Below are 72,089 nucleotides of genomic sequence, written 5' to 3'. Positions count from 1 at the left end.
CCAAGCCATTCTGAAGTGTTGTCTCACATGAGAGGTTTCCAAGAAATACAAAGATATCTGCTAAAATGTAAGGCTTTAGAAAGTAAGAACCAAAGTCAGCAACACGCATGAATACAGATGAAAATTTAATTAAGCAACTCAAACGAGACATATCAGACTAGTCTATTGTTTAGGAATTGTATTGGTTTTGTAAAAAGTTCTCTCCCTTCATTAACTCCTTATGATCATGTCAAGTGAGGAGAAACAACCTAGAAAAACAATACTACCTGCACTGGGTCTCAGTGAGTGTCTAATTTTTTTCAATAAGGCTTTTAAAATAAATTTAGAAATGAGCAGGATGTGTTCTAACCACATTTTACACATCAGAGCTTTGTCAACTGTGTATGCTCCCTTAGGTACCTAGGGTACACGTGTGCATGATTTGTGTAGGACAAAAGTAGAAAGATAGGGAAAGCAAACTGATAACAGTATCCTTTGAAATTGTCCTCGACTCTATGTTGGATCAAGTAGAACGATCGGTCTGGAAGATGTGAGACAAGCAGTGCGTAAAGGGGAAACTCTAAAGTAACATTGGTTTAGTTAGAGCAAAATAAAGATGCTATTTAATTCTCCAAAGAAGGCACAGATCTCCAACACATTACATCATATGGCTTCCAGAACGTCCCCAATTTACATATTTCTGCTGCCAACGTGCTGAGTCACAAGCACTCGTTACAGTGTGCTGTAGATGACTCACATCGCCGGTACACCGCGTTTACCTGATGACTTCTCAGTGCGGAGCAGCCAGGGCCAGCCCGTCAGGCCCTTTTCCCCGGCAGGGAGCTCGGTGCAGCGGTCCCTGCCGGCTCCATCCCTCTCCCGGCCGGGCGCGGGGCCCCTCCCCCGGCGCGGGCCGAGACGGGGCCATGGCGATGCAGCAGCAGCAGCCGCCGCCTCCCCGCACCGCCGCCCGCTCCGGGCCGGGGGCGCGGCAGCGCAGCCCGCGCCGCCCCCGGGACCCCCGCACCGCCCCCGCACCCACTGGCCCACTCCCGCCGCCCACTAAGCCCAATCCGGGAGAGATTTAAAAGAATGAAATGAAATTAAAGACGGAGCCCCCTCGCCTCCCCCGCCGGTGTGGGCTCGGACCCGCGGCGCGCCCCCGTCCCCGCCCCCTGGGTGAGCCACCTCCCGCTCCGCGCTGACCTGATGGGGCTGATGCGCAGCTGCTCCTCCCGCAGCCCCCGCCAGGCCCCCGGCAGGAACTCCTTGCACCACAGATACGCCCGGCGCCGCGTCCGGGGGTCGAGCGGCGGCGACTCCTCCTCGAGCGGCGGAGGCAGCGCTGGGGGCGGGGTCGCGACACCAACGCCTCTACTCGCCACGGTGGGGTCCTTCCCCTCGGGGTCGGGGTGAGCCAGCGGCGAGGGCGGCTGCCCGGTCGCGGCGGACCCGCGGCCAAGGAGGAGCCCGAGCGGGGACGGGTCGGCGTCGCCGTTACAGAACTTGGTTTTCATGGCGCGGCGTGGGGGGGGCGCGGTGGCCGTTAGGGCGGCGGGCGGGGGCGGCAGCTCGCGTACGTCCCTCCGCCGTCAGCGCCGGCGGCGAGTGAGCCCCGCGCTCGTGCCCGGCCCCCTTTTTATACGGCGTCTCGGCACGCGGGCCCGCTCGCGCCTCACGCTTCATGACCGTTTGCCTGTGATTGGCTGGAGCGGGCTCTCGGTTCCGCCCTTGGAGCGGGGGTGGGTAGGAAAGGGAGAGGGCGGGCGCGCGCACCCGGCTCGCGGCCCCTCCGGGCGTCTGTGATTGGTGCGCGCACGCGAGGGGAGCACGAGGCGCTCGCCCGCCGGGCGGGGGCTGAGCCTGAGGGGAGCGCTGAGGGAAGGTGAGAGAGAGGGGGAGGAACGATAAAAAGGAGGGAGGGAGAAAGGCAAGGAACGAAAAAAAGGAGAGAAGGAGAGAGGGAGAGAGGGGACACCTCACGGTGCTCTGTGCTGTGGAGCTGCCACCACTGGGCCCGCGGTGATGCGGTGCTGGATGGAGCCGGCACCCCCTCAAGCAGGGCTGGCCTTACTTAGGGCTGCGCAACGCGCCGGTGTTATTCGCTCCGTGACGTGACACCAAAATATGTGGGAAATCTCCGCACGGTGCGAAGTGGGTCGCGGCAACCAACAATACGCTTATTTAAAGTCCGCTCCTTACTGAAAGTTACCGAGTTACTTAGTTACTGTGTGAGGCCCGGCTCTTGCCCTCATGGTAAACTGGTCTCTCGTGGCACGGGAGAGGATCGCGCCTGAACAGAAGGGTAAAGCTACGGGAGCAAGAATAATGCCTACATGCAGTGTTTCCGAGCTGAGTTTCTTATCGTTTTGGCATTGGAAATACGGTTTCCTGTTTGGGAAACGCCAGCACCTGCCTTACGGTCCTTCCCCCGCGGCACCCGAGTGTGGGATCGCTGATGTCACCGCGGCTGTCCCGCCCCTCCAGCGGAGCGGCTGGGATTGTCGCCTAATATCTTATATCACCTCGTCATAAATGAGCAGTAAAGCAATAAATCCCTTCAAGCCTTGAACTACCTCTGCGCTTCCCTGATTTTTTTTTTTCTCCTTTGACTGTTCACCCTTGACGGTCTTTTTCTGTATGCGAGAGACTTGCAGCCTTTTGTAATAAAAGTTGCCGTTATTGTGGTGATCATTGTTAAAGGTGGGGATTGCTGGGTTGTGAGGGAGCTCCTGATGGGCTCCTTCCCTCACCCTTCCCCAGTCTATTTCACCGAACAGGCTGCTCTCTCATTTTGTTGCATGCTTCTCTCATTTTGTTGCATGCTTCTCTCATTTTGTTGCATGCTTCACTTCAGCACTCTAGTGCTGGAAAACCCCCAAGGAGACCATGGATTTTCTAGGAAATGGTAGGAAACCTCCAGAACTGGCTTTGGAACAGGTTTTGTGCTGGCAAAGCAGCTTCAGCATAACCAAAGCTGTTTGGCTGAGGTATACCCGACCCTAGTTAAGAGGAAGAGTGATGTATGAGTTAGGGATGCCAAGGTGGGACAGAAGAGACAGAGATTTCTTTTGTCTTTATACCTCAGCTCTTCATTTATGAAATAAAATCCTTTAACTCAGGCACAGATTAGGATGCTGGAGAGGAGACATGCAGTTACTGCTGGAGATGGCAACTCAGGACTGCAGAGGAGTCCTTTCTTTTTCGGGACCTGGTTCAAGTACCTGTCCACATTACTGATGTTGAATAGCTAAACAGAAAATAACATGTGAGAAGAAGTGGTGAAAATAGCAAATAAATTGCTTTACACACAGGCCCTTCTGTTTCCAAGTGCTCGAGCTTCACACTGGTTTGTCATGATGGCATGAATAACAGGACTTGGGTTATTTTCCTAATTAGAGTTATTTGACTGATTTTTTTTTTTTTCTAGATTACTATCAGAACAGACAGTAAAAAGAAAAGGCAGTAAAATCAGAGAAAAGAAACATTTGTTTTTCCTGGATATAGAGAAATCTACCTACTTTTATTAGACAAGAAAACTCCATCTTGTTGCTACTGCCATTTCACTGACAGTTGTCCAAAAGCTTTGCTTCAAAACCTCCAATAATCTCTTCCAATATATCAGAGAATTTAAAAGGAGATAGGAAAATTATGAACAATTTTTTAATAACCTTTTTATTACAACACACTCTTTCTTAGTGTAAGTTTAGCTCGGGTTTCAGTCCTTTAATGACTTCCCTTTTGATAAGGACCCTGGATCCATGTGAGGGCCACATGCGTGTTCCCTTTAGACTTTTGCTCTGCTCATGACTCCTTTTATTGGTTTCATGTTTTCTTAGCAGTGAGCAGCTCACGGCCATTCATTGTTGATTTTGCAGAATGGGTGTAACTCACTTGAAAACAGTTGGCTGTGTTTTCCAACAAGCATGGGCTCTCTCCTGGGGAGCCACAAGAGTGGGCAGCACAACAGAGGCCAGAACAAGATACTCCTAAGAGAACCTGTGACATGCATAGGGTGAATAATCATAAGGGACTGCTGGTTTAGTTGATATGAAGGCAAATAGATATGTTACTTGCCAAAATTATTTTTATTTCATTATGTCTAAAAGTAAATATTGGTTATTGCTTAAGATTATGCTCATGTTTACATTGTGGGTAGGAGTTCTTTTAGCCAGGTACCCTGCATTGTACATTTCCAGTGTGGTTGGCTGGAGTGGGCAGGAAGCAATGTGGCACCTGTGGCACAAGCTTGCTCTGACTGAAGTCCTAGGCAGCAGTGCCAGAGATATGAAGTCCATGGTCTGAAATCATGATCCAAAACTCAGCAGAGTATGTGGAAAGTTAGGAAAAGAAATCTGCTCTTATCCAAGAAAATTTTCTGCTGTTATCCAAGAACTTCCCCAGTTTGGCTCAAAGCATTCAGGAGGGGCAATGCACCAGAAATTTATATTGCTCTTCTTAGTGCAGTATGCATTAGACAGATCAACAGAGTGAGTACTCTCCTTAGAGACCTACTGACATGTACTTGTCCTAAGTTTTAAGTCCACATTCAAATAAAACAGTTAGGAAAAAAAGAAAAAAAAAAAAAAGAAAACAAAACCATTTTTTCTACTTATATGTGCAATATTTTTCTGCTCCTGAGGAGGAATCAATTACACTTAGGTAATACTTGTAATCAAATGTAACAAAACCAAGGCTTCTGCTAACTTCAGAATGTATTGAAACCTAAAAGACATCAGAAAAAAAAACAAAAAAACAAAACAAAAAAAAAAAAAAAAAAAAACAAACAAAAAAAACCAAAAAACAAAAAAACCAAACCCAAAAACCTTAAAGGAGAGAATTAAGTACTGAATTAGTGGCTCAGAAGCTCCAAGACTGAACTTGGGCTTGTGAAGCCTGATTACCTACATTCTCAGCAGCAATGATGTCTGATGTCTGTTCCATTTGGAAGCACATTGTTGTTAGGACCAATGCAATATCCTATCCCATGGATTAGTCAATCACTCAGCCATCTTCTTCAGTAATGGGGAAAGGCAAACGTGTCTTCATGATCCTTATGTTGCATTTTACACCATAGCAACCAAGCTGCATTAGCACACTTTCGTAGCAGATGTGTGTTCTGTATTTATGTTCAACTTCTACCTCAATCTCATAGGTTGATTTGATGTAGCATCTAATAAATGAGACCTATAAAGAGAATAATTCCTCAGCTGCCTGTATCCCCTGGATAACCTGGCTTTAAAGCCTGTGCAGGAAGTAGCTGAGATAAGGGAGGTTAGGCTCCAGACCAACACATAATGACTGATTTGGCTGTAAGCAAGGCACAGGCTGGACTGAGCTCCCTCTTCTTGTGTAAGCAGAGCCTTGAGACTTTGTATGACCTCTGCTGTCAGCATGGAGGGAGACAAAAGTGCTCATCACAGAAATCTCCTCCTCTCACACAGTAAAACACATTTTCTTTCTCTGTCATTTACTTTGCCTTCAACTCCATACCATGAGCCTTTAATCTGTTACTTCAATGGCTGAACAGAATATAACTGTTGGTGAATCCACTATGTCCTTTGAAGTAATGGAGACACTTCTGCAAGTCTTGAAGGAAATTCCTAGTTTTCATTGCCTGTGAGTGTGGCCTTAATCATATATTCAATCAGGAAATAGTCAATCATGTCTCTCGTCTATGACAATATAATATGAGCCTTTTGTTAATTTATTAATTTGTAATTCAGTAAAGCTTATTGGAATAATTTTTCCCATTTTTTCTGTAAAACTTATATACCTGCAGCAAAGGGAACTGCTGTTGGATTGATGCAATTTCATGTGATTTTATTCACATCAATTGCATTGTTACAGCAGATATTTCTTGTTGCTAACAAAAAAGCTAAGTCTACAATTCTGACCCATAAAGCACTCAACTTTCTGTCACAAGTCTCTCTCTTTTATTCCAAGCAGCAGCAGATTTTACTGGCAAGATCAAATGCCATCTAAGGCCAGATCTGCCACATGGCATAGAGAGAATGACAGAGTGCAGATACTTCTTTCAGCTGAAAAGCTTGCAGGCATCATAATGGTAGTTGTTGATAAATTGTTGATTCTTTATGGACCAGTAGCAGGTTGATACTCAGTTTTTGAAGCTAGGCTGAGCCCAAGACTTAGACAGGGCAACTGTGCAGTTGTTCCAGTCTGGGTGAGAGTTTGGGGCTGTCCTTGAGTCCCTTTGCCTCTTGGCTCACCTCCTCAGTGCACTTTGCCATAACAAAGTACTCCCACACTAGTCCTGCATTCAGGTTGCACTTGGAGCAGGGAGCCTGCTTTTGTTTTTCAATTCCTTGGTTCTACATCTGGTAAAACACTTGCTGAATTTAAAACAAAATTGAGGGCTGCTGTTTCTTATTCCCTGTATCAACAGCCAAAAAAATGCTGCTTTGAAAGACATGGATTTGGAAGGTTTGCAGGTTTGCAGCTGTGTTAGACACCTAGACAAGATGCAGCTGCAAGACAGAGGCTGCACAGCTGTGCCCCTTTCCTCTTCCTCAGTAGGAAGGGTGGTGGGATCATGGCGGACAACATTCTCCTAGATCTGTGTCTCCCGCAAAAATAGTGCATGGAAAAGTAGAAAATAAGCAATCTAGGGAGAATAGGGGAGCATAATATTTCACCCAAATCCCCCTTTGCTTGTCCCTTCCCAAAAGAATATGCATCTTCTGTGCTTTGACTCTGTGAGACAGAGAACTTCAGGACTAAATTTGAGACAATCATAGGTTGTTTCATTATCCTGCTGTGTTTTTTAGTTTCCAGCACAAAATACTAGCAAAAAACCGAGGTGCAGCTTTGGCCCTTGAAGTATACCTGCCAGAGCACACAGGGTTAAGGAGGGTAAAGGGGAGGGATTTACCCTAGGCACTGCTTGCTGTTTGTGTCTCCTGTGAATGCAAGGGGTGTGTTCCACCACAAAGCAGCCCTAGGAAAGGATAATATGCTCATTCATTTGCTGTGTTGGTCTAAGGTAACCACAGAGACCTAGAGCTTGTACAGTGCCAGGTACTCCAGCAGTGCACTAAGATAACATTACCTGGCCCTAGTCCCGGATGACTTTTCCCAGAGTCAAATTGACCAAGCCTTTATTATATTACAAGATGCTTAATTTCTTACTCTGCACTAATTTGGGCTTATTGAAGAAATATATCTGGGAAACTTTCTTAGGATCTCAGATTTAAAAATCCAGTAGTAATAAGCTAAATATTCTCTTATGTCTTTTAACAACTGTAGCCTCGAAACTGCTGGTAGTGACATGTCCTGTGGTGCAACACCGGCTTCAGATGTAGCTGCAACCCACAGAACAATGCACCATGACGTGAGTATCACTTTTAAATACAGGCTCTCCAACATCTGCTTCACTTTTGGACAAGAGTCAAACTCTTCTACGGCCCTATCCCAGCACCGCCCCCCGACGATCCCAACAGAGTTCAAGAGTGCAGCCACGAAACCTCTGTCAAACGAGATTCTTGTGGCAGCCTCCCTCCCCAGCCTGGGGACTGCACAGAAATCCCCTTGCGAGGGAGTCCCTCCCAGCCTATGCTCAAAGAAGAAGAGTTGCTATAGTAACCAGTTCTCTACCTGCACGGAATTGGCTCTCTCTACCCTCTTAATCTTCTGTGGTTTTATTAGTTCTGAGCGAGAAGCAGCTTGTCAGGTCAGGGCTGTGCTTGGTTCTGCAGGCTGGAGGAATGTGTGGAAGGCACTGGTGGGGGCAGGGGGTCCTCACCCATCAGGTGGTTTTGCTTGCAAACTTTGCCTGCTGAAGAATGCCCTGTGTGAGGGTTGCCAGCGCTGGCCTTTGTGACAGAGTCACATGAGCTGCAGAGGGACAGGCGCTTTGCTTCCCCTTCCTGCCCCAGCTTGTGCTGGAACCCTACTGCTATCTTGTCCAAGAACAGACCTGCCACTTGCCTTCTGTACCTTCCTTGCACATCCTTTGTAGCCTCACTGGGATACATTTCAGTGGAAAAAGAAACAGAATACAGTTTCTTTTCTTTGATAGCACATTTTTGCAACTCTTCCTAGGGTTAAAAATTACTGGAGAACCCTGAGAAAATTTTAAACTATGCTAAATTGTATCTTTTCCAATATGTCTGCTGTGGCCAGGCATTAGACTAATAGTTTTGTGCATTATGAATTCCCTTGTGGAAGTGTATAGCTGGGAGCCAAACACACCTGCTGCAAGGAATAACATTCCAGACCCACCTCTAGTTCTGCCTGTGCAACATGGACAAATTGCCTGCACAAGGTGGGGCGCGCTCCCCTGACAGCAAGCGGGCTCAGGAGGGTATGATGTGGTGACTAGGGAGGGAGAAAAAAGCCACAGAAATAACTGCTGTAGATGTAGTTATGGCCACTCATAAAAGGCTGCAGAGAATCATGTAGGACAGAGCAGGTAGTGCACTATTACAAGGCACCAGGCACTGTCACTGCTTGGGTTAAATGCTCAGAGTCTGTGTGAAGGACCCAAAAGCATTGACTGGACACTGGGACAGACTAGGCAGGAGCAAGCCAACTAGAAGACTTCCTTCTCATCTTCATGTAGCTGCCATTACCATGATAGTAAATGTTCTATATTTAAGTACAACACAATAAAAAGATTCCAGAACACACCCACATCAATATGTTGCTTGAACAACAGCCAGTAGTAAAATAGAAATGTGCATACATTTCTAAAACATTTCAAAATTTATTATTGATCCAAATGATGAGGTAGGTCACTGACTAATCTTAGAATGATTTGGACTTCTAAAATATCTTTTTTCCCCACTCTTTTTTTGCTTGTTATGCAACAATTCACTATGCTAAGCATGCATAGCAATGGACTAATAGCAAGCTGAAATAACTGATTTGTGATGGAACTTGCAACTCCAGTACTGCTGGTTATTCAAGCAAGGTGCAGTTTCCCCCTATGTTAGGATGTAAAAAGGTGGATTCCAGATATGGTTTCCAGACACCATAGTTTTGACTCAGGTACTGATTACACTTAAGCAATTGGCACTGCATTTATGGCATCCTGGCAGTTTCCCATTTAAGACAAAGAATGGTTTCTAGCTGGTTATTTCCTCATGGGCCATTAAACCTCTAACAGTCAGCATAAGGAGGTGGCAGAGGGAAGTTTTGGAATCTTTGGGGAGCCAAGCCTGCAGCAGTGGTAGTAGTGGAACTCTGCCTGGGGCAAGACACATGTTCTAGGCAAGAGCTTCACCTATTCACCTCACTCAGACCCATTTGTTCCTTGCCAGGGATAACAATTAGCAGTGTGAGGTTAAAGAAAGGTCATTGAGTTGGAAAATTATTCCAAATAGAGACAGTGTGATTATTCATGGTGAACTGACTGCCAAAGACGAGGTCACTGGACTTGGAGCGCACACGTGGAGGGCAGACAGGGTAAACACAGGAGGGTCACCAAAACAAAGAGGTTTGAGCATTTCAGGGGCTGGCCGTGTTCTTCCTCACACACATGCACACACAGTGCTAGCCTGAAACCTAGAAAACTACAGGTCTTGTCTGTTTTACATAGACACTGACAATTTCTTAGCTGTCTGATGGGGTGTAAGTCATATTGCTATTTAAAGGAGGAAACACATCATTCTAAATTTTCTGCGCTCATCTATTTTTTATATATATATAAGTTTAAATTCTCTCAAAAGAGCAAATAACATTTTTAAAGTCAGTCCTCTGACCTAGTATCTTTGACTAACAATATCTTGTTATTGTACAGGTCTTTAGACTTTCAATAATATTTGATTGCTATATTGGCATAAAATGAGTGGAGTGGATTTTTGTGTGAAGCACTGAAAATCATTCAGATGAATGGCCTTCCTTCAGAAGCAGTCACTGATAATGCCTGGGAGGTGAGGGTAACTTCATAGACAGCCAGAGTGCTATTGTGATGATATGCCTAAACTACCTAAACGTAACAGCTGTAGACTGGTTTTTGACCCCAGAATTAAGCTGACTGTTAATTATTACCGGAATAGTGCTGAACACTACAGAGCTTTTTAATGTGATTTTTTTCAAGTAACTAAATTAATCCTAATTTGTTTCCATTTTGAAACACTCATTATAACAATTACTCATGATAACTATGAAGTACTGGTCACCAAGACATTAATCCAGGTTAGAAACCCTCTGAAAACAGAATGAAACCCACTGCCTCTTTAGGCAGAGCACATAGTACTCAGTTACAGGTATTTGACAGATTTATTAATTAAATGCAACATGACAGAATGAATTTCCCCTTTCCATTCTGATGATAACACGTGCCGACTGAATTTGCAAATCCGGTTTGTTATGTATTAACCTGTCATCTGGGAATCTGATTGAGTAACACAGCAGTTGTTGCAACACCAAGATTGCCATATAAATCATGCCTGAGTCCTAAGTCAATATTGGTTCAAATATTGATTCCCATGAGAGATAGGGGCTGCAGTTGAAGAGGTTACAGGTGCTGACTGAACCACTTCAGAGGGGATTGCTCCCTCCGTGCTCATTTGAGATTGACATCAAAGTGCTCACTTCAGTTTGAATTCACAAGAACAGAGCATTTGCCTTCACTTTTGATACTGACACTCTCTATCAGAACCTAGTTTTGATGTGCTAAAATCAAAGCTATCACATCATGTTTAAGTACTAAGTTATTCAGTTATTTACACTCCAGAGAGATGTAACATCTGGGAAGAGGAGAGTGAGACACAAGAAGTTATTCTTTACGGGGCACTAAAAGCAGGAAGGGACGGGGACATGCAGGTACCTTTTCCTGCTTATAGATTCCTGCTTATATGTTTTGCTACACAAAACCAAATGCACAAGCAGCAAAAGGAATGTGAAGTTAAGAAAACATTGAACATCAAAATGAAAAACTATCTTCAACACTTTGGAAAATAGGAGTCTCTCATCAGTTGGAGGAAGCTCCAAGCTCCAAGCAGTTGGAAGGGAAAAGGAGTGCAGCATCCAACTGGTTTTTGCTCTAACAAGAGGTCCTCTAACAAGAGTCACATCTACACAGACAATCTGCTCTTCCATTGCAATACAGTGGTTTCCCTTGCTTAGCCTTGAGTCCCAATTGTTCTTCTGAGGAGGGCAAGCAAGATCCTTTTGGATACGTTTCACAGTTAGAGATCTAAACAAGAATGAGTTTCCCCAGTCTCCCCAGTTTCTTGGGCACTGCTGTCTTGACATGTCCTTAGGCAGCAGTTAGAGAAAAAAGCATGTATATTCCATTCAAACCAGTCTGAATCAGTGGACTATGAATAACATAAGCCAGGTGCTCTAAATCTTCATGTGTTTTAGATACACTTTTTAAGAGTGGCTCTGTAATTGCAGTATTGACTAAATAAGTTGCTAAGAAAAAGGTTTGTAACACAAAAATGAAGATCCTCTTCTGAGCAATTTCAGATAGGTACATTTACATAAAAACAGCTCAACCTGGCCTACTTCTATCTCTTAGAATAGCTCATTGTTTCTATTATTTAAAGGCACAGAAAATAATTCTATGCATTATCTTGGCTTTCAGAGTAACACTGTTTTCTTAATAATATTTTTAACAACTCTGTTGGAATCAATGCTTAGAGCATTGCACCACATAAGACACGATGTAAATTATAACATTTGGAAGTAAATAATACCTAACTAGTCACTGAATTCAGGCTAATTAAAATAATAGAATATGCTGAGCTGGAAGGGACTCATGAGAATCATAAAATCCAACTTCTGACTGCGTGCAGAACAACCTTTAAAAAGGCTGAACAATCTAAGTGTGTTGCCCAAGTGCTGCTTGAGTAGTGACAGGCTTGGTGCCATGGCCACTTCTCTGGGAAGCCTGTTCCAGTGCTTAAGCACCCCTTCAGTGAAGAATTTTTTCTAATATCTAACTAGCCCAACAAAACATTCTCTAGGTGGCATCTTTACTGTGATATGCTTTCCACAGTGCCATAGCACTGAGCAGAAAATTGTCCCTTGAACTCTGTGCAGACTCTCCTTGCCATGGACACATCCCATGCATGCCGAACTGAATACTTTTGGCCTGCAGTATCTGCTGTGGTTGAGCCTCCCTACACTCCATGGAATGAAGAACAAAGCAAATTCAGTTATCCCTCCATTCCTTCTAATTGCCAATAGCTGTAAGACAAAATGCCTACATGTATCATTCCTCAGCACGTTGTGCAATTTTAAACCCCTTCCTTACAAGTGTAGTTGTGAGATTGCTCTGCACAATATCTATGCACGAATTGCACAATTGGTTCCTTTGTCCACTGGTTGACAAACTGGTGAGGTGTTAAGGGTCATTTTTGCCACTGCAATCCAGCCTCTGCAGCTGAAACAAACATGGTGGTTCCCAGCTTGTTGTAGCCATGTTTTTTCCCCTATATCAGTCACAGGAATTCAGTTTGCCAGTCCTCTTCAAAATGAGCTTCCTTTTTGGGACAGGATTTGGCCAGGTGGATGTCTGCCTGAGCTTCTCTTGAAACTTCAGCATGTTCCTGGCAAACCCACCACCTTGGAAGAGCAAAGGACCTCCAGCAGCAGCATATGGGACCTCTCTGTCGCGAATTCCAGTAGGACATCAGCAATCTCAGCTATACAGCTCATCAAAACATGCCATGCCTCACAGCCAGACATCTGATGGTGCATGGAGTGATTCATTGCTGCATCTGGGCAGGAGGATGAGAGTGACCACAGCACTCATTCCTCCGCATATCACTGTGGGATCTGTGCCCCATGCCTGGGAAAGCTGTGCTGCCACTTGGAGAAATGCCAGCAGCAGATTCAGCAGCAGCTTGGAGAACCAAAGCTGCATGGTACCCAATAGAATCACAGCTACATTAGGCAAATGCTGAAACAACTAATTTAGGAACTAACTTCAGGAAGTGCTGCTCTGGACCCCATGTGCACCTTTTCTGCTGAGAAAAACAAAAGATCTCCTGAGCTGCTTTGCATTTCTCAGCACCACACGAGAGCCACGAAAGTATTGTAAGCAAGGTGTGATTGATTGTTGTGTCATTTCCTCTCCCCCCTTCTCAAGTGCTGGGTTTAAGCAGGCAATTTTGCACCAGTGACACAACCATTACTTTATGTAGAGGATTTTCTCCCAGCTTCTCAACAATAGCATATAAGAGTAGTGTGCCTTCTGGGCATGCAAAGTATCAAAATGCTCTATCTCAGCAATTGGCTCTGCTATGAGAAATAATTCTAGATCATCAACCATTTAAAGCAAAAATTTTTGTAATTCCAGGTTTGCACTAGAACAGGAAAAAGTCCTACTTAATTTTGACTCCAAGTACAATATCTGTAAGATTCCTGTCACTCGGAGGTTTTAGGACTGTTTACAGAGCATTCAAAGGAGAATAAACTCTTCCAAACATAAGTCCTAAACTTGTTTTCTTATTCCTACACACAGATTTTGCCACACATTGTTTTGCAAGGCTCTTTGAAACCTGCATTTATGCTAAATGAAGAGCTAGTGGATAAGATTTTTTTTTTCCTTGTGGAATAATGAAAAAGCCTATTTAAACCTTTGTAAGAGGTTTGCTTCTTTCACTTGTGCATGCCAAGACTATGGCTGCCAAGGCTATTGCTAAGAAGGGTTTGATTCAGGGATGGATAAGTTGCTTAGCTCACTGACAGGGTGTGCAGGATGTCAGGAAGGTACTCCCCATGCAGAATGTTTGGACTGTGCAGCTATCTTCTTGTCTTGTGACTAGAAAATTGTACAAGAGGACAATTCCCCTCCTCCTGGAGGTTCACTGTTGAGAACATGACAACAAAACCACAGCCACATAGTGTGTCAACACAAGAGCAGAACCAGGCCACCTCTTCCCTGTTATCAACCTGTTTGGCTTGGGACATCCTATATTTGTCTTTAGAAGGACACCAGTGTCCCCTTACCTGCCTGGCCATTGCTGTTCCCTGGCACAGCCCCAGCAGTCCTGTTATCCCAAGGAGGTGAGAGGCAGAGGTCCAGCAGTGATGGCACCAGGTTGGGTCAGGCCATTCTGGCACTTGTGCATGACCAGTCTGTCAGAGCAGCCTGAGGGACGCTGCCAATCCTGCCTCTTGCTGCCCTTCAAAATTGCTCCTCGTGGCTGCATGGCTGCATGCCACAGTAAGACACTGCTCAGTTAAAGTTCAATCTGAGTTTGTAGCCAAAAAAAACAGCTCCTGGTCCCTTCCTGTCCTGTATTAGAATGACTTCAAAACAAATAGGGTGACCTCAAAAAACAAAAATAGAAGTGCTCTGCAGTCATCACCTGCCTTCCTAGAAAATTCAATTTCCATCATTTGCACCTACTGGCAAGCCTCACAGGAGCCTCAGTTTTGTAAGGCTACAGAGTCCAACAAGCCAGCCCTGAAATGGATGACTTGCTGCCTGCAATGTTTAGTCTCCCACACTGAAGCCTACAGGCTTCACCCATGTTACCCCCATTTTTCCCTATTGAAAAACCATCCATCTTTGTGATAAGCTGGTAGAGTCACAACCTGAAAAGGATTTTTTTTTCTTAATAGGTTTTTCATTTAGAGTTTTATTGTGATCTACATCTTTCTTTCACAGTGCAGAATGACTTGGGTGTTAGGATCTCCTCTGGGATTTTATTACACCAAGGGTGGGATTTCACCACAGACACCTGTGTCTCAGCTCAGCCCAAACTCCTGTGGGCACTCAACAGCACCAAGGGCAAGGTTCACTTAACCTGAAAGTTCTTCAAACAACTGCTAGTTTCTTTCCTTTGGCTGTTAAAGGAACCCAGAGTGGCTAGCTTGGTGTACGCCTCTACTTCACAAATATCTAGAATGATGATGTACACCATGCAAAGTGACTCTGAATTCTTTCTGAACAGGATTTACCCTCCTGATTATATTCTCACTGTTCACACAAATGAAGGGAAAGCTAAGCATGCCAGGAGAATGCTCTTTTTTTCCACCAGGAGGGCCAAACTTCCTTTTGGTTTGTAACCTTTGCAGAAAGGTTTCTTTCTTTTAAAGGAGAAATATATGAGATTAGAGCCACCTCAATTCTGTATACTCCTCAACACCTTATGTGAGACAGTCTCTGTTTTGTCCTTTAAGAGCATTTGCACTCCAGAGAGATGCAAAGTGCTGGCACAAGGATCAGTCCATGTGTTTTCCCAGTTCTGGCCCTTACAGGGGCTTTTTGGTCAGACACATCATTTGTCTTCCTTGGTTCCAAAGTTGGCAATTTGTTTGTGATACAGCCCTCTGGAAACAAGAGAAGACTGTCATGCACATACAGATGAAGAAGAGGTAGCAACTGCTAGAGGCAGCAACACTTAGCTGTGAAAAGTCTACTATGTCTTAATGGCAGAAGCAAGCTAGGACAGAAGGGAGCTGTTGCAGATTTGCACTGGGAGGGTGGGAATGTGTGTTGGCCTGCTGGGAAGAGGGCAGAGGGCCTGTTTTTAGATGATGGCCAGGATTAGGCAGACCAGGTTGTTTGGGGAGGGATGAAGGTGTCTGTGTCTCCTTGTTTCTTCAGAAAAGAGCTGGAGAAGTATCAGCATCAGCACAGGGATTGAGCACACATGCTGTAAAGGCAGAAAGGATGGTATTTTCTGGTTTAGCCTAGTTGTTGCTTTTGGCTGATAACCAGTAAAAATAAAACTTTACTGTTATTATTACCACATTTGAGAGATCAGTGTGAAGGACAGCCCTGCCACCAGATAGAGAGTAACACAGGAGAGAATCTAATTGCTCTCTCCTATCCTTTTCTCTTAGACTGTGCTAAAATGATAACACTTCCTTATCTGCAAACTAACAATAGCTCTGCAGGAGCATAGGAAAGTTAAACAGGCCTTGAGTCAAGGAGACCTAGACATTACCCCTAGGTGCTGACTAAAGTTATAGACCAAATTTTCTTCTGGGGAGAAAAGTCAACCTGCAAAAGGAACAAGTTTTGAGGTGTTACTCAGTTAAAACTGTAGTCCTGTGGCTCATCATATTCCACCATCAAATATCTCCCCCAGGTGCTGGGCATGGGCTAGCAGGATCACAGACATGAAGTTTTTTGCCTTTAGATCAGAATGTATCCCCTGTCAATAGCAGATAATGCTCTAGCAGTGGATTTCATCAGTGCAACAACAAAAATAGGAAAGAAACCCTGACACTGAGCCAGCCATCAATAGGCAGGCACAGCATGGTGGCTGATCTAACATGCCCCCAGGAGCTGTCCTGCTATGGAGAGGTTTCCTGCACATGGCAGGGCAGGGAAGAAGTAAGCTGGGAAATTACTGCTCTTATTTATGTTCAGAATCAGGTAGTTGGCAGCTGAATGGTAAATTCTTTCAAAGCATTCTTCAAGGAAACACAGAAATGTAGCTTGGAGCATGTAGTTTCCTTGCTAGAACTGCATTAACTGAATAACTCCACTGCATCATGCTAAGCAGAATAGAATCCCTCTACTTCTTAGAAAGCTTTTGTGCTGCTAGCTACTGAAATCACAGACAATATGTTTTGCATTGTACTTGTATGATTCTCCTCCCCTGCCATATCAACTTATTTAAAATATTACAGACTTCTGAGGAGGGCTGTGTTCCAAGATGTACTTTTTAAATGTTCTTAGCTTTCCTCTCTGAGAGGTGTGTGGTGTGCTCTTGCACACCCACCCTTTGGCCTTGAGAAGCCAGTCCCTTAACAAACCGTGCCACGCTCTGTTTGTTTTAGTAATTCTTACCCAAGGTCTTTATCTTAGAATCCTGTTTGTGCAGCTTTGGACAAGATTCAGTACTTGGAGGGGAGGGTGAGTGAGGTGGGAAAGGTTTTTAGTGCCTTTAGTATTTAATATGTTATCTCGCCTGTGACTATTAAGTAGATGATTTACAAGCTTGTTGACACTGAGATGGTGTGAGTTTCTGCCCCTTACAGTAGATGCAAGCACAACTTGAAAGAGCAGCTACAGGAAGGGTAAGGGCTGCAGAGAAGTACAGTTCCCAGCCTGTGCACAAAGCACCCAGGGAATCTTTGGAGAAAACTCCGTGGCTGGTAGCCCACTGCAAGCCCTTCCCCTGCTCCTGGCAGGTCTGTTCACAACAGCAGCTCACTAAAATCTCATCCATCTTCTCTTGCAGCTGCAGATTCACAACTTACAGTGCTGCTCCACACAGCAAATTTACTAATGAGAGTTGTATGTCAGTCCCTGAGCAGGGTCGTGCTTGCCGAGGCCAGGCTGCTGCAGCCTGAGCAGCATGAACTGCTGCTGTGGGAGCTTAGCAGCACAGTGCAGGAATGCCTGGAATGTTTCAGTCAGCAGGTACTTCAGAGATCCTTCTCTAGGAAATGCCTGCACTTCTCATAGAAATAATCCCCCAGCCCACTGACCCTCTGAGACAGTAACAGTGGGCTCCCTCTTCTCCCCTCCAAGCCCCACACAAACCAAAATTTTTCTCTCCAGCCCCAGTGTTAACCCCAGCTCCCCTTTGTGAGGCAAAATCACCATGGGAAACAAAAATTCCACAAATCAGCAACATACCAGTGTCTTTCTAAACATGCTGTGGGTGTGGATACAACCTTGGAAGGCAGCCTGGATCATTGTAGAGAATGATCCCCTCCATAACTGTGGGGCCAAATTGCTTTCAACCCAACAGCTTCCAACAGCCAGAAAAAGAAGTTGCTCATCTACCTGTTTCAGGCAAGAAAAGCTATCATAGTTTTAAAGACCATCTCTGCTTTTTGTAATAATCTTTCCTATGCTGTCTCCATCTTCCCCTACTTATCCAACACTGAAACACTTTGCAGACACTAGGAGTTAAATTTTCTGATGAACATTTCTCTGATTTCTCATATCTTTAAAACTTCCCACCTCTGCAAACCAGTACTTGGTAAAAGACCTTTGTCCCTACCACACTAATCACCAGCCCAGCATATCAAGGACTTTCTTTCCAGTGTCTAGGGCTGTTGTGGGAAAGGAGATACAGTATGGAGCCCTCTTTAATACATCCTAAAAACCTTCCTGAACTATTTAACTGTGAAATACCTCTGTCCATTGAATTAATTATTATCATTTCTGAACAGATAAAATGACTGTCAAGAAACATATTTTGCTCATTTATAATTGGTTAAGAAACTTCACTTCTAGAAAGGAAGAATGTAAATCACTGTAGCTGGCACTTAAATTGACAGGAAGGGTAGAGGTGTCAATTTGAGGGGAAAGGAAGGCAGGGCTAGTTGCCAACTTAGCAGTGCAAACCTCTGGAAAAACACCAGTCAATAACATCTCCTTTCTTGTCTCCAGGTTCACTTGCATTACTTGAAACAAGATGCCACCAACCAAATCAAATACTTGAGGTTCTATACCACCATCTGCCCCATTAATGAGATTTGAGTTAGGAACACACGACCAGGGACAACTGAACCAGCTATTCTCAAATACTTTTTAGTCACCCTGTGCAAATCAAAGTCTCCTAAGTAAGCTGTAGGTACATATCTTGTACACAGGCAGGATGTGCAGAGTCTTCTGAAGGACGAATTAAAGCAAATTTTGGTGTTTCATACACAGTTGAAGGCACAGTTAATTGACTTGCTGAATATAAAATATTAATTTAACATATAAATATGAGAGGAAAGGAGAAATAAATTTACTTAACTCTGATTTTCTCTATGCTGGCAATCTACTAAAATCCAATAATCTTGATTTTCAAAGGAGAGATTCCTCTAATGTTCAACCCATTTGTTGTCACTGTTGACCTATAGCACTAGCAGAGGGCAGCTCAATCCTTCCCAGGCATGTAGGGCATTTGGAAAGGCTTGTTGGATAGGATGCCTCCACTGGAGTATGGTGAAAGCACACCTGAGACAAGCTGCTGCTGCTGCCTGGGGCTCAGCAGGACAGGGGCTCTGCCAAAGCCATGGGGCTGGGGGTCCCCCAGTGTGCACTTAGAGACTACAGAGCTGCAGCCCCAGCACTGCTGACAGGTGGGTGGCACTGCCAGCTGGAACATCCAGGACTGTAGTGTGCCTGGCAAGCTGCCTTGGCCAGGTTTCCCAAATGCTGTACTCAGAGACAGACTGTACAGAGCATGCCCTGCACAGAGAGCACCACTGTTGTGCTGCAGCTACTCCTCTGGGACCCAGTGTCACACACAAATCCTGAGCAAAGGGAGAAACCCATATGCCAAGGACACATCTAGAGAAGCTCTGAACTGCAACAGGATGGGCAGAGCCCAGTCAGGTGCTTCCTATTCACTTTGTACTCCTGTGGGCAAGAGAATCCATCCTCAACGTTTCGCTGAAGCAAAGCTGAGTAATGGGGCCCTGCCTAGATTGCTAAAGGAAAAGTAGGGCCTGTCCTCCATGTACACTGGAATGAACTTGAGGATAAAGGTAAGAAACAGCCACCTGAGCTCTTGCATACCACTTCTGGGGCTCAAGAGAGAGTTACATCAGCAAAATTAGGGCAGCTTCAAGGTTTTATTAACTCAACAGTGCACTGACATCTACACTACAGGCTTTGTTGAACCTGCCAAGTGTGTGGTGGAGTTGGTAGGACAAATTTCACTCAGTCTCTCAGTGGGTCTGTCACTGACTAGAATTTCAAAGAAGAGGAAAAATGTTACCTGCTCAGACTAGTTTGCATGGAAGGTGCCACAAATGTTAGAGGAGGAGGTAATTTAACATGTCTTAACTTGTACAGAGAGAGGAATTTCCTTTAAATCACTATCAGTCTACCACTCATAAAATCTCAGATTTCTGTTTGTGCATGACACTACTTCAAACAAAGGCATTATACTGTATGTATAGTAAAGTCCAGACTCTGGGGAACTGCAAAATTCATCATGTCTTCTGAGGAAATGGCTTCTAGAAGAAAGCCCAGCTGTGGAGAAAGGGCAAAATTTTTCACCAAATTGGGATAGGAAACAGAAAAATCCCTTACTCTTGTATTTCTGCTTTCTACCACATCGTGTGATTGTTTATGTCTTTCACTGCATGAGAAGATGGTTGCACAGTTGTCTGGAAATCTCAGTGCAAGGTCCTTCTGCCTCAGCACAGTTGAGTCTCATTAATCTTTCCAAGGTCTCCCCTTTCCACTGTCTGTTGCCCTTCCTTCTCCTGGGCCATCACTGTCTGCTATTCTCTCCTGCCAAGGTCACTCTTACCTCTGTGCTTGTTCCATTCTTTCTACCTTTTCCCCTTTCTCTTGTTGCCATCTTTCATGCAAATGCCACTCACCTTCTCTGTTGTCTCTTGCTAACTCATTTAGTCTTTATCCCTTTCCAGAGCAGCTGAAAGGCAGGACATTGGTAGAAATAGGAGAAACAACAGCTTTCAAACATGGCTACAGGACCAATGTTTCTGCTGTCCCTCATAAGTGGAAGTCTTTGCAAAGAGACTTTGCCTTTCTGCTCTGGGTGAAGACATTGTGTTCTCACACAGCATCTCAGCTTGTAACAAAAAGGTTTGTACATGCTGACTGTAAGGGCAGAGGAGAGGCAGAGCAGGAAGGGCTGGGAGGCTGTGTCAGTTTGAACTGCAGCAAATAGTACTTCCAGCTGGGAATGAGGGCAGTCCATGGTGTCAGCTGCTCTATTTCTGATTCACAGCTCAGGAGGCCTCTATTTTCCACATGTTCAGCAGGCCTCTATTTTCCACATGTTCAGCAGGTAGCGTGGCACGTGCACTTCTGCAAATGCCAAAGCAGACAAGCGATGCTCACTCACTGGCAGTGCTCTGGCCATTCATATTCCAAAATTAGGGATTCAGCTCCATCCCTGCATGCTGAGTGCAGCAGCTTAAAGCACTGTCACCACTCTTGCTGCATAGTTTGCTCTCAGTGCATGAGTGACATAGGGTGTCCTCTCAGTGCCCCAGAAGCAGGACAATAGCACAGGATTTACAGAGCCTGAGGGAATGATTTGCTGGAGCATACAGTGTTGGCCTGGTGCCACTACCATGGAGGTCAGGGTCGAATCAGCCACTGGCTTGTGAAGCAGCTGGTACTATTGAAAAATGCCACCCCTGGGCTCTGTGAACTTGAGCTGCTTTCTCTATCCCACAGTAGAATTGAAAAATCTTTCATCTGCAGCACTGTGGAGACGATGGGCAGTAGAGAAGAGCTATCTAAACAAATGTCCTTTTCTTCCTTCTTCTTAATAGCACTTGGGAATGTGCCCTTTAACCAGACTCCTACACAAACTGACAAAATCACAACCCTTTAAACAGGAACTTCTTCCCTACATAGATTTTTACGTGAGTAAAAGTTGTCAGAACTCATCTAAGGCCACATCCAAAACTTCAGTTGAACTTGGCTTCTTGCAAGAACCTATCCTGTTTGGTAGTTTTTCTCCATGTTTAAATAAATACCCAGACTCAAGTAAAAAGGGACACAATGAAAATCCTGGGAGACCCACTATGCATGACTGTCACAGTTTAGGCATCACTGTTGTGCTTTTGCATACAGACATATCCCAGCACTGCAATGCCAGCAAGTGGAAGGAACATCTGAAAATAACTTTAAAACTTAAGACACACAATTGAAGTAATGAAGCATGGAAGCAAAGAGCTAAAAAGACTCTAAGCCTAAAGAGACTGGCCAACATCAACAGACAAAATCTGCTGCACACCCAGCCTTAACAGGAAGCAGGAATTCCTTGCCTAGGGATGTCTTCTGAACAAAAAGATTATAAAACTGAGATTATAAACTGTTTTAAGAGTCTTGTCCCTTGGGTGGTACCAGCCAACAGGTCTATGCTGAGATGGCAAAATGAAGTAATACATGCTGTTATCTCAGAGCACATTACAAGGATGAGGTGGAGATAGTATTTATATTGACATTCATATCATCCTTCATGCTTTTTTCAATAAAAATGTAATTCTATCGCCCTATAGTGATTCTTCAGCTGTGGAGGTCCAGAGTCTAAGGTCAGGCCTTCATAAATGGCAATTTACTCATGCTCAGCTGACTGATGTTGCCCTTTGAATGGACACATCAATGATATGAGTTAAACTGCCTTACCCATTTCCACTTACCTCCTTCCTTTTTTATTCCGTTTTGTCAATGCAACCTGGAAACAGAGATGACAACTCAGACCTGCAAGAGTGAACTTTGGCTGCTGTGTGAAATGTTTACCCTGACTGCTGTGTAGTGTCACCCTCCAGGCTGCAAAATCAACATGAACTACATGATCTGATGGTTCTGATAACACTCACCAACAGAGACAGAGCAAACTGTGATGCTCCACCCAGTGCCTCATGAACTGCAGCACTGCTCAGGTGTAATATACCCCTCCACCCAAAGAAAGGGCACACACAGCTTCACATCTCCAATCCCACTGTGTTCATGTACAGAAAAGGGCACATAAGCATGGCCTACATACCGTTAAATGGGAGTAGAGGGGGCTGCTCACAACACAAGCTTTTTGCAGGTGCTTCAGCATGGCTGCTTGTACCAACTTAAAAGAGGCTGAACTCTGAAAAGTTTACCCTGTTTCAGGCTAAGGCTCTGGAACAGCAGTCTCCTAGGAGTGCTGCTAGCACCGATACCTTGCGCTGTCCTCAATCTGTCCTTCAGAACTCTGCCCGATGCTCCCTGGAAAATTTCCCAGTGGTTCAGCTGACAGTAGCATTAAAAATCACAGCATGTGTCTGTAGTCTTTGTATCAGACACTCAGATAGCTCACTGCAGAGATGCAATTGTTGCAGCTATGTGCTCTTAAAAGACTGCATCTATCCCAGGGAATATCTTTACCAGAGATGACCATCTCCAAGCTGGCAGCTGCAGATCTCATCCAGTGAAAACTGTTTATTCCCCTAACAGCTTTATAACTTCAAGTCTTTGCTGCAAAACCCCCTCCTCAAGTTTTGCCCTTAATTTGAGGGTCGTCCATACACAAAACCCCTTCAATCTTTCCAGTGGCACACCAAAATAAAGAGTAATACTATTATTCATGCCAGTCAGTGCTGTGACAGCCTCCCTGGCACACTGGTTTCCCAGGAATGCTGTTGAACAGATACCTTGTGCTGTCCTCCTCATCTTGTCCTTGAGAATTCCACCCATTATTCCTTGGAAATTTTCCCAGAGTGGTTCAGCTTACAGCAGTGCTAAGAATCACAGCACGCATCATAGGTGGTTTTATGTCAGGTGCACTGGGATACAATGCAGCAGAGGCTTTAGTATCACAAAGTTAGCTCTGTTACATCCCCCGCCTTGGTTATTTAAAAAAGGAAGAAGAAAAGGAAGGAATAAATAGTGAAATAAGTCAACAAAAAACCACAATCCATTCCTTAAGTGGTAACCAGGCTACTGGGCTTTGGAACTTTTCCTGACACAACAAAAGACACCATGAAGACAGGAACTTTGGCAGCAGTGGTTTTGAACTCCACAACCCCCAACTTTCCTCTGTTTTTCTATGCATATGTTACTGGAAATATAATCATCTGCTAGGGAAGCAGTCAACCTCCAAATGGATATCTAAGCAGCAGCAAGCCTCTGGAAGTTACTATTGCTAGAATAAAAAGGAGATTGTCAGCAAAGCAGCCCTGAATTCCTGAATTAACCAATGTCCTCCTTTGCCTGACCACTGTCACCATAGTGACCAGAGGAGCTGCTGCCGAGCCACTGCCCTGTGGCTTGGGACGGAGGCAAGCGGGACGCTGTGCTGGGAACGAAGTGGGCTGTGGCACCAGACACTGGGAGCAGCCTAGGGCGTGCCGTGGTGGGAGGGGGGGCTACAGAGCAGAGAGGTGCAATTCCTGCCCGGAATGCCAGCCTCCAAGGGACCTCGAAGCACTGCCGGAGCTGTTGCAAGGTTACCAGAGGAGTCAGAAGGTGAAACAAAAAAAGTTGATAGTGAGGAGCATGAGGAAAGAAGGCTTTGACAGCAATACAGCAGACACGGTTAAACTGGAGCTGGAATAAGCAGATTCATTCCCTTTGACATCATTTGTGTGGACTGCTCCCTCTCCTGGGGAAAATTTGACCAAAAAAAAAATCACAACCCAAACCAGTCCTTAAGCAAACAATGCACCCCCAGAGTTTACAGGCAGACAGGTCCCCTGCTTCCAGGTTCAAGTTGGAGAGGGCAAGGTGCAAGACCCCCGTGCTGCCCTTCCAAACAGTCTGTGTCCTGGCTACAGGAGCCTGAGCTGGTGAAGCCAGCTGTGACCTCCAGACTCCTGCACAGCCAAGCACTGCTCCAGCCTGTGCAGACAACAGCAACTCTGTCCTCTCCCTGCTTGGTGCTGCTTCCAAGCACCACCCCGACCATCTTCCACCCTCAAACCACTGGAGTGGTTCAGTGGCACAGCAGGCAAGGATCCAGGGAACAGTGCTTGCAAGCCCTTTTCAGAGTGAATGCTGGAGTACAATTTCCTCTTTGCTGGGAATTGGACAGAAATCCCCAGTTCCACTCTTTAGTGCTGGTAAGGATTGACAATTTCTAGCCAGAGCAATAAATTTTAGTGTCTGTGAGTGAGGAAATGGAAGAATGACCTTGAAACATACTCTCATGGTGAGAAATATTCACCACTTACTTAATCTTTGCTGCTTTAGGATTCCAAAGTCCAGTTAAAATCTTTGCAGTGAAGCTAGCTCAGAAGATCTTGCAATAAGATTAGAACCAGCTGGTGAAAAATGGCATGTTACTGCAGCCAGTAAATACCCACATGAACCAGCCCTAGAGAGGTGAAAGGCTCTGCTGAGCTTAACAGCTCATGAGTATATTCCATACTGGCTGATACTGAGATATGAGTAGTGGTGTGGAAAAGTGATGATTTAAATGCACACAATTAAAAATGAGAAAAGAATTATTTCCATTTTACAGAGAGGGGGACAGGCTTGCCTGTAAACAGAAGCAGTGACAGGGTGTAAGAAAAATAAACAAAAGAACACTTTCTGAATCCCTGGAGTTTGACCAAAGTCATCCACCTTGTGTACTTGCACGTGCTGTGACAGCTTTGTGGAACCTTTTATCCTGGTGAGAGAACCTTGCTTGATTCTCAATGGTCCCTGAGAGTTATCATATGATACCACGTCAGGCAATCACGCAATCAGCAAAGGTCACAAGACACGCAGCCATTCCTCCTGGCTTTACAGCTGCTCTCCACAGCCAAGACTCCTCCTTCTTACACCATTTTGAAGTCAAGTGCAGCCACACTCCTGCCTGCCAAGCACTGGGAAGCCCTGCCATAAGGCAGACCCTGTAAGGGGCACGTAATTTTTTTGTGTCTACGGGTGCCAACAAGAGAACCATAATGGCTTTGCAACATTTATTTAGTCTAAATGGATTCTTATTGGCTGCAGCTGCATCTGCTTGGCAACATAAAAGAGGTGCAAGTCTCACTTGTACAGATATGGTAGGTTAGGGCAAAGGTAACAGCTTTTCCAAAAGATAAAAAGGAGTGTAGGAAAGTCACAGTTGCCCTATATTTTCTACAATCTAAAAAAAAAAAAAAAAAGAGGTGTTCTAATAATTTTACTGTTCTAACTATGTGAGATACAGGTACCCAATTCAAGGCTCATACTACATACATCAAAATTTGCATAACTAGGAAAAGTCCTTGTCCTGAGGAGCTTATGGCTTTATTGGACTTAGAGGCTTTATTAGGTGATGGGCAAGATCATCTCTGTTCTGCAGACAGATCACAGGTGAGGAGCCAGACTTAAAATGCTTTGGTGATGTGTAAGGCAAGTCTAGTAAGGCGAGTCTGAAGGAAGCACCAGAACAGAAGTAATAAGGTGGAAAAATTCAGGACAACACAAAAGAATACCCATTGCAATCTTCCCTGAGCAATGCAGCCAAGAAGTCTTGATTCCCAGGCACTCAAACTGCTCCTTTCCTCCAGAGACTGCCCTCTGTTGCTGGGACTGCAGCATGGGATGGCTCAGACTCCATAGTGCACAGCACTGTGCTTGTCACCAACTCACCTTGACCACTGATCATGTGTGCAGACTGGGAGGGCTGCAGTGAGGGGGCAAATCCCCTTCTGTCTCCCCAGCTTGCTAGCTCTGGCAGAGGTATTTCCCAGTAAGTTGTGGAAAAACTCAGTTCTCAGGGCCCTTAACCCACTGATAACTGTTACTACTCAGTCACTGATTAAAAGCATTTAATATGCTGTTTTGATAGATGTTATAGATTTGGTAGAGCCTCCTATCTTCTCACCTTCCTTTCTGTGAATCAATTTGACTTTCTGGAGCACTCAACCTAAGCCAGACTTTTAGATGTTGTTCTGCTTTTACTAAACAAGTAAAATTTGGATTCTGGAACCCAGTTCAAAGGCACACAAGCAACTTACAATAGCCAACCAAGATTTCCTGCATCCCTGACCATTGTCACCCCTGACTGGATGTCCCAGTCAGTCAGGGAATTCTTAAACCTCTACAGAATGTCTTTTCTCTGCACTTTAATCAGCGTTCAGGAGATCAATGCTATTTCAAGATGTGTCACTGCTCTGTTCCCTTAAGGAACTAACTGCTAACTGTAACTCTGATCTCCTTCAAGACCATTGGGATATGTGGTAGACTGTTGCTGCATTGTTCTGGGTAATTCTTCATCTAAAAAAAGGTATGGGCAAAAATAAGAGTCTGTAGACTAAACCCCATGGTTTCTCTGAGAGCAGCAAGGCAGGGCTGCACAACAAAGAAAAACGGCCACATATAGCCTAGGTTGAAGGAAGGTCAGGTAGTGTTCAGCTACATTTTTCATTTTTTGTATTCATCCATCATTTTTGTTAAGACTTCACAGAAATTATTCTACCACGTCTGCTCAGATAATAAATATCTCACTGTGTGGGGGAGAATAGCAAGAAAACCAAACATGAGAGAGTTCAGTATTCCAGAAAGAGATGCTGCCTAGATAGATGGCCAGGATCTTCCTGCAGCTACTGGCACATAGCATGGAGGTACAACCCCATAGCAAACACTAATTTAAAAGTACTGCATAGCAACAGGACAGGCAGCAGCCAACTTACTCTCACTTAATTTTGGGAGCTGCAAGACCAGCCAACAACCCTTCCCCCTCAAGAGCCCTTATGGCATTCCTGAGGCAAGTGTTAATACTGGATGTCGACCAAGAAAGAATTCCTATAGACTCAGGGGACAAGGGGAGGATGATACGCTGCTTGCTTTTTTCCACTCCTTTCCCCTCATGCCCCACTGCTCCTGTACTTGTAGTGCCCCTTGCACAAGGACCTTTAACACAGTGGCAAGTGGCTCCCAGCAGGATGCAGGGCACAGCAGCACATGCGGGCAGCCTGCCTGCTCTTGGCAGGAGCTGCTCTGACCAACGGAAACAGAGGAAACTCGAGAGACGGGCATGGAGAAGGCTGGAAAGTGCTGAAGGGGAAACTCCTGGTGGAAGGCAAAACGATTCAAACCGGCAAGAGCACGGCAGCATTCAGCACCGAGTTATTCCCAAACTGTCCTTGCCGAGGATGGCTGGTTGTCTCCTTCCCCCATGGAATGCTCAGATGCACTCCGGGATACCTCACATACAAACAATAAATGGCCAAACAACTTGAAACTAATGCACACTGGTCTCTTAACCGGGAGCAGGGCTGCATGGCTGGGAAGTCCCTCTCTTGGAATCTTAGTGCCACCTTGTGCTGGGAACAGTAACAGTCATGGATAAAAGAGCTTGTCCAGAACAGTGAAGGAGAGAAAGGGCAGGAGAAGCCCTCGTTGGAGCAAAGCTGCATTAAGTGTTTTGGCTTTTGGAGATCTTTCCTCTTGGTACAAACCAGCACTACTCCCAAGATCCCGCTGTAGAGTCCTTTTATTAAGGGACGGGTGGGCTATAGCGAACAACTTTTGCAGGTTTGCCCTGACCCCAGACAGTGGCTCTGAGTCACACCTCTGCTGTAACTGTGCACACATAGCTGCAGCTGGCAGATGCCAGCACAGGCAAGTCCAGGGAGAAACATGGTGTCATCTCAGATAGGAAAATTTTGCTGAGTATTACTGGCATGCCTTCTGGAGCCTGGTTTGCAACAGGTAAACCCATACGTAGTGCAGGTGTGGAAGATGAACCAGTAGAATGCAACAAGCATTTTACAGAGCAATTTCCAGATGCAAAATACTGCTATCCTAAACCAATGCTCAGGTGAGATGAGCCAGTTGGCTTCCTTGGGGGATATAAAAGCAGGGTTTGAATTTCTTATTTGTTTCTTTTAAAATTATTTTGAGACTTTACTCTAAAGATGGGTTAAATTCCGTCTTAGTCAAATTTGAACTTCTGAAAATGCCTGCTTCTTTACACTGAGTTTTAGGGGAGCTTTAGCATAGTCAGCCTCATGGTTTTATTTGTTAGTTTGTTAAAAAATGAGATGTTACTATTTTGTAAAAAATTGTATTTCAAAGTCACTTGCAAATATTTTGCACTGCTGTTGATCAGTTAAGTTTTATCTTTTTACCACTTGGAACGTTTTTGCAAGTTGGCTATGGAATTTTAGACATTATTGTCTTGAGTTTTATTCACCTCAGGGTTTCTTTGCAAACTCAAAGGAGGAAAAGAGAAGCATTTTGAAAAATATTTCTGTAGCAAGGTAAGAATTCTCTTGGAAAGAAACAGTGTGTGAGTATCCTGCCAAAGGGGCAGGATGCATGAACACATGAGTATACTGACAGGGATGGGGCATCCATAACTTCTCTGGGCAACCTGATCCAGTGTCTCACAACCCTCACAGTAAAGAATTTCTTCCTAACATCTAATCTAACCTCCTGCCTTGCAGTTTATAGCCATTGCCCCTTATCCTCTCACTTGTGAAAAGTCCCTGTCAAGCCTTCCTGCAGGCCCCTTTGCAGTGCTGGAAGGTGCTTAAGGTCTCTGTGACTCTTCTCCAAGCTGAGCAACCCCAGCTCTCTCAGCCTGTCCTCATGGTCTCTCTCTGACATCTCTGTGCCCTTCCTCTGGACCTGTCTGTTTCCTGTGCTGAGCACTCCAGGTGGGATCTTATGACAGTACAGTAGAGGCCATAGGTTTACTTAAGACCCAACCCAAACAAGAGAATACTCACAGGGGAGGGGCATTTAGGAATAGGCATGATACTGGAAGATACAGTGCAAATTTAGCTGACTTTCAGTAGGTCTCATTCTGCACAGCTCCCAAGCCTTCAACCTTTCATTCTAAACAGGGCAACCAACCATACAAATATGGGCAGGAAAGAAATTCTGCTTCTGAGCTGATTTTAAAGGAGGTAAACTGGCAGTACTAGGCAAAATGCACAAGAAACCAGAAAAAAACCCAGCCAAAAGGAGACATGAGCATCCTTTGGCTATGTAAGGGGTTGGCAGCATAACTGCATGTGACAGGACACTCCCAAATCTGTGCCAGCCAGCCTGTCATTTTCAGAGTGCTTGGGACGTTTCTTTTATAGCTGAACAACCCATTACACATAACACACAATGAGCTGCCAAAGCTCATCTACAATACACTTCCTCCAGTTCCTCAATCTGCTAAAAGGTGCTGTGGTCACCCCAAACCTACTCAGCTGTGGCATCTTTTCTTAACCAGTATCCTGGGCAATGAGATGTCAAGGCTAAACAGGATCCCTGACAGTCAAACCACTACAAGCTCCACAGTGCTTTGCAATCTAGACAAGAAACATGGCCAGGTTGGCAGGTTTTCATGCAGGTGACAGACATACACCTTCCCCTGCTACTAAGGTTATGGAAACACTGAGATCAATTCACCTATAGATGAATAAAGAAAAAAATGCCCACTTTCAGCATCAGGGGAAGGGGGCACAACTGGAGTTGTGGAAGCCCTGCCCAACTGCCCCACTTGGGGAGACACATTTAATTGTTTTCAAGGTATCTGTAACACAAACATCTGTACAGCAGGACCATGTTGAAATAACTAGGAACTTTTGTTCCAGATTCTCTAAGACAGGAAGGTTGTTCAGTGAACAAGACCAATCCAGAGACGCTGATGCTCGGAGTTACTTGTACTTACCTTCACACTAAAGGAAAAGGAAAGCAGCTCTCATTAAGTGGTTGGCTGAACTACAAGTTAGGAGGATCATCCACTCCAGGAAAATAGCTTGTTCCTCTAAGGGCAGGATTCACTTATGATTTCTTGTTTCATCATCTGCTCTCGTTGGTTGATGCTGGTTTAGCAAGCTCTAACCTCACTCTCAAGCATACTGATCATAAATGCCTACAATGGCAGGCACTGTTTAGTTGCTGTGTGGACTCCCTTTCCCTCACACGTCCATGTGAATGACATTTCTGCAAACCAACCCCCCAGCCCTACACCCACTGAGGCTGCCAGAGGAGCACTGAGTATGAATCTCCAAGCAGGAGCAGCAGGGCACAGAAGGGCTGCAGTAAAAGCATGCAGAGACTACGTTCAGCTTTTGCTCATACAGCCAGAAATGCTTGTAGAGCACAGCATCCAGTCACAATGCCTGTGAATTCTAGAAGCAAGAGCTGTATTATTATTAAGAGTGTAATTTGTCATCAGCTGCTTCCTGGACACTTCTGACTTTAAGGCAAGCCCTTACTAACGCAGCTCTCTCTCCTTTAACCCATTTTAGGACAGTACAATAAAGACCCCACAAGATAAGTCACCACAGCTGTGAGCACACTGTCTAAAGCATCTGTGTGGTCTTCCCTGAACTGAAGGCCAAGGTGTGACAGTATGAGCCATGGACTGCACAGAGGGACCCACCCACATTCTAAAAACATACACACCCTGGCATGACACAAGACCTTTCCCAAAGACTGACAAAGTTACAAGTATTAGGTTCAATTCTACACTTAATTCTCTCCACTAAAGCTTTCACCACTGGGTAACACAGTGGCTGTGTAAATCAAGCTCTTGATCTTCAGGACAGAGAGAGCTGGACTTGACATCCTGAGCAGCCAACAGTGGATTCAGCTGAGCCAACAGCAGCTGTTTTAGCATGAAACTTGTGTTTCTACATCCCTAGACACAAAAACTTGAAACCTTAATCCAAAGTGGAGAAGAAATACAAATACTACAGACCAAAGCAATACGCAGTTATGTCAACTCTGATGTTTCAGACCTGTTTGAAAAAAATGGCTTAGAAAGCTGATTCATACATACAAACAATCCATTGTGCCCAGAAGTTTCCTAACATTCTTTTATTAAAAACCAAAGAGCCAAAGATCGCCCTGATGCTCTTCATTGTTATAAAGCAGACTCTGAAGTATTAAGTGAATTATGTATGAGCAAAGAACTCCAACTGATGCAGAGTTTAAAACTAGGTTTACAGTTTCCTATTTTATTGGCATGGATGTATTTCTAAACTTAAAAACCTTTCTGGCAAGTTATCTCAATTTCTTATGACAAAATTTCTCACAACACACAAATATTTACAACATATACATATTTTTTCATTCTTTTACAACTGGTTCTTAAAAGACAAACAATTCTTAGGTTACCACAGAACAAAAGCTGTGACTTAGTTGTTTTTAATTTGATAAAACTATCATAAGTTAAAGTGAATAGATTTTTCTTTAAATTCCTTGTAGCATTTTACAAGTGCAACAGAAAAATATGAAGAACCAATTTAGGATAGCTGCAGTTCATTGGATAAATGTTGCCCGTCGTAATCACATTATTTCACAGCAAATTCTTGAAAAAATAAGCACCAATCATTCTTGCAAAGAACAATTTTATCTAAAAGTATTGAAAAGTGTTAAATACAAGGTGTTTAATTTACGTAACAAGCAATAAATACACCATATCCAAACTTTATTCTGCATACTGCTACCCTTGTACATATAATGTACTAAAAAGTCAGCAAATTGTCAACACCTTTTCATATTTTTTTTCTCTTTTTTTAAAGAAATCAATTTGACTTCCAACCAACGGTTTGCTACTATAACAAAGGCCACAAACAGTACGTCTGGGACAGCATACAGTGTTAAAACTGACAAACTCCAAGGGGGAAAAACCATCTAGCAAATAAACTGGAAAGCTGTAGATCATTGCTGGTGATGTTAACATATACTAGAAAACCTTAATATGCTGCTACTATGATTTTGTAAATTGTTTAGTCAAATATTGTAAGAGCAAACTAACGCTCCTACTGATCAAAAATAATTCTATAGCCACACTGTATTCTCATTGTCCTGCATGGAAAGATCTGATGCAATTTCGTAACTTTGCTTGAGCCTTTATTTTACAACAGAGCATTACCTCTAACTTGGAATTGCACATAAGAAGGCTATTAAAAAGTACAATAAAAATCTGCACAAATCAGACTTAAGAAGAGTCAGTATGCTGTACACTTTCTACAATATTACGCTGATAGGTGAATAAAGAAGTGCTGCCACTAAGTTTTTCAGAAAGTTCTTTAGTTGAGGAATATTCAAATGGAATTTTTGTTGGGTTTTCTATTTTTTTTTTTTATTATTTTTAAATTTTTTTTAGAAATGACATCCAGGTCAGTTTAAGACCTATAAGCTTATGCATTGAGCCTTAAAGACTGATCTTCTCTCCTCCTGGAAGAAATATCAATATCTATTGAATCCTTGCCAACAATAAGCCTTAATCTCTTCGCTGGAGGAAGAGGAATAAAGTCATCAAATTCATCATCATAGTCATCTTCCTCTTCATCATCCTCTTCTGATGAAGATTCATCTGCTGTTTCCTCTTCATAGTGACCATAATCATCTACTTCCATTCTTGACTCCAAAAGGGAAAGAGTTTCACTACAACACACACCATTTTCATGAAGGTCCTCTGGGTATGTGCCTCTGTTTTCGTCCTCTCGTTTTAGCTGTATTTTTAATTTTGTTGAACTATTGCCTGATCCTGAGTTAAACCCATTATTTAGCTTTGCTACATATAAATTATTATCTTTTTCATGGTCTTTACTTAATTTTATGCTTATTTTTGAAGAATTCATTCCATCACACTCTTGATCATTTGCCTTGCTGCTGCTATCATGGCGCCTACGAAGAGTCAGTTTAGGGATCCCAGAGCTATTTTCAAGGATAAGTTGTGCATCATACCTTGTGATTCGTCTTTTCTTTTTACTTTTTGCAGTTCTAAAGCTGTCTTTTGCTTTAAAATTGTCAGTTGTTACAGAGCAGCCACCAGATCCAGGGATACAGTCTTTGAACCCAACAGGTGTGTCCACCACGTTATTCCTCTCTTCGAGTTCTGAATGAGAACTAATTAAATCTGGTACTTCATCCTTCATAGGCGTGTTGTGCATAGTATCAGTTTCCTCTGTTTTTGAAGATGCTTTCACAAGCTTTCCTTGTCGAGATTTCTTTTTTGATGTGCCTGCATCACTTTTCTGGCACCGACCCTCTCCTTTATGTGATGGTCCGTGAGCCACATCGTTGTCGTTTAACGCACGAGACTGCTGCTCTGCAGTGTCCGATTGTGTTCCAGTCAAGTTACTCTTATAGCTATCCAATGTATTTGGTTCAAGCTTTGTGTCAGAGGTCTCCTTCAAACTCATCCTTGTTCTCATCGACCTCCTCGTGATGTACGTGCAGGGTGCAATATCACCCTGCTCATAAGCACCTTTCACAGAATTCAGTTTATGTTCTCTCGCTGCATGCCTCGTTAAGCATCCGCTAGAGACTGCAACTTTGACTGGTCCCTCCAATTCTTTATCCTTTTTAATGGGCAAGTTTTTATACAAAACTACTTTAGGCTCTTTGAGAACTAAATTTCCCATTTCAAGCTTTCGAGAAGCATTCTTTTGCTCTGGCCTTTTGCACTGATTTCTCAACTTTATCTTTGAAAGTAAAGGCTTTGCAGGCTTTTTCAGTCTCTTTGGTACCCTGGAATTATTTATATGAGTTAGTTTAGATGAGGTAGAGTTTGATGATGCTGGAATTCTTGATATAGACTGTCTGGTTAATGTTCTATTTTTGCTGTTCTTTTTTACGCCGATTGAAGATTTTCTGTTAGCTGAAAAAGAAAAAAGCAGTTTTGTTATGATACTACTTGTATCCTGAATTTCCCACTCCCAAATACTGCAGTTATTTTATTTATTTGGGGAACCTCAAAATAATCCATGAGACAGGATAGACAGTATGTAGTAGGGAATGAGACTGCTTAACTTGCAACTCAACACATGAAAGGAATTGCTAAACAGGCCACAAGTACATCACCATTTCCAGATACACTTCCCCTTCTCTACCTACAGTATACCAAGCTGTCTTTTTACTGAAATTCTTCTTCTACCAATTAAAAAAAAAAAAAAATCTCTTTGACATTATCCACAGCTTTTGCTGAGTATTATTCCAATAAAATCTGATGGTCAGCATGATCTAATATTATCTCCAGGATTTTTTTCATGGAGAAGGAGGAAACAAAACCCAAATACTTTTATCTAATGTAATGGTTTTAATTTCAGGTGAAACTACTGCATACTGTGGCAAGCAAAGAAGTTCTGTCTGCTCAGCAGAGGTGCAACTCTAAATACTGGTAATTAGCAATCTTAAAAAGATTTAGGGACATTTTTTAGGGGTTTTTTCCATTGGTTGGTTGGGTTTTGTGTTTTATTTCTGTGTTTCATTATTTTAATGTCACAGCAGCAAACAGGAGACAGACGGAACTGCAGTATTTTACATAGCTCCAAACCTGTTTATCAGTTAAATCAAAGTTTAAATTATTTGTATTTTGCCCATACTGAGGTTGGTGGAGGTGGGGAAACCAAATAAATCATACTCCCTACTCCATGGAGAGAAGTTTTGCAGGAAGATTACAAACAAAAATCCTTTCCAGTTGCTTCTTCTGAAATTACTAACTGTGCACTTTCACTGCACAAGAGGTGCCTGAACTATCAATTCTGGATGTGGAAAGGGAAGAGCTGCTCGATTTAAAAGATGTCTAAAGGAAACAACTATTTGTTTAGCAATATCTACTAAGAGTATTTATTTAAAAATTCTTTTCCTAAGAATTCAAACTATGTAAGTTATCTTTCCTAAACCATACTACTGCCTGTGGTAGTTTACTGTATTTTGAAATACAGAAATTATTGGCAGGACTTTAACTGACGTGTTTATAACTATTTCCCTTTGATATAAAAAAAAAAAAAGAAAACAAAAGAACATACCACCTATTGTTCTTCAAACACTTGTGGAAAACCATGAATTTATTGTTTAAATTGCCTTCAGATTCTTGAATAAATTAGTTTTAGTGACTAGTATGTGAGAAGCACCTCAACACTGAGAGGAATTCCATCACTGTGGAAGTTTTCCATGTGTTTGTGAAGCCTTTAGAGACTCCAAGCTTTTCCCCTTACTTACTTGCATTACCTTTTTCCTGAGTGGTATCTGCATCAGTGTTAGAGCTGACAGACTGGCTGTCTGAATTCTTGCTGCTGTCACCCAACTTTTTAAGTCTGTTCAATCGTTTGTCTGTTTCCCTCAGTCCATATTTACTGTTAATCACAGGAGTAGGTGCTGGCAATCCCACTCTTGATTTAAAAGCACCAGTTCCACGTCTACAAATAAAAAGAAGACACAAGGTATTAATAAATCTTCATGTAAACTTAGAGCTTTGTTTCATATACAGTAGTTTGGATCCCAAGTGTGTCTGGATCAATGATACCAATAGCCACAGAACTGGTTAGCATTTTGTGGGCTGTTTTTTCTTCTACCTGTCATCTTGGGTGCCTAAATGCCTCAGCTGGCCAGCAAGAGGAGCAGGATTGATCACCTAGGAAGAGTACATGGACATATGCAGAGAGATGCAAATCTTCCTGGTGATGGCTTGTGGAGGCTTGAAAGAAATTGTACTGTGCCAAATCTCCTACTGCTCCAAACATACCCACAGATCCTTAGAACCCACCGTTTTAACATTGCAAATTAACACTCTTTACAGCACAGTTAAAATGAAGACACTTAAATATTAATTTTTTGTGGTATACAAAGTGACTCTTGCCTCATCAATCTTGAAACAAGCAAAAAATGAGTCCTTACTAATGCCCCCCAAAATAAAATCTTATATATTTGACTGCCTCTGCTACAGTTTTGTAACTGAAAAGCAGATTCCTAAAGTTAGAATTACCCAAACATTAGCTTTAAAAAATAACATTTTCATGTACTTAAAATACAAAAACAAGTTAATGAAAATGTTCAGATGCATAAAATTAGTTTGTCCTGAAAAAGAAAGTATGCTCATATTACACTGAAATCAATGATCAAAAGCACTTGAGAAAAACCCCACATCACTCCATGTCTCAAGGGAAGAACAATTCTGGTGCCTATTTATTCAACACTTTACAATCTCCAGGACTGAAGTACTTTTCTACTAGCAGCTCTCAGCTGCACCCTTCACTTGGAATGACATAACATCACATGAGCTTGGAGGCCCATGCCAGAGCGTTTTCTCTTTAATTTCAAGATTTGTTAGTGACCAAAGTAGCTATTAAAAATGAAAGTAGGATTATTAAACTATTTGTATGCAGGTGCACTAGGCTATTTCTCAATATGAACAATATTTTGTCCTTTATAAGGTTTTTCTTCCTACAGTTGGATCAAACAGAACAGTGAGTTCTGTGCAGGTCCCCTTGGAACTGAGTGAAGCTCTCTCAGATGATGCTGATCCTCCCTACTCACAGTGAGCAGAAGTTTCAACATGGCAAAAACCAACTATGGAATTCTTTTGACCGATGTGAAGAAACCAGGTTGGGACAGCACGTGTGAAAAACAAATATTGAATGATGAACAAAGAGAAGCAAATACTGTCCAAACCAGTAGACATTTACAAATACACAACCCCCAAGTTCTAACAACACTGAGTGAAAAACTACTTTGCCCATTCTCAGCAGAAGAGAACTTCAGGCCCGCAAATAAAACATTAATGGAATTTGCTTTATCAAGCGCAAAGAAGAGCAAAAGTTGGGGATCAGTTCACAATGGTCTTGCAGAAGCTGTAACTGCTTTTCTTTCCAATTCTACGTTATTCAGTACAAGTATTTTTAAGAATCTACACCCCTGTTTTGTTCTGCCTTAGTTTGAGCTAATCTCCAGAACAGAGAATCAACAGATTAAGAGAACACAAGAGTTCTCAGGGATCATCACCATTCTGTAACAACACAAAAAAACATTATAGCAAACAGGTAGGAAGCAATTATTTTGTGTCCAAAAATCTGAGTATTCATAAATAAAGGACTTTCGCTTTCACAAAATAGATCATGAATATGCCCAATTCTATTTGAAAGCCATTTACATCCATGCATACCTTTCACAGGTGTAACATTCGCAGTATTCATTGTTTTCTCCAAAAAACCCATCTCCATAGTAACAAGAGATTTCTTCTCCAGGTTCAATATCTCTTAGAGCTTTCACACATGCTGTATCTCTGCCTGTTGATACGAACTGGAGAAGCAGATGACAGGAAGGGGAAAAAAAAGGCTAATCATTAAGGCTGCTCAGTATCTGAGTAAGAAATAAAACTAAAACAGTTGGGGAAGAAAAGTTGGAAGGACAAAGAAATAAAAAGTAGGGTACTTTATTTATTTATAATTTCTTGCTTACCTTACAGTTAGGTCTGCAATCTGAAAAAGGTCCAAAAGATAAAGTCAATTAACTGTGGATAAGACCTGAAACATGAATAGTTGTAGATATCTAAAGTAAGGATTCACTTTGACTTCAAAGACTGCAGAATCTCAACTAAATACTGGAAGTCAAGTTAGTACTGCACAAAGCCATACATCAAAAGATTCCTGCTTTTGTATAGCTGCATTTCTGAGCTCTTCCCTATGCCATCACAAATGTCCAGTTTCCCTCCTCTTTAGAGTAAACAGTTTCATCTTAATTCCTACCTGCTCTTCCTTTGGTACACAAATGCAACACAATCAGCTAAGTTTCTGCAAAAGGTTAAAAAGCCATAAGAAGTTGACCTAATAAAGATGTTACTGCTGACTGAGTTCACAGAGAATTCAAGGTAACCCACAATATGCTCCACTAATTTAGCTGCTACTTCCAATGTCTCTTTCAAGGAAGACAGCATTGCTTCCTAGAGCCTTCTCTGAGTTTCACAACTGATCAGCTCTGGCTGGGAAAATCCCAGTATGATTTTGTCCTACATTAATATAGTATGCCAGATTCGGACATTTCTCTCCAAGTTCTTGCGCTGTTTGGCTCATATACAACACTTCTGAATTTGTTATGCTCTTCAACAAGCTTCCTATACTTACTACTCACCATGATTGATAAATGCAGCAGGACCAAGCCATAGTTGTGCACAGTTTTTTCGTGTGGAATACATGACACTGAAGTCATTTTCCCCATGTCTCAGCAGCATGTTTTCTTCCATTTCTGATAGTTCAGCAATACAGCCCACAAGTAATTCTATTTTATCATTTCGCTTCCTTTAATGTAAAAAGAGTAGCAGAAATTAAACTACACGTGCCAAAATTACAAAACAATTTCATGGAAAGAAAAGTTGTTATAGAATCAATTACATCAAATCTGATGTCAGAAACAATTACGACCATTGTTTCTACAATTTCCTGAGGCTCCTTGCAAGAGGTGATTACTTCAGCTTCTGCAATTGTTAAAACCAAAAGCAAGATCTTTTCATTTGTGTACACTCCCTCCCCATCACCACTTGAGAAATTTTGACTTCCTCCAGCTGCTCTAGCTTGTGTTTCCTAAACTTCTTCCTGTGACCAGGAAAACCCAGCATAATGAAAATGCTCAAAGCTCCATGGTGTATTAAATGAGGCCCACTAGTGACTCTAACAAAGGCAGAAATTCAAGCAAGATGTTCACTCATGAGTAGTTCTTCAGCGTGAAGTTGGCCCTTGAAATAGAGCGAGGAGGGGGAATGACACCTACAAAAATCAAAAAAACCACAAAGCCTTTGTGTGCAGACAGCCCATGTGCCATCATGACTAGAGCAGTGCAGAGGCACTGAATGCTCAGTCTAGTGGGAGCACAGTTTCCATTTTCTTGCGTGGGCATTGTTTCCACTGCTCAGTGGCCATTCCACATTACTCTGACAGAGATGACCATGGAGATACTAAACGTATATGAAGGACACAAACTAAAAGCAAAGCTTTTTAAGTGCAAATTTTTCCTTTGACAGAGAGCACTGAGAACTCTAATCTCTAGTTTTGATTCTTGACAGGTTTCCAGATATCAGCAGGGTTAAGATGCTCCTCCTCCTGTCTTGCTCAGTTCTCAGGCTACTCTAAATTTTGAGCTTGAAAAGTTAATCTATTTTCAACACACCTACATGCAAAGCTTCTACCACAAAGAATCAGTCAAGGGATGAACTCAAACAACATCATCAACAACAAAAAAAAAACCCCAAACAAACATACAAACAAACCCAAAAAACCCCAAAACCCAATCAGTATTTTTTGGGTTGTATCATGATCGTGGAACCCTCAGCTTGGTCATGAAGAGCTGGAGTCCTCAGCGTATTTAAAGGTTCTACAACACGTGGAGGTTGTGCTGCCACCAGCAGGGTGTCCAGCCACTCAATCCCAGTGTGAACACAACCTCAATTCCTCACCTCAGGTGTGCTGCTATGAACAGGTACTGCCACAAAGCAAAGCTCATACAATTGGTGTCTATATTTGAAGTGACTTTAAAATCTGAATTAAGCCAGAATCTGCTGGTGCTGCCACACACATGCTTATAACGAAACTCAGATGTGCCAAAGTGAGATGGGGCACACTAAGATTCCAGCCTTGTGCTTCCAGGAGAGATCTATCTTGCACAATCAAAATATGCAAACAACACTCGTTTAAGAATGGCAAAAAAAAATCATTTCCCACACAATTATTTGCTGTGTCACAAATCTGCCATAATGTCAGGTTTCTCATGGAAGTCTAACAACTCCTGAAAAGAGAAAAACAATTACCTGACTGAAAACAAGATTTAAAAAAAAAGTATAATGAACACCATATGCACAAACCCAAACATACAAAGGACTACCTTCCAGAGGCATAGATCCTGTATTAAGTACTTAGCAAAAACAGAGAGAAAATTCACTTTTCAAGTAACAATACAAAACTATCTATTTCACTGGTTGCAGTTTTAATTTTAAATCACACTTGAAAATATATTTTTATATATTCTTTCAAATAATTCACAGAAACAGAACAGAACAGTAAACTGTATCTCTTACCATTCTTTTGTTGCAACGATTTTGGCTCCATTTTGCTCAGAAGAATACCGATTACAAGGCAGTATCTCAAACCCACTGTCAGTTGCAAACATTCGTAAATAAATAAACACCTGCAATGAAAAACCCAGTACTTGTCTGTTACCCGTAAAATGAAAGCAGTGTGGAACTTCTTATATAAATAATGAAAGTGAACTGTACAAAAACACACACAAAATGGATACTGGAGCAGGATGCTGTCTGCTGAAATGCATTTCTAGGTTTTATAATGTTTCTATACATTTAAGCCATACATATTATGTTGGTCTTATTTCTTCACAGTGACTTGCAGTAATCCTCACACAGGTATTGAGATTATCCAAAAAGTTTAAGAAAATTAAAGATACCTGGACCAAAATTGGTCCAACTAATGAAAATCAATAATTTTTTTCTTAAAATCACTGAATAGCTGCATTCAAGAAATCTGTTCATATCTTTAAGAACGACTGAGACCTAATAATCTCTAGAAATCCATTTTATTGTTTCAAGTTCTGAAAAATGATATTACTTCCACAACAAACCTAGATGCTGAATTCAGGGACTGTTGAATTTTTTTTAAAGTTGAGATGTGACTGTGTTACTCTAAAAACTACTCTAACAAAGCAGAACTTTTTCTGCCAAATCTTTCTTGCATTACTAGATTTGGTGCATTTTAAAGGAGGCCTCATTCTTTTTGATTGTACCTTGAAACAACGTACTCATTCTTGAAGAAGCAGCTTTTTTTGTTAAGTAAACAGTACTATGATTTTTTTTCCTTTCAACTTTGAGAATCAAAAACTGTTATGCTACATACAAAATGGATTTGGGGTGTGAGAAGCAGAGGAAGAACAACCCTTATGGGTATAGCCCCTACACCTGTAACAAATGGGGTATTTTGAGGTAACAAGGCTATTCCCTTTTCCTTTATCTTCCTTTGTCACCCAATTTGATCATCACCCAGTTGTAAGTAAGAAAACCCTAAAACAAACCCCAAAACCCCCCCAAAAAACAAAAACCCCTAACAAACCACAATACAAACAAATGATGAAGGGGGGAAAAAAACCCTTCCTTTCTATACTCTATTAATGAAGCAATGCAAGTTAACAAGGGAGAGAAAAAGAAGGGTGTGTCTAGTTAGGCTTTAAAAATCAAAGGAATTTTCTCTTAAAAAACAGTAAAACAACATATAACAGAGCACTTGATTGCTTTACTATTGCTAATAGTATACTTAAGAAAATTTTACTTTTTCTTTGCCTTTCAACCATCTGAAAAAGCACATTAATTACAAATACACCTACATGTTCCTTGAATAACCTTTCCTGCATTTTGTTCTTGTTAAGAAAATAGTGCCGGGCCCAGTCACCTGACGTCAAGGACTTGAAGGCTTTTTCTAAGTGCTCATCTTTCTTAAAACGTTCAATCACCTCTTTGAGTTCTTCTTGCCTTCCTTTAATAGGTCGAAATCTGAAATTAAAAAGTAAAACTATTCCAGTCCACCATCAGTCATTCTCAATTCTTTCTCAGTTACAGCACACAGCTCTTTTGCTATCCATATAAATATTTAACTCCCTGCATAAAGACACTGACCAACCACTGCCAAACCCAAAGCCTTTTTATACTGATGAATTCACTACATGGGTTTATGTGGATTGCAAACTTAACATGTGCATTCATACAAAATACAGCTCTTAATGGCAACACAAGAAGTGTCTACAAATACTAACACATGGCAGATGCTACATCTGTGGAAGATTAAGGTTCCAAAAGTTAGTGCAATCATAAATTTTTCCCCCCAAACAGGAAATCTTGGGCATGTAAATATGAAAACTACCACCTGTACGTTGGCAGAGAATTCTGCCTTCTTCCCAAAGCTTGAGATTTAAGAAAAGCTACCCTTCGTATCTTCAGTGAGAAAAAGTAACAGAAAAAAACCTGCATGACTGCCAGAAGTGGAAGCTCCATTTTTGAGCTGCAAAACCACCAAGAGAAAGTAGCACTTAGATATTTTGCCAAATCCCTATAAATTGCCTTTGACTGAGCACATACCCTTATATGCTGTGCTTTAGGGCAGAGGTGGGGTGTGGGTATTCTTAAATACATGCCACACCCCAGGGGACTCTTTACAAAGATAAAAATTTACCAGGATCATGAGAAACAGTTTTCTGCAGCTCTTTTTACAACTGGAATGTTCTGCTTACAGAGCATATGACAGAAGTGCTAAACAAACTAAGAGTTTTGAGCAAACATGTAAGAGTAAGTCCTGTTACTTTTTGCTGGAAGTGCATTACTATGCTGATTTTATTTCCTCTTACTTACCAAATGAAATCTGTATTTCATTACAAAAGTAAACAAGGGGGAAAAGAATTCTTGAAGTTGATGGAAGGAAACCTCAATCAACTTACTCACTGATACCCTGCTTTTTAAACTGCCATATGAACTGGCTTACTGTCACCTTAGAACGCTGAATGTTACAAGTAACTTATTTTAGTATGACTACAGAAGATTTGCCTCTTCCATGCAACTTGTATAAAGGAAACAAAAAAGTGTTACCTCCTGATTTTGTTTCACTAAAATACTAAGGGTCTAATCAGAACTAAGTAACAACCATGAGGATTCAGTTTCCTTCCTTAGAAGGAAGACTGTATTTATGCACCTGATACAATGAAGACAGATCTCCTAAGCCCAGAATCACTTTCAGCACGTTTTCAGCGTTCCATGCTACTGCTTTTATAAATCTCTCAAATCTCCATCTGAAACACTTCCTTGTGACATAATAACTAAGCATCATTTTAGACCTTTTTGAATCCAGCAAAATTTATCAGCATAGACCTGTGGGCTTTCAGAGGACATGGTGAGTAAGGAGCAGACATCAGGTTCAGTTCACTTCTGGCTGGGATATGACATTGAACAAGGCAGCAGGAATCAGTTAAGAAACAGATGCCTGCTTACAACTGTAGCACATACCATGCCATGAAGTTTCAAATCAAGCTCTTTAATAAAGATTATACTTGTACTGTCATCCCAAAAAGCTAACTACCTAACAAGCTGATGAGACCTTATCATGCAAGAAAACTCCCCTAAAACTAGAGATGCCACAATCATTATTTTTGTTCTGCAGCACATCAAAGTCTTCCCCAACTTGCCAGTCACACATAAAAGTATCTCTGCTCTCCCAAAACTGGAAAGACTTTGCCCAGATTTGATAGTCATAACTCACAGAGCTTCCTCATGCATGAGTAGAATTTAAAATCACGGAGTGTGAACTGAACTGACTAGCTTCAGAACAGGACCCACACTCACTTTCAATTTCAACCAGAAACAACTTTCCCAGCAAGGAGCCAACTGCACTTACACTAGAAGAAGTAGAGAGCTCACCAATCTGCACAAACATGTAACAGTAATATGTTGCTTACACCTCTATCTGCAAACATTACACAAGAGAAAAACCTACAGGATTTCCAGTTAGAATTGGTCTTCAGCTATGTCTGTTCTTGCTGGGCTACATGAATAACTGCCCTCTCTGTTACACTGTATTTCACATGTTGAAATACACAATTTTTTAGCTAAGTGACCTGCAGGAGCAAAGATGGGTGGAAAAGCCATGACATTCAAAATTGCATTAGCACCTGAGACAGCAATGTATGTGCTGATAGACATCATCATACTTATTCATCACCAAGAAGCCTGCTCCAGGCTAGCTAAGAAAGCAGGATCCCAACTGAACCACCAGTGTGGGAAAGAAATACAGATAAAAAAAGGAGAGCAGATGCTAAGCTTAACAGTGTCTCAAGACCTAAAGAATCAACACCCTCTATTTTCTAGCAATTCAAAGCAAACCTTACAGCCCCAAGAGCTCATATTTTAGGTGTTTCACAACACATTCTCAGAGGTTGACTCGATGTCTACCTGCCCAGCTACCTCAGGTAGCTTGGGACCTGGTCCCAGCCCCTGAAGGTCACTGGCACACCTCCAAGGGTCACATTCAGCAGGTGTCCCTATGGATCCTTGTCTCATGCACCATACTGCTGGTGGAATTAATTTAAGCCATTAGCAGAAACTTTTGTAATGCCATTCCTGCGAGGTACAATAGTCAGTGTATGCCCAAGACCTTCAAAGGCCAAAAAGATGGCTGGGACCAAGAAAGGGATGAAGAGATGGTAGAAGCTCCAAGACAATGACATGGTCAGATGAATGCTGGACGGCATGGCAGGCATTTCAAACAGGAACTGGGTTTTTCAAAGAACATCACTCTCTGCACCCAGGGGCTCAAAGATTAATACCAAGGACTCTGCAGCACCTCTGTCAAAAAGTTGTTCTTACACAGTGACAAGACAGAGATAATGAGAAAAGATAAACAGGAATCCAAACAAGCAAGAAGTACCCACAAGTTCAGGGAAAGATGCTGGAAACCAATATTATGTTTAACATTTCACTCCAAGGGTTCCCAAACATATGAAACAGAATGACACTGTGCACTCTGAGCCTGAGCTGGAGGGCTCTTCACAGTTCAACAGCACATGTAAGTTGCACTGAGAGCACAGGAAGTTTATAAGCAAATTCAGAATACTACAATCCCCATGAAAGCTTTAGTCTTTCACAGGTGTATCTCTATATATACTTTAAAAGGTACCTTCTCATTTGAGACGCTGAAGAAGCTGAGAAACCCCAGAAGTCCAATTCTCCTTAAGAATTTGGGTCTGCTGATAGATACTTCATTTCTCCCAGGAGTATAATTAATTAGTTTATTCATTAGCTTTTTGCAGCCAAAATGCCAATTGATTTTGAGAAGCAACCTTGTATACTACCCTTTGGTGTTACAGGGCTTCCACATTTACTCATGACATTAAAAAAAAACCCCAAAAACCTATACATCTGCTGGAAGAATCTATACACTGTTTCTGAACTCCACCATGAAAAGAGCCTAAAAAGGCCCCACAGCTAAATGTATACATATAAAATGAGCCAAAGAAACTGACTTTTAAGTATCAGTAAAACAAGTGACTAGTTGAAAGAAGAGAGATAGAAAGAGCACAAGGAAACCAACAGAACAAACTAGCCAACCCAGTCTCTGGAAAAAAAAAAGGCAATTAAAATCAGAATTGTTTATCCAGACTCTTGGTTTCCTCCTCTGAACAGTACCCTTATTAAATTCCATCATGGAAACTGAACAAGACACATTGCTGTTTGAATCTGCTCACTGACACAGACTCCTTGAGCCACCCTACGAGCAGCTTCACAGGTCAGGTCTCACAGGACATGAGGCCTGCTGCAAGACAGTCAGGTGTTAGAAGTGAGCAAGGAATGAAAACCTCAGCTACGACACGGTCTTTAAAGAAATAGTATCAGCCCTTCTTCCTGACAACTTGCAGAACAGAAACTACTCACACTTCTCTAGAAAATACTTTTTTTTTCCTAGTCAATAAGATCTGATAAAGCTGTGGCCACTGCAGTTTCAAAATCAGATAGAAGAAGATCTCGTCCCAATTAAGGGCGAACTGACATGGTCTCAAAAAGGAAGACGTAGGAAAATGGCTTGGGGAAGCAAAGCTCTTTCTCTCTCAAGTTTCTCTTACCTCAGGAGTACTTAAAGACTCTTGGAACTCCAAGGTATAAAGCCAAAGGTCAGTGAGATGCTTGCCTATAAAGGAAGTTAAAGGAGAGTTTCTGGTAAGTTCAGAAGCACAACACCTCGCCAAGTCTCAGTCACTGAGAGCAGTGAGTTTGAACAAAAAGGATAAATTGATCCTGCAAGAGATCCAGTATGGAACTCCAAACAGCTTATCAGTGCATGATAAAGAGTTTTACTTCCAAACCCTCTTTCTTAACTTCTGACTAGGGAACATCAAGAAGAGTGAATTTATCAAAACCGTATCAACCCATTAGCCTTTGAACAACTGGCACCTTGTCTGGATGGTATTTCTATGTAAGCAACTCTGGAGAACAGCAAGCTTATGTCCACCTAGCCCCAGAGATTGAGCACAAAAGCTGAAACTGCAAGCCTGTTAAGCATTCAAGATAGCAGAACAAGAATTGAAAATCATCTATTTAAAATAAGCATAAACTTACTTAACATAGATTTTGGCTTCCTCCCTGCCCAAGCCTGTAGTGTGAGCATTTTTTCCTCAAAGCTGGTTATACAAGTTATGATCAACTTGTTCAGCATTTATTGCCAGTGTTTTCATACAGAAAAAAACTGATGTTCTTTAAAGGCCAAATTTTAAAACAGCACTTTTAATGAAAAAAGTAATCCACATTACTAAATTTCTTGAACTGACACTAAACACACACCAGTGTGGTCAAAACTCCAATACAGCTGAGAACAGAAATAAAATTCTCACAATTTAGCAAAGAAGTACTTTTAAAAAATAAATATGGGGAAGACAAGAAACCCCCCAAACCAACAACCCAGCGCTGTCCTCTAATCCTGTTCTGCCACTCCACATGGTAAATTTAATTTAGCAGTTAACATGACCACTGGATGCAAGCCATTCCACGTTTTGAAGATGTAACACTTTTTGTTGAAGCTAGAAGTAAAAAACTGTAAAAGTAAGGTGGTGGGTGTTGGTTTGAGAGGCAGGCCATGGTTGTTTAGTGTGTTTCTTTGGCTTTGATTTTTTTTTTTTTAAATTATAAACATTCGGGAACAGCAAAACAGTTGGTTCCAATGCAATCACTGTGTGATTTATATACAATGAAGGAAGACAATCAGGAGCAAGGTAAAGGACTTTACTGAATTAAGCTATCAGTGAAAATAATTAGAAAAAATGGCAACATCAGATTTTATGCAAAAGTCAAAAACAATTTTGTAAAGTACACAGACACTGTGGTCTGAAGAATGTAAAAGCTTCACTTTGAACCAGGTTACCACTACATAAGAGTTGTGTACCTTGAATCCACTATCTCCACAGCACTACAACATTGAAGCTGAACTGTAAGGCCAAATAACCTTATTTAGCAGAACCCACATCACTTTTTCAGCCTCCAGACCTTACTCAAGATGAACACTGAACTCTTCAATTATTATACTGAAATGAGCTGAAGAACGCAGGGGAGATTTAGCACAGGCTCCTGCTTTGTGCTTTTTGTCTCTACTGCCTGGTGGTGACTCTAAGGGATGAAAAGTGATGTACCCTGTCAAGTTTGGTCACCTAAGTCAGTGACTGCTCCTGAGGCAGTGTCGAAAGAAGCAGCTTCCAGTACATCATCCCCAAGCACTTAATGTTTCCAATGGAAAACAGAAATTCTGAAGGCTTGGTCCTTTAGTCCCATGTAATCAGACAAAACCACCCACATCACACACCTGCTTGTAACTTCACTAAGGGCAGCAAACAGAGCACAACATATCCGACTTCCTAAACCATTTGCAGATCTGGAGACGCACTGGAAGTGCTCTCAGTATCCCCTAGCATGATGCTGGCGCTTTAGGGAACCAGGAAACAACACTGACTGGTAACAGGAGCACATGATTGAGAGTCTGGCTTCAGGTTTGAACAGTAACACCTTGGTATGTGAGATAGGATAAAGAGCAGATTAGCCACTAAGGCATGTGACTTCAAGATTCAGTGCTCAGCCTCGGGAAAAGCACCCAAAAATAAGAAATGATAAAACAGGCAAGAACTCACTTGGCATTTTACAAGTGTCAGTTTTAATCTTTAGTGTTTGTAAACTTTCAACCCAGGAAGTGTAGCTTGCAAAATGAGTTTTGTTTTTTACCAGAACAAACTAACAAAGGCTGATATAACAGGATTTGAAAACAACAAAACCTTTTAGAGCAGTGATACTTGACAAGAACATACTTTCTAAGACATGGAGTTTCTTTTATTAACTGCTAAGCTGCTATTCTGTTGAGATAAGAGCTACAAAATTGATGAAAGAATGACAACTGCAACTGTAAAAAGGGTTGGAAACTCTGAAAACATCCTGCTTTCTCTGGGAAAAAGTGCTTACAGAGAAGACACTCATGCATATAAAAGTACAGACCTGGCTTCCAAGGTAAGGGGAAGAACTTCAGTAAGTGATCATCAACCTGCAATGGGCTGCAAAAATACAAACCTCTTACATGTTTCCAACACAGCACAGCAGAACAGTGGCACAGACACTTTCACAGGGCATCTTCAAACAAATCAGAACAAGGGAACAGGAAATCTTTGCTTGTCACCATAACTGGCTGTTGTATTTTAAGCACACCTCCACACACAAACTATGTAACTAATATGACTCCATGGCACTCAAGCAGAAGATGCCCAAACATAAGCTGCAAATCTTCAATTCTACTTCATCATAATATTTGGGTACTAGCACATAGCATTTTGGAAGCAGTAGTTTTTTCACACCTGCTTTCCCCTCACCTTCCCTCAAAGCCATTAAAACAACAGTAAGGAGCACTAGAAAGACCACAGTTTACTAGATGGAAAAAGATAATCTAAGCATCACAGCCACAGTAACAAGCATGTGTCATCACTGCACCAAAAAGATAAACAAGAACTATGCTGATGCCTGGACTTCAATTACTACAACATCAGAAACTTTCTCAATAGGACAGTATGATAGAGGCAGAAGGCGTGCATCTGGTAGGAATTGGAAGCCTCACCTAAGTACTTCCCATAGTGCTCCAAGATTATTATTAACTACTGTCCCTGAAGACTGTTTCACAAATCTGAGAAAGGAAGAAATACGTGATGGCCTTTGTGTAGCTTTTTGGTTCAAAATAGTAATTAAATAAGTATTTTAGTAGATAACCTATCAACATAAAACAACATTCATGTAAGTAGCTTCTCCAACTATTAAACAATGACTACGTGATTTCCACAGCAAAAAGCCTAAGAACTAACAACCTGTGCAAAACCTGCAGACTATCATTCATGCAACAGAACAAAAAAAAATCCTTTCAGCATATATTCTTAGCTTGATTAACTGATGAAAATACAAAGACACTTCAAGCGGAACTGTAAGAATATCTACCTGGACTGTACTACTGTAACCAACAGCAGGGAGGGAAGAGAAAAAACTCCAATATTCTTCTTAAAGGTGGATGTTGCACTCTCCAGCAAAAAGGAAAGATCTCTTTGGGGTAAGTCTTTACAGTTATTAGGACCACACTGCTTCAATTTCATGTGCAGCTGATGCTTTCAGGCTATACCAACAACTATTTATGTTATATGGCAACAGAAATAAATCCAGCAGTCATTTTTGAATCGATCAGTTCATTGCATACATGCAATTTGCTTAACTGATACTATATGCATGTGACTGTGCTGCACAGGTGAACTGTCCTTTAAAAATAGTCACAGCAACAGTTTGAAGGGCTGAGAGTCTGTTTCCCGTGATGCGCTGCCAGGAAACTCCAGCTCTTATTATTGCACTAGGTATTATTGTAATACAAGTCCTTAGAAACTTACAGTTTCTCCATTGTGCTATCAATACAGATCTTACATTCAGACAAGCTTAAGAGAGATCTATAGAAGACAGTTATCATCAGTGATACATCTGTAACAGAGGGAGAAGCACAAACTGCTAAACCCTGAGACCACACAGAATGCACAATCAAAGCATTCACACGGATGCGTAACAGTGCAAAAGTAGGGGCAACTCTGGTAAGCAAGTTTCCAGCTGGCACACTCATTGATCTCATCCATACAGACACATCTGAGGAGCCATCCCTTCAGCAGGGGTCTGCCAGAACTTCAGATCCAGTAGCACCAACACTGAACTGGCTCAGGAGCTACATCTTTCTTCCGTTGTTTAAGAGTAAGGAAGGAAAAATAAAGCATCCAGCACATGGAATAAACAGAAAAGTTACCAACCACTGGCTTCTGCCTTTGAACACTTTCAAATGACTGGTTTCAAACTTACAATTAGTTTACTGTTTAAGCTAGAAAACGGTGCCTATTACCAACCAGTTCTACAGCACAAATACACGAGACTAATGGAAAGCCCTATGATGGAGCACTGTGAGAGGCTGCATTTGTAGTGCTGAGTTCCAGACCCACATGCAACACCATTTTAAAGGCAGAAGCTACTCACAAATTCGCGTTCTTTCACTTTCTTAAAACATGCACAAAATTCCACGGTTTTGCTGATTTACATCAACTAAGAGGATGAATTCTTTTCTAGAAAAATAAAGACAAGTTACCTAGTATTCATTTTGTGTGTCTGAAAACCTAAATAGGGATCAAGAACCAAACTAGTTGCTAAGTCATCATTTTCACAGAGTTCCTTGGCAGACATTCCAGAGGAAGGCACATAACGACTTTGTCCCTCAAATCCTGAAGCACCGCTACCTGCAAATAAGAGAGCACAAATTAGATATCACTTAAGGGTTGTTATAGAGCCCAGCTGCATTTGGGGACAGACAGACACACAGGCTCGAGGCAAAAAATACAGAACAGTTGAGGAAGACAACAAAGTACTTGGAGAAGCAGAATAAAGGACTGTAAAGGACATCTGAATAAAGGACTAATTTGCATTTAATCCTCCATCCCAGACCAATAGCAAAATAAGAATCCATATTCCTTAAAACCTTTTATAAGGTTTTAAAGAGAATTGCTGCAGAATGGCTAATGATGTGACTTGATTAAAAAATGGGGCTTACTTCTACAAGTGTATTCACTGAAAGCTGGGCAAGGACTTCAAAAGATGTTATCCACTTCAAATCATACTAGTTGTCACTTGGTGCCAATCATGCATTTTATAATTACAACAGTTCAAAAGTAATTTACACCCAGTTATTCTTACTTGACTTTTAAAGTGATCTGAAGAAATCTATATTCCTGAAGGGAGTTCACATATCCAGAAAACACATAATAACTAATATTTTTATGTTAGCTCCACGCTGACTGCAGACCTCCCTCATGAGTTAGGTAAGACAGAAGCCTGGCTGGCACGCTAGGAAGGGAATCATAGCACTAAGCAGCAGAAACATGTACATACATCTGCTTGATCTTCTCTCAACTCCATTTTTGCCCGTCTTTGGATTCTCCTTTCCTGCATGCTGCAATTTGGTCTGTGCGTGGTCATTAGACGACTTGCTTCCACTTCTCCGGCCATTCACTACCATGTTCTTGGATTCTCCCAGCCACTTCATACCCACAGACAATCTGACTCAGTTGCATTTAGTCACTTTTCAAAAGGCGTGGAGAAGTGGATGAATAAATTCAGTTCCAATTCCTACTGGAAGTAAAACAAACATGATTAGAACTTACTGGGAAACTGTTTTCAAGACACAGAGTTAAAAAAATAGTAATAATACCCCAACAATAATAATAGTAGTAGTAAAAGAAAACTGAAACACACCCTCACCCCCCAAAGAGAAAGTGGGGAAAGGTGGGACAAAAGATGGCAATCTGCATTTGCATCAGGAAGAAGAAAAGCCATTCATTAGCATCAGTACACAGAACTGTGAACAGGTGAAGGACCGTCCTACAGCTTACAATGGCATCTGGCAGCAAGGACAGAATGCTGGAGCTGATCAATTGCTGATGGCAGCTCATTTTTAAGCTGCCATTAGCAATGGACTATCCCCACAGATATACCTGTACAAGCATACGTACACGTGGGTTTACATGCCACAGCTATGTGACTCCAGACCCAGAGGATTTTCAAATACACATCCAATAAAGATTCTATCTCCTAATTCATAAAACTCATAACCTACTGGGAACTCTACTGCAAAGACCATTTCACATGCATCCTCCAAGAACTAAAGATGAGCACAGTTTAGAAGAACAAAGGAAAAAACCCAACCACAAAATAAATATTTTTGGAATGGGGTTAGGGGAAAGATGTTACATCTTTATTCAAAAATCAGAGCTCAAGAAACCCTCAATGATGACCTAGAGAAGCCAGGCTACTATTCTTACTATTCCATTTTACAAAACAAACCAGTAACAACACACCCGGTTCAACGTGCCAGTACTAAGTGGGGTCACAAGCAGAGTTGCAATTTTACAGTACATAAATATCTAGCACAGCACATGCTAGTTTTTGCCTGTAGTCTCAATGTCTTTTACATAAATAATTATAAGAAAGCTAATAATGTTTTTGTACACAGTTGTGTCTCACTGTGTATAACTTGCAGGAAAAGATCCGATTTACAAAATTATTTTACAATTGCACTTACACATTAGTAATTGATTCTCTTGATTTTAATTCACCCTTCTCCCTACTGCTTCCTCACAAAGAAATAAATTGTGCCTTTTCACTTTACTGCAATTATATAAAAAAGCACTGCTCTGCTCACAGCTGGTAACAGGCCATTGCAACACACATTTCAATCTGATGGAAGAAACGGAACAACAAACTAAGAGATGTTAGAAATACTGTGTTTTGTAGAAATTCTGCTTTTTATCAGGTAAGAGCAGTAAATGACTAGATTTCTGTTAGCCACTTATGTGATCCAGCTACCTAAAGAAATGTTTATGGCCAGATGATTTGTAATTAAGTTATTTACAAAGATGCAGAAGATTGAGGCAATTAAGGAAACACAGTAAAGACTCTGTTGTATATTAACAGACACATTGGCTCAAGCATCTTACAAGAACATATCACCCAGAAATGGACAGGTTTTAGAACCTTTTACAAATTGATAAAGAAGGGCAGTAAAGACTATCAACAAAGTGTAACAGAATCACACTGAGCAAAAACTGGCTCAGTTACTGCATCAACATCAAGAAAAAGAACTGAAATAGTTTCAGTGGACAAAGAATTTTCTTGCTCCCAGTAATAGAAGGGATTTTCTTTAACCTCAAGATTAATTCTATTCATTCAACTATAGGTAGACCTAGCTCTTTTACAAAGTACCACCAAAACACCCTTGGACAGGCTTTTTTTATTTCACAGAGCTTCCTGATAACATACACGTGTAAGTTTATCATAACATACATCTGAAAAAAAAACCAACCCAACAACACTTCAAAAACAACCAAACAACACCCTTAAACTTCCTTGTTAAGCATCCCACCTGTCAGAAGAGCAACTCTGTGAAGCTCTGCCACTGACTGACTCTGATGTCAACTCTCAAACTTCTCTTTTCTTACATCTCAAACTATTAATTTTACAGGTCTATATACTCTAATTAACCCCCATTCTGCCATGCTTTTGTAACATTGGTAATGAAAAGCGTTAGAACAGAAACTACATTAAAGAGCTGCACGAAACTCAGTCTCGGTGTCTTTGTGCACTAGGACTGAACTCCACACTGTGCTGGTTCCAGCCCAAAAGCAGGACAGGGGAATGAAACACCCGTGAAGTCAGTGTGGGTGAATGCTGCATTGCATCCAGCAGCGTGGGGGAAATGCTTACTGTGGTACTTTCTGACAGTCCCCAGGGGCAGCAGCCACAGTGGGTGAAGGAAAGGTGTTCCCTGCATGGAGAGAGTTCTCTGCACCTCTCACAAGGGCCCTCTGCAGGGTGAGTACTGCCTGTGCTCACTCACTTCTGCTTAACCAGGAACAGCAAAGACAAGGAAGGGACCACTGCAAAGGTAAGCAGCAACGTGGCCACAGAATGATACTCAAACTGTACTAAACATTAGGAAAAACACTTTGTTCTGCTCCAAAAGAGATTGATATAGACAGCAACATAAGTCCTCCTCAAACAAAATCAGGCCATTTAGTGATGCATGGCAAAATTCTGGTTAAAAAAATCATTATTAGTTTGGGCTCATCAGCCTAATGAGCAAGAAAACCTCTGTCTCAATCTACTGCTGCCTCTATTTTCTAGTATCAGCCAAATGCCAAACTTGAAGACTGCAAGTGTGCTTCTTCAGCCACTATTCAATGAGACAAGAGGCAGTGGGCAGAAAGAGATGCACAGAAGTTCCACCTGAATACAAGGAGGAACATCTTTACTGTGCAGGTGAACAAGCAGTGGAACAGGCTGCCCAGAGAGGGTGTGGAGTCTCCCTCACTGGAGGTATCCAGGATCCATTTGGACACAGCTCTGTGCCATGCGCTCTGGGATGGCCCAGCCTGAGCAGGGAGTTGGGCCAGAGGACCCACTGAGGTCCCTTCCAGGCTGACCCATTCTGTGACTCTGTGATTCCCTCTCCCAGTACCCAAAACCACCTTTCCAGACATGATACCAAAAGCCAGAAACAACAGCGAGGATTCCTTTCCCCATGAATATCTCAGCTGCTAATGCCAACAGAAAACCTGAAAGGAAGGAAGAGATGCACCACTAACCACCACCGTGTGGTACTGATATCTTCTGACGTGATTTGTCCTCACTGCTTTCTACATCAGATTCATACTGACAAATCCTTTAGGAACTGAGGGAGAAAAGGGAGATGAACACTATTTTCCCATTCAAGAAAACACTCAAATATACTTACACCACCACATACTGTTGCTACAGAGCCCTGCCATCAAAACCTAACACTGCACCTGGACCACTTAGAACTTCAGGTTTACTATGACCATGAAGTTTACCAGCACAATTAGAGCTTCCAAGGGACCTTTGGCATTTCAATATAAATGACCACAATCTGCTTTAACCCTTTATTAATAATACCACTACTCTTTAAATCACACTGCCTTTAGCAATTGTATTATGCTAGTTTGACAGGCACATTTCCTCAAATGCCAAAATATAGCTCAATTGCATTTGGTACCTCTCACTGAGGTATCTGGCATTTCATTGCAACAGTACCCTTAAAAATGAAAACTGAAGCACAAACACAATTAGTACAGACAGACAACAGACCTTCTTTAAAATACAGCTTATGGATTTTAAAAAAAATTATTTTTAAGCACTCAAACACCCACAGTTTGGCTTGCTTGTCTTTTTTTTTTTAATTAACAATAGCTGCAAGAGAGTTTTCCTCAACAAGACAGTGACCTAAAGCAAATATAAGAAACACACACACAAAAAACAAAACCAAAAAACCAAAACCAAAACCAAACAACCCAGCCTCAGCTCTTCTGGACAAATCAGAGGTATCAAGAGAAAAGACAAAGGTTTCAATACTGGTAACCCTACAAATAGTAAACAGACCTTGGAATTTGGAAAGCAGAGCAAAACTGTGCAACTAGTTTTCCTATGGGATCATCAGAATAAAAATGACTGATCAAAATCAAAGCTGAAGGAAAACTTGCACAGCTTTAAGGAGCTATTCAGAACAGTCTCAAGTCTTGTTGAGAAGACCTGAGAGTACTGAATCTGAAGGTTCAGAAAATGTTTTTGAGTGGCTCTCTTCAGCTCATTAGTGCGGAGAATAAGATCAGTGCAGAACTGGACACGTATTAATAATGGCACAGGGAGTCTGTAAGACTGTGTCAAAACTGACTCAGGTCAGTCCAGGCTGTTGCAGAACTGCAGCCCCAGGATGCAGGTTTGGGAGAGCACACCTGGATCCAAAACTGACCCAAACCCAGGCTCCAGTCTCCCACCAATAGCTTGGCCTGTACATTCATTCCCCTTTTTTTCTTGTGCAGCCACACGATTTTTGTGTGTCAATTTGGATACTAATCCAAGCACAGCACAGGCACAGCAGCCATCCAGTACCAGCACAAAATGAGTGACAAAGAGCAAATGACACTTGAGCAGCTCCTGCCCCTCCTCCTCTGCTCTGCCATGTCCTCCACGGGGTGCTCTCTCAGGGTGGGGCTGAGCACAGCTCCCCAAAGCCTGCGTGATTCCCTCAAGTCACTGCAACGACTCCAGCGTTCAGCACTCACAGAGACAACAGAAAAGCTCAGCTGCTTCCAGGAGAGGGAGAACCTCCTTCCTCCCACTTGCCAATTCACACAAACACTTCCACCAATGCCAGCGCTCCGTGGACTTCTCCATGACCCAAATTAGCTCTGTGTGTGTGCAGCTATGTGATTTACACAGGTTCAGGCTCAGTTCGGGGCAGCCCCACCATGGCTGGGTCAAACAGTTCAATGAAGGCTCCAAACCAGTGTAACTCCAAAAGGAGCACTGCTGCTCCACCAGCTGCTTGTGCCCTCTTCCATGCCATCCCCCCTCTGTGCCAGTGAAACAAATGCAGAGCCAAGTGACCTGAATGATTCAGTCACTGAATCGGGGGAGTCACCAGACATATCTGAACCTGGCAGGCTTGAACCAAGAGTGGATGTTATGGGGCAGAGGGAGCACACAAGGTCAGAGAAGTGGTCAGGAGTACTTCAGCTGAGACTTCTCTGCATCCTCAAACCACAGCTCTGTTTTGGCACAAGAGTATCGCACCTGACACTTACTATGCTGACTTGGGCAACAGTCTGTTGCCTGAAAGCATGTGCCGTTTGCAGGGAACAGCATGCTGGGAAATGTAGTCCTGGAATAGGACAGTGCTAACAGAGCAAAAAAAGCATTCAAGAGTCTAATCCGTCCTGTTACTGAGTATACAAGGATACATCATCCCACTCATTCATTTAAATGCAATACATTAAGCAAGTGCTTTAAATAAGTCTGAATTTCCAGTTTGTGAGCTCCAGTGAGCATAAAGCAGAGATGTCTGTGTCTGTCTGGTCCTAATAAGAAAACGGCCTGACAAAGAAACAATAACATCCAACTTTTCAACCAAATAAGTCTTGATTTCCTCCCATATTGTTACTTGCAAGGAAGAAAGCAAAGAACTGAACAGTTCAGTATTAATGAAAATTGAAGCAGCTGCATCCGTAGTTATAGTGGTCAGATTATGGAAACAAGGCATGGCTCTATGAGAACTTATCCTACAATTTTAACCTCGTTGATAAAAACCTGCCAGTGTGTATTTATAGTTACACTATTAAACACTGATCATATTGCCGTCTCATATCACACAATCAATTAGGCCGGGAAAGACCTCTGAGATCATCGAGTCCAATCTGTAAGTGAACACCACCCTTTCAACTAGACCATGGCACTAATTGCCACGTCCAGTCTTTCCTTAAACACCTCCAGGGACGGTGACTCCGCCACCTCGCTGAGCAGCCCATTCCAATGTCTAATCACCCCTTCTGTGAAGAAATTCTTCTTGATGTCCAAGCTAAACCTCCCCCGGCACAACTTAAGACTGTCGTCTTGTCCTGAGACATGTTTCTCAGCACTGAATTTAACGCACCAGAAAACTCCACAAAGTTCTACACTTCAGGTTCTCACACTGCCTGGACACACCCTGACAAAACACCACGCACTCTCCCTCTCACTCACCGGTTTTCGCGATTCCGAGAATAACGTCTTAAAGGTAACTTCCCTTTAAAGTTTCAGATACAGATATTGGGCAAATACGTGCCTTTTACTCCTTCCCTAATGGCACGTATCATCCGATAAAAATCCACAAAAAACAACCCCCACCAAAAAAAAACATACCATAAAACCCCCAAGGCAACTAGTCTGGCCGTTCCATCAAACAGCGGCAAGATCGAGAGGGTCACTAAAGCCATCAACCGAGAGGCAGAGCTACTGGAACGGGCAGACACTCCCGGCCCGGAGCGCAGGGCCGGCCCGGCGGAAAGGGGAGCGGGACCGGCTCCGGCCCGGGCGGCGCCGCCCCCGCGCCCGCTGCTGCCCCCTGGCGTTCTCCGCGCGCCGGCGCCGCCGCGCGCCCCGGCCCCGCGCGGCCCCCACCGCCCCCGGCCCCGGGGCCCGGCCCCGCCCGCGGCCGCCCCTCCGCCCGCGGGTCCCCGCTGCGCCCGCCGCTGTCAGCGCCCCGACGGCCGCCCCCGCCCGGCCCGCGGCGGCCCCGCACGCTGCCGGACCCCGGGCGCGGTTCCTCACGGCCCCCCCGCGCTCAGGGGCGCAGCCCTCTCACGGCCCCGGCGCCTCCCCTGCCCCACAGAGCACACACACACCCTCCCCAGAGACCCAAACTCACCGCCCCGCGCTGGGGTCCCCCGCCGCCGGCGCTGCCCCCGCTGCCACCGGGGGAAAATGAATCATCAAAGGCAAGGGTGCGGGAGGGGGGGGGGTGGGAGGGGAAAGGGAGGAAGCTGAAGGGGGGAAAGTGAAGACCGAGCCAGGGAGGGGCGGAGTGGGGAGAAAAACTAAGGAAGAGGGGAGAAAAAAAAAAAGCGGCGATAGTGATAAAAAATAATTCCAAGTGGGGGGAGGAAAAAAAATGGCGGATTAAAATCCAAGATGGCGGCGCCGAGGGGCGAGCGGCGCAGGGGGGAGGCGGCGGGGAGAGCCGCCTGGAGATCCCTCCGCCGCGCCCCGCGAGAAAGAGTCCCCCGGGCTCCCCCGCAGAGACCCCGCGGGGTGGCGGCGCGGACCGGCCGCCGCTTCCTCGTCCTTCTCCTCTTTCCCTGCGGGGAGCCCTCGTTCCGCCGCCCTGCCGAGCCAGGCGAGCGCCGCGCTGGCCGCCGCGCCCCGAAGTTTCTTCTTGTTCCTCCCGGCGGAGCCCGCGACCTCCTCGCCCCGTCCGGGGAGACGCCGAGTGCCCCTGCGCTCCCGGCGGCGGAGGGACACCGCGGACACCCGCCGCCGCGCACTCCCGCCGCCGCGGAAGGATACACCTCTCGCAGGGAAACACAGCCCGCCCCCAGCCGCGCCGCTCCCCGCCGCCGCCTCCTCCCGCCGCCGCTTCACCGCGGGAGGCGCGGGGACAGTCGGGGCAGCGCGTCCGCCCGCGGAGCGGGGACGGCGGCGGCCGCGGGGCCCATGACCGCCCGGCACGGCGGAGGGATCCCGCCGAGGGAGGGGAACGAGGCCCGGGCCGCTCCGCACGGCCGTGTGTGCGGGAAGAAGTCCCACTCCGGGATCCCTCCGCGCGGTGCTGCCCTTTAAACGCGGGGGACTCCCCGCCGCGGGGTGCGCACCGGGACGCAGCTGGGATGCGTTTCTTGTGGCGCCTCACGAGTCCCTCGCCGTGCTGGCCCCGGGGGGTCTGGAAGGCAACAGTTCGCCCTGCCCCGCGTGAGAGGGGAGTGGGACCGCAAACTCAGCTCTTCCGGCACCTGCTTCCCCCCCGCCCCGCTGCCTGACAGAGGCATTTAAAAATGGCCCCCGTGGGCCGGAGGGGCTGGGACGGCACCTCCCTCCCTCCCTCCCTTCCCTTCCCCTCCCCTCCCCTCCCCTCCCCTCCGCGGGGCAGCGCCGAAGGCAGCGGCGGCGGGCGGTGGCCGCGGCCCGCACGGAGCGGTGGCGGCGGGAGCGCCCCCCGGTGGCGGGGCCCGGCCCTGCCCCCCGCGCCCGAACAAAGGCGGCGGCGCCACTGTCGCGCCCTGTCGCGATAGCGGGGCGGGGAGGGACGGCTGCGATAGCGCCCGAGGGCAGGAACGGGCAGGATTACAGCGCTTGTAGGCAAAAAGAGCTTGTTAGTGCAGTAGCTGTTGAGCGGTACCACAGTGGCAGGGCTTGCAAAAGCTCGGAGGCCAGCGTTTTCCTGCTGGAAGTTCAGGAATTCTCTGATGTGCGTGATGTCTCATGCTGCGTATTCTGTATTTCCTTGTACAATAAGCCTGGGCAGTACAAAGTATTCTCGAATAGGAGCTTTATTTTTATAAGTTTCCCAAAGCTTTTATATTGTTTGCACTCGTTTCTAACCAGAAACGTCTGTGGAAGAGGAAAGCTTTTCCATGTAACACCTATCCTGTCAACAGCTACTCACCCAGAATACCAAATTCTCAGCACTATGCATACTAGGATGCTAAAGGTTTTCAATTGAACATAATTTTGCATGTGACTTTGTTTAATTTTGCTTTAATAATACCAGTGAGATGATATTTGGAAATGCCATGTGTCTCAACAAGCCAAATTGCTAGGCAAATTGATTTTACTCTAATTTGATAACAAGAAATTACCTCTGAAGCTGAGATTTTGCCTGCCCAGTTGCTAAACCGGGTTAACATAGACTTTTACAGGTGAATTCTAAACGTCTAAAATATTTAATTCAAACCAGAATGGGCTGTCAACAGCATTGCAAGCAGTAGCACTGTGATAATATTAGTAACAACGTGTGTATATTGCTTTGTAGTGCACCTGCTTGCTCTGCAGGTTTATGGGAATGGCTACAGTCCTCTTGGAAGGTTGGACATTGCTAGATTGGAAGACACTGGCTTCAGTCTTCATGGCAACAAGAGTTTTCCATAGCTCTGGCAATGGCTGGTGAATCCTGGTTGAAAGCAGCACACAAACCCCCCCCTATTTACATCCTTTCCAGCAGGTGATCTGGTGACAAAGCTCTGGCTACATCTGAAAGGGCAATTTTTTTCCCCCCCAGAATTATTTTATCTGAGACTTATTTCTTCTGGTAACAATGACAAAAGTTTAACAAAAAAATAATCACTATTTCCAGTTCAATTACAGTTTGTTATTTCTTCTGCATTGTAGTGTTTTTGCATTGTAGGCCTTTGATTCAATAGAACAAAATACTGTCTTTGAAAATAAGAAAGCTGGGTGTTCAAATCATGGTCCAATTATGACAGGATTCTTCAAGAATAAGTTTACTATGTTAAATGTGCCTTTTGTTTTTTTGTTGTTGTTGGGTTTTGTTTGTTTGGGGGTTTTTGTGGGGTTTTTTTGTTGTTGTTTTGTGTTGTTTGGGTGTTTTGTTTTTATTTTTTTGGAAACCAGTAGATACTTGGCAACTATCTCCCACTAAATATGATTTGGGTAATTTATAACATTTTGTGTAGTATGTTCAGACTTCAGTTTAGAAACTGTTTAGGTTAGTTTCAACATTAGTCTTGCTTTCTAAGTTAATGTTACCACATCAGCCTAGACCCTCATTAGAACATGAAAAAATCTCAGGTAATAAACCTCTGTTGTTTCTACTTAGTTATCAAAGGATAGGAATTATGGAATCAATCCTTAAAGGTGTAAAAATTTCAGTCACATGTTACTAAAGAGCTCAGTGCTGATTTTGTGACTTCTGAGATTTTTTTTTTCTGGTACTATTAGACCAAGAGATTTTCAGCATCTACCAAGACCCACATATGTTTCAGTGTGCATTGGAAAGAATCAGTACTTTTAAATGCCCAAAATAGTCTTCCTAAATTGTTAGTTATAAAAACTCCAGTTTTTGCAGATTTTCTAGGTGTTCCCACTTTGGGAATAGTTTTTACCTTTTCAGCATCCCATATATGCTATGACAGCACAGCTCTAATATCATAAACATTTTTGGTCATCCAGTCTTTACTGGAAATTTGTAGTTAGTAAAATATTAACGTGATGAGTGGTTTTGTACAAGCCATATCTTTTAAGAAGGAAAAGGTGAACTTTAGACTTGAGTTGCATGTAGAAGCTGCTGCTGCACTGTGGTCTCTGGGGCTTTGTGTGGGCCAGACCTCTGCCCATGGCTGCAGGGTCAGAATGCAGCCCTGAGCCTCCCTCTTCCAAACCACCCCTGCAACAAAAGCTTGCTATTGACATGAAGCCAAATCCAGCTTAAGCTGAAGAAGATACAGCTCTAGCTGAGCAAATGGTGTTCTGTGCCTGTGTGCCCACTCTGGCTTTATTTGCAAACCTGATTCACGGGCTGTGGCAGTGGGTGATTTAGAGAACTGCCAACATACAACCACGACTGAAAAGTCCATCACCTGCTTGACAGTTCTGCTCTGCCATGCAGGCGTTGGGGTTTTATTTCTGACTTTTATTGTGCAGTGCTTTTACAGAGCCCCAGCATCAGCAGCTGTGACACAGACATCTGGGAGTGTTCCTGTGCCAGTGTCAGAGCTGAGTTGTCATGTATGTTCTGGCTCTTTAGCACGCCTGCCAGGCTCTGAGGCACCCTCATGCCATAAAAGTTTTAAAGCACACTATGACTTGTGCTATGTCTAATGTAAAACTTGTGTTGGAATTCTAAACTGGAAACACTGTGCCCAAATCCTTACCATGAGTTCTGACAGTCTTAGGAGCCCAACAGTATCACCAAGTAGAGGTGAAGTGTGCAGAAGCAGAGAGTGTTACAAGGAAGGAGCCAAAGGATATAATCAGATTTAATGAGCCTGATCTTTCATTTCTGGTGGTTTTTCTATATTCTGTGCAGGGCAAGGAGTTGCTCTGTAGCCATCACTTTCACTACTGGGAGGAAATGATGTGCAAAGAGGTAACAGGTTTCACATTGCAAACAACACTCTTCTGTTGGCATGGTCACACTGAGAATTTGTTTCCTTTGTGTGCTGGGTGAGTAAATACCTTGCTGTGGGAGCTGTGAGAGGATTGGTCCCTTCCCTCTGTGCAGGAGCAGAATGTTAAGCACCAGCCACTGAGCCTTACCTGAGGTGCTGCAGGTGGGCCCAGGCCATCAAGGTGTGACCACCTCTGGCTGATGCCACAAGTTGGTTTTGACTGACAGTCACAAACCCAAAGGTGGATTTCACAAGTGACTCTAGTCAGGAAGAAAATAAAAGATGTTTCCCGCCAAAGTCTTATTAATTTATCAAAAATGTACGTATTCTTAGTAGCAGATGGTCAATAATAGATGATAGATGGCCTCCTCTGTGTAAATTAATGGCTGTAATTCACTTGAGGGGATCTGCTGATGTCATAAGCTGCCAGAGTGCAGCTTGAGTGATTTATTAACAGCTGCAGAATTCCTAGGCTGAATTACATCCTTGTATTCACTTAGGATCTGCAGATTTTTATTTCGAAAATGTGTAGATTTGAATTTCTTGATGCTTCTGGGGATCTCTTCTGTGACTCCAGCACGGGGGCACGGTGAAGAAATGCTGACTATAAAAGCTCAGATGCCTGCCCATGATTAAAGGCAGATTTTCTCCACTGCTGCATATCAACAGCATCCCTTTTCTTTATTTTTGAGATCAGCTAATCTGTAGAGGTTTACATAAGTCCTGTTTTTGGTTTTGTTTCCCCCCACCATCAAATATAAACAATGTCATTATGTTCAGGTACAGGAACCTCTGTCACTCAGTGTTGTAGTCACAGCCTCTGTGCACATTGGGCTGTGTCCAGCACAAAAAGCTGGGAGAGGGTTGAGGAGTTTCACTGTAACTGCTATCTCTAATAATAACTGGATTTTGCAGTTTAGAAAGAAGGCAATGGACACAGAGGGCTAGAGAAGGTGCCTGGAAACCAAAAGTCTTTGTGTACAGGGAGGAGGTTCTGCATGTTCAGGGAGAAAACCTTCCTTTCTTCCATAAAAATGGTGAAAATAAAATTTTTCTGAATCTGGATCCTAGATTTATCACACCCTTCTAATATATGAAGATATGCAAGCAAATGAAACAATAATAATTTCAATTTCTTTTTTCCTTCTCCCCAAAAAATTGGAGCTGATTAGGGTGATATTAAATCCTGTTTCTCAAACAAGGGATGCATTTCCAAAATGTAATTCAAGTTGTAGAGGAAGAGGAAAAGGGAGATGAGAATAAATTATGAAGAATTGCATGGCAGGAAGGAACAGTCAGAATTCATTTGCAAATAACTATGCACATTACATTTGCTAAAGATGCAGAATTTCTTGAGAGAACTCCCAGCAAATGTTTGGATGCCAGTTAGAACCCAGTGAAAACCTTCTGGTTTTCTCTCTTTCCTCTCTTCTCTGGGATTAGTTTTGTTTGTTGATAGTTGGATTTCACCAGTCCTTGGAAGAATGCTGCAGTTATTGTTCTCAGAAAGGAATGCTGATTTGCTATTGAGCAAATACTGCTTTGTTCCTGCTTCCCTTCCCTTGTCTGTCTGACCTGTCTCTGTGTAAGAGGTACCAGTAGAAGGAAGGTGGTATTTGTACAGAAAACAAAGGTTGGAACTTGAAGAAAAACAGGCTCTAGGTATTGTTCACAGCCTTGAGGCAAAGTCCTTCCAGTTCATTATGAATTTACTAATTTCAGTAAGCCTTTTATTGCTCTTACAGTGTCATGGACAAAGCCCAGTCACATCAGGGACCCACAAATTTAGCTATTATACAAATGTACAGAAAGGTATCAAAAAAGTATTTCAAATAAAGATTGCTGGATTGCTTTTAAAATTGCTTATGATTTTATAGTAGCACATCTCTGGAAGCTTTACTCTCCTGGCTCACCTTTAGCTTCATAGGAGCTGTACATACAGCAGGTGACAGCTGGACCACAGCCAGCCCATGATTTGCAACTTTCAGGGCAGTTACAAAAGCATTCTCCATTTCCTCTTGGATTGGACCTGAATCCATCCCTTTTTTTTTTTTTTTTTCAGACTCAGCTTAGGTTGTTTGGGGTTGCTTTTCCTTGTCTCTGTGTGTCTTTGCTTTGCTTGCTCACTTTGGATACAGTTTGAATGAAGGCTGCTATGCAAAAACTTTGAGAGCTAAGAAAGTGTCTCCCTTAAGCTGTATTGATCTCTGTGATTTTCATGCTTTGGAGGGAGGAATTGTTACTCAGAAATTCATTATATTGGCTTGAGTTTTTCATTTTCTTTTGTCAAACCAACAAGAAAGGCTGTTAATTCTGTATATTTTTATTATAATCAGCCTTTTCCTCCCTGCACAGACGGGCAAATCAGTGCAAGACTAGAGTCCCAAAGAGTTATGATACAGGATACAGATCCTGATTATTCTACAAGTTCTGAGAAAATTTCTTCCCCAAACAACTGCAAGATTCCTGGTGCTCTCAGTCCCCCAAGCCCTCTAAAATAGAGACAAAGCAGAGGTAGTTGTTACAGCTGACCTAACCCTGAGTGGCCACCAGAAGAAACAATGGACTGCTTACTATCTCCCATGGCAAAGAGTAGTGAACCAGGTTCTGCTCTGCAGGCTCTTTGGGCTGCTTGACCACACCTGTTGGAAGGGAGGAAGGAATTTCCTTCATCCATTAGAGACTGCTGAAGCCAAAGAGATGATATGTGCAGTTCTGTCACTGAGCAGTCTCCAGCCAAGTGAACAGCAGCAGGAACCTTTGTGTCAAGTGATAGAGCAAAACCACAGATTTCACCTTGCAAGCTTTGTTCTTATAAAAAAATTGGGTGAGTGCTTTTCTTTTCTTGAATGGAGTTGTTTTCATTTTGAGGGGTTTTTTTGTTTGTTTGTTTTGTTTTTAAATGTACAGGACCATGGAATATTTCTGATGGATACTGATCTGATTCCACCTGAATATGTTGATCAAAATGTTATTTGTCCATCTATATTTATCTACATTACTTGTACTAATACACACCTGGAAAATATAGTGTCTGTTTCTAAAATGATCCAAACAGCAGAAAAAGGGCAAAAATTATCCAGAAATGTGCCTGTTTCATGTTCTTGTTGCAGATTTTCATGCACTCACGCTGTTCTGCCGTTATCTAATTACAAAATCTAACAGTAATTTCTTCTCATCACTTTTTGATTTGTTGGAGAGATATTGTGGGTATTCATCTTTCTCCCTCTCTTACCAGAGTCTGTCAGGCCTTTGGCTTTTCCTGATGGAGGATGGTTCTCAGGTGGGTTTTTGGTTGAGTTTTGTTTTTTGGTTTTTTTTTTTCTTGGTACGCTCCATCAGCACGAGTTACCTCAGAGTGAGCACTGGATGCACTTGCAAATCTCTTCTGACATAAACCACACAGGCACTTTGCCAAGAGTAAATCCCATGAGAAGGGCAATAAATCAAGCACAATGTTCTCTTTTCCCTGTGGATACCTCAAGCCCCAGCTATTGTTTCCAGAGAGGCTGCCTTACCCAGCAGTGGTGCAGTGGCATGGATAATTTGTGTTCTTGTAATTTTGGTTTCATATCCCAGGGCTGGCACAAGAATTTTTCCTCTTCTTGAAAAAAAAAAAAGGAAAAATTAGACAATTTCTGTAAAGTGACAAAAAATGAATGCATCTCTGCAGCAAGATGGAGTCTACTTGTTCACTACTTGCTCAGAAAGGGGAAAAATGTCTTCTACCATTTGATTACACATTTTGGAAGAAGGCAAGAGATTAATTTTGGGAATGGAAGGATGAGGAGTTTAAAAGAAATTCTGTCCTTTTTTCCTTCATTTATGTATTTTGGGAAAGAATAAAAAATCTGAGCTAAGTTTGGACCAGGTGATCTATCAACACCTGCAACAATGGAAAATGTCTCAGGATTTAATATATGCAACTACTGAGCATCTTTTTTCCTTGCATGTCTGTTACATTGGAGGCTTGCATCTTATGGAGGTAGTTTTGAGAGCAGTTTGGAAGGAAGCCAGAAAAAATCTCTTTCAAAGCCAGCCAATTTTTGTTAGACATTTGGATACAGTACCAGCTATCAGTTATGTGGGAAAAACCACTTTGGTTTTATTTGATGTTGAAAGACATACGGGAGTCTTGGTGTTCCTCTGGTGATTCAACTCTGGAGTGCATCATACCTGCTTTGCTGTATCACCCTTACAGTTTGCAGATGGGAGTGTCACACCATTTGCCATGACATTGGCCCTAAAACTACTTGATCAGCCTCAGGAGAGGTTTGTGAAGGTCCAAGGGAATTTCACTCTGTAGAGGTGGAATTTCAGTGGCTTTCCCTTTGGTTTTTCAAAATCATTATACATTTAAGGTGCCAAGCTTAGGCTGATTGAGAGAGATTGTTGCTCTGCTCTTTTGGCAATCAGAGATCGCTGTAAAATATCACAAAGTGGACACTGTCTGCTTTTTGAAATTTTGGTCATAATGCCCAGTTGCCTACTTTGTTCATGTAATGGTGAGTTCTGCTAAAGTCTCTGTGATAAATAATTTGTTTACTCAGAGTGAAAGAAAAATAGATCATTTGTCTGTGCTTACTATTGAGGCTTTCCCTCAGTGTGCTTGTGATAGGTATGTGTATCTCAGTGCAATGGAATTACAGCTTTGATAAGATGTCTTCCCTAAATATGATAGAAAGTCTTGCTGGACTCCAAAGAGCAATGCAGTAAATCTGCCTCAGTTATTATCACTTCAGGAACAGTCATAATTGACCTGCTTCCTTGTGGCTGTAAAGCACATTGAAATATATTATTGTAAAAAGCCTTTTCACTCTCCTCTCAGCTTTGTCTGGGACTGAAGCATGGAAAAAAAAATTGGTTACTGCCATGGATGTTCATGGAGGAGGCTTGATGCCTCTATTCTAAGGTATGGAAACACTGTGTTATTCCTGGAAGCAGAATGGAAGGCAAGAGATGGAAATTTAATCTGTAGTCATTTTTTCATACAGGGAAGTGAGAAATTACCAACACATCTGGATTGGGCTTTGCCTTGGCAACAAGGGCATTTTTTGGCTTGACAGGGTTTGGTTTGGTTGTTTTTGGGGTTTTTTTGTTTTCTTTTTTTTCTCCTTTACAGACTCCATCCTGATGACTTTGGCATTTGTGTGAAACCATAAAGTGGTAGATGCAAGAGGCAGGATTGCAAGCTCTGAAGTTGGTGAGTGGGCCAATACTTTTAAATGACAGAAGGATAGAATCAGAAAAGAAGGGATGTAATGTGTTCTAGACATGCCTGCCTATTGTCCTGAGTTTGTTTTTCTGCAGACAGCACCTTCCCCTTGGTCAGACTGCTGTCTGTCTGCTTTTCTTCTTAGTTGAAACACTTCACTACTAGTTTACAGAGGGAGCATAATGAAAACACAAACTCCTTCACTGGAAATGGTGCCGTTAGAGGAGAGGGAAAGGCTAGGATGACAGATTCCTCAATGCAGTTCTAGTTTTGCATGTGAAACATTTCACTAATCTCCTGTCTCCCTCTGTTATTTGTCCTTCTAATCTTCTTTCCTATACCCTATCAGTAAGTTAATGAAGTCTACCTCAAAGGTTTGCTATGTGACTTAAGAGTGTTTAAAAATTGCATTGTAGTGAAGTAAAAGATCCTCCTGAAATTCAGCCTTTCACATTCTCCTCCTTTCCATTTATTTAGAGGAAGAATTAACTTGTATCCAGCTTTCTAGATGAGCTAGAAAAAAAAGTTCTTTTTGATTTGCTGTAAGTTTCTGACATTCCTTCTCAGCCTTCTGTCAAAAGTAACCATGGTCATGGCAGTGCAGTGCTAGGTCTTGCAAGATGAAGGCTGATTGGCAATTTTGGCTTTCTTGAAATTCCTTTGCGTTTTGAAGACCTGTATCAGCTTGCTAGGAGGGTACAGTTCCACCAGCAGGAGCAAGGGGGGCCCAGTGTGCAAATGCTGCTTTAATGGAGCTTTGACAAATAATCAGCCTGGGCTCCAGGACTGAGGGAGGTCTGGCTCTTGTGATTCAGGTGCTGAGTCTGTAGCTGAAGGCCAGTCATCTAAATGCCAAACCCATTCAACTCTTTGAAGAATTCCAAGATGCCTCTGAGGAGAGGTGGAGACAAACAGGGAAACTTGGCCGGTGTCACACCAGGAGAAACAGGGAGTATCCCTGTTCAGAGTTAGTGAGAACATGGATGGAGTGATCAGATAGATGCATCTACATAAAGCAAATCAGTTTTGCTTCTCCTGCTTTGCTATCCTTTCTCATTCCCATTATCTGAATGCAAGAGAACATCTGATGAGAGGGGAAATTTTTCTTGATTCTTCTGAATATTGATGGGAACACTCTTTTAAGGAGCTCTGGCTTTTCTAATCAGTGTTGGTTTTTTTTTCTTCACACAAAGAGGAACATGATGTGCCATCATGTCAGAAAGCTGCTTCCCCAACAGATGCCTGCCAGCATGAGAGGTCATATCTGCCTCTCCTGCCATGAGCAGAAAGAGGCTGCTCTCTCAGGGCCTCAGAGACCAGTTTGTCAATACAGCTTCTTCATATCCCAGCTACTCTGGCAAAATAGCTACTTGCTGGCAGCTAATAAATAGTTAGTCCCAAGAAAAGGCTGCTAGGTTCAAATCTGTAGGTGACATTCAGGGGATGGCAGGGAACTGCTTTCTAGGTGGTTGCAGGATGCAGTGATTTTTCAGGGAAAGCTGAAGTCAGTGGGAAGGCCCTGGTTTCACTGAGGAACCTTAAGGGTAAGAGCAATGTCTTATTAATGTCTAAGTAGTCTGATAGACTCTGTCTTATGGACAGAATTCCAGGCTTGAGATCAGGCATTAAGGACTGCCTTGTGTTCCTGTGCATAAAGGGTACAGTGTGTAAGGCCCAGCTGCCAAAGATGTTGCTGCATGTGCAGTGTTGTGCTGAATGCAGAGATTACTGCACCTTCACAGCAAACCCTGAAGGTTTTCCTCAGCTGCCTCAAGAAATACAGCGACTTTATTCTTTGCTTTGAAACAGCTTCTGTGCTGAAACTGAGAAGTACAGAAGAATAACCTTCCTTTTCCCTATCCAACTTTGCTTTTGGTAGTGTGTTCCTCTCTTCAAGAAAGCCTTAGACCTGGTATGTAAGAGCAATGTCTTTAAAGGACTCCACAACTGAAATCAGAACTTGTTCTTTATTATAGCTCCCTTACAGGTCTTGGTCTTTTCATTATGGTTAAATAATATAAATTTACTTTAACTTTTTCATAGTAGCACCTAACATCTAATATAGGTATGCTTTTGGTTTCTGCTATCTTTTTTTGTCCTGAAAGTATAGATACATAGAACAGATAAATGCTTTCAATTATGTATTTTGTTGTGTGGTTTTTTTTTTTTTTAATATGGAAATAAACTCCAGGATTCTAGCTTACAAGATCCTACCCTGCCTCAGCTTCTTTGTGAGGCTACAGTCTGTGTATGATCCCCAGCCTGCCAGTCCAGTTACACCCCATAATAAGCATTAGCCTGTTCTCTAGACTGTTACCCTTTTCATCCAGTATCCTTCCATTAGGTGCAGCAGGCAGAGCTCGTAGGACAGGGTTGGCCGGTCTCACCATCCTTGCCCCAACGAGGCCATTTCCCTGTGAGGCCCCCTCCCCCAGGCATGGCATCAGAGCTGCTCTGGCCATGCTCAGCATGGGCATTGGGCACCCCTCATGAGGCTGCTGCACCTCTGGGTGTGCATTTGGGGCCATACCTTCTGCATTCACACAGAAATGCAAACACTTTTTTGCATTCTTCCAATTGCTTTGTGTTGGGGATGGAATTTTAGATTACAAATCTGACAAGCAGCAGTGGTCTAGTTACAGTCTCTGTTAAGCTTTTAAAAACCAAATGGCACCTCGTAAATGAGAAGTCATCAGTGTAGAAGCCAGCTATTTGTTGCTTTAAAAATGAAAAAAAAAATTCCAAACCTCTCTCAGTTGTTCATTTTTTCCTCATATGTTTGTTTACTCAAGGCATAAAAATATGTTTGGTTAAAATACTAGTAAGTGGAATTTCCAGGAGGAGCTCTACTTTTGGTGTATTTTTCATCAGCATTTTGTAGCTAATGCCTAAGTGCTGTATTGCTGAGTTGTTCTGCTGGAGCATGTGCTAGCCCATATTCCTCTCTGCTCTGCAAGGGAGGGGAAACTCCACAGGTCATAAGCCAGTAATCTATTGATTCATTATATCAGCCAGACAATATAGAGCAGGCATCTTGCAAAATCCTGCTGCCTTAGTCTAGCTGTTCATCTTCTTGTTGTGGATTGTTTTCTCTTGTCTAGTGGGCCAGATGATCTAATTTTTATGTGAATTTTCAGTTTCTTTTCAAGTAAAATATTTTTGAAGTGTAGTTTTGCTGAGGAAGTCTGTTAATGCACTGTGCCTCTGTAACCTCTTGTGGTGAGATGGTAGGTATAGACAGGACAGACTGACAAGGCCATTTTTTTGGGGGCCAGGGCAGCACAGAGTAAAGCTTGCTTTCAGACAAGGGATTACTGGATCCTTGTTTGCTCTCCTGCTGTTTGCAGTCTTATTTATGAGTCTGCTGTTAGTCCTCCTATTTTAGGAGAGAATTGTGAAAAAGGTGATTCATCACTCATGATGCCTGACTCCTCTGACTCTCTGGAGTCTGGATAGTTTGTGTACCCTGTACAAACTTGGGTGACTGCATTAGTTTTGTGGCTTCCTGTGGTCAACATTTGATCCTTTTGGGTCATCTCTCTCTGATTCCCTTGACTCTGGAAATACTGACATGCTTAGACATTGTGGGAGGGACACACATGTTCTGTAATGGCAAAAGACACTGGTAAGCTTGGCTTACCTGTTTTGACTCTGTCATCCTCCTCACCTCAAAGTGAATTGAGAATTGTCAGTTTTTCTGTCAGCCTCTCTGCAGTGCTACAGCCATTTCAAGGTAACAGTGAGACCATGCAGGCCATGCCATCTGCAACGTGTTGAATTTCTTGTTCGGGTTTGTTTAGTCATTATCCTGCTGACAGGACATGGGGGCTGGACACACTTCAGGTCACCACAGGTGTCAGGAATGAATGTAGGTTTGGAATTTGGAGAAAACAGCAGTCCATGCTTGTGCCACCTGAAGGATTCCACATGAACTCTGTGCTCTTCACACTGCTTGTGTCTCAGGATTAGCCATGAGCTTCAAGAGTCAGTAGGCAGAGTGTTTTCTTCAGGAAACAACTCTTTGTGCTGTGCAATTTTTGCTGGCTTCTGGATTGCCAGATGAAATGTGATGCATGATGTCCTAAATGGATTGATTCCTGGTTACCTGGAGAAGAGGAACTGATACTGCTGCTTACAAGACTGTCTGAGGTATCTGGGCTAATGAACTCTTCGGCCACAAGACAGGTGCCAGAGAAGAATCTAGGGTTTTCCTTCATAATGAATTTCTGATGAAATGTTTTTTTCCCCATCAGGCTGGTACCCTAATTTATTGACTTTCAGTTCATATTTTGTGTCTATACTTGTTTTCCTGAGCCCTTAAAAATGCAGATGCCTGTGTGTATGCATTTGTCCAAAGTTTCCCAGTGCTCTGAACAGTGGGGACTTGGACTTCTGTGGAAAGCTGCTTCTTGTAATAAGTTCAAAAATTGTATTCTGTAACTGCTTAACATTCTCCAGTATTTAATAGGGAGATCCTGTTACCCTCCACAGGCTATGAACTTAGAAAACTGAGAACTAAATAGAGACCAGGGATTGTCCCAGTACTGACCTTCTGACTACCCATTTCTTGTTCACTGCCCCAAATGACTTCTTTTCTATAGCGGAACAATGTAATGATCTTACTTGATCTCTATGTTTCTGTAAGGGCAAAAAAATTACCAGGATATTTTAAATTAGCTCTTAATAAAGCCTTTCTGATTTATTGCAGACTCTTCTGGAAAGTTAAGCCTCCCATAAAATCCTGTAGCAGTGATTTGGAAATTTAATTATGTTTTTGCTTCAGAGCTTATGAAAAGAAATTTCTTTGTGAGGGAGGGAAAGGGAGCT

The 72,089-nt window shown here is 42.9% G+C and overlaps 2 protein-coding genes across 7 annotated transcripts in view; both read right to left on the bottom strand.

Annotated features, from left to right (window-relative positions):
* CHKA (choline kinase alpha) overlaps positions 1-1,571 on the bottom strand; it is a 22,341-nt gene extending 20,770 nt beyond the window's left edge. The window contains exon 1 of one of the 2 annotated variants that reach the window (XM_058026559.1): positions 1,186-1,571. In XM_058026559.1, the coding sequence (XP_057882542.1) occupies positions 1,186-1,496 (311 nt within the window). In that variant the 5' untranslated portion in view covers positions 1,497-1,571. The remainder of the gene's footprint in view (positions 1-1,185) is intronic. The other variant, XM_058026558.1, reaches the window with a different exon arrangement.
* A 29,600-nt stretch (positions 1,572-31,171) lies between these two features.
* Positions 31,172-57,934, bottom strand: KMT5B (lysine methyltransferase 5B). Of its 5 annotated transcripts, none has more exons than XM_058026599.1 (10): positions 57,853-57,934; positions 50,988-51,227; positions 50,191-50,338; positions 41,357-41,522; positions 40,044-40,153; positions 38,108-38,274; positions 37,439-37,458; positions 37,143-37,279; positions 35,204-35,400; positions 31,172-33,860 (listed from the first exon to the last, which is right to left on the bottom strand). In XM_058026599.1, exons 2-10 carry the CDS (start codon positions 51,139-51,141, stop codon positions 32,395-32,397), a joined length of 2,565 nt encoding a protein of 854 aa, XP_057882582.1. In that variant the 5' UTR covers positions 51,142-51,227; positions 57,853-57,934; the 3' UTR covers positions 31,172-32,394. The 5 variants fall into 5 exon arrangements, with proteins under 5 accessions (XP_057882582.1, XP_057882581.1, XP_057882584.1 ...); XM_058026598.1 differs by having other exon boundaries at positions 50,988-51,224; XM_058026601.1 differs by having other exon boundaries at positions 35,213-35,400; positions 50,988-51,224.
* Between the last annotated feature and the right edge of the window lie 14,155 nt (positions 57,935-72,089).

The sequence above is a fragment of the Melospiza georgiana genome, chromosome 6 (assembly GCF_028018845.1).
Source record: "Melospiza georgiana isolate bMelGeo1 chromosome 6, bMelGeo1.pri, whole genome shotgun sequence".
Taxonomy (NCBI): domain Eukaryota; kingdom Metazoa; phylum Chordata; class Aves; order Passeriformes; family Passerellidae; genus Melospiza; species Melospiza georgiana.
The sequence above is the reverse complement of the archived record's forward strand: the minus strand, read 5'-3'. Positions and strand labels throughout refer to the sequence as shown.

Bases quoted from the DNA above. Each gene is read 5' to 3' on its own strand.
- KMT5B (XM_058026599.1), bottom strand. From the start codon at position 51,141: ATGAAGTGGCTGGGAGAATCCAAGAACATGGTAGTGAATGGCCGGAGA. The intron at 40,154-41,356 runs GTAGGTGTATTT...TTTTCATTGCAG, and splicing joins AAAGGTTATTCAAGGAACAT to GTGTTTATTTATTTACGAAT. The intron at 37,459-38,107 runs GTGAGTAGTAAG...GACCTTTTTCAG, and splicing joins TGCTGCATTTATCAATCATG to ATTGCAGACCTAACTGTAAG.